The 60,028-nt window shown below is 28.5% G+C and overlaps 9 protein-coding genes across 12 annotated transcripts; 7 read left to right on the top strand and 2 right to left on the bottom strand.

Moving 5' to 3' along the window:
* Positions 1–452: 452 nt before the first annotated feature.
* Bma-mppa-1 (Peptidase M16 inactive domain containing protein) lies at positions 453–4,027 on the top strand (the record flags this gene model as incomplete). The annotated part of the gene is made up of 12 exons (XM_043074853.1): positions 453–514; positions 868–946; positions 1,085–1,256; positions 1,505–1,584; positions 1,792–1,977; positions 2,076–2,168; positions 2,306–2,435; positions 2,686–2,837; positions 2,992–3,203; positions 3,280–3,370; positions 3,455–3,662; positions 3,855–4,027. 12 exons carry the CDS (start codon positions 453–455, stop codon positions 4,025–4,027), a joined length of 1,638 nt encoding a protein of 545 aa, XP_042930787.1.
* Positions 4,028–9,220: 5,193 nt separating this feature from the next.
* On the top strand, positions 9,221–14,275 carry Bm8115 (Zinc finger, C2H2 type family protein; the record flags this gene model as incomplete). Of its 2 annotated transcripts, none has more annotated exons than XM_043074851.1 (18): positions 9,221–9,375; positions 9,525–9,658; positions 9,894–10,087; positions 10,378–10,548; positions 10,639–10,841; positions 10,939–11,056; positions 11,165–11,314; positions 11,387–11,494; positions 11,625–11,696; positions 11,771–11,893; positions 12,109–12,219; positions 12,317–12,399; positions 12,538–12,762; positions 12,855–12,951; positions 13,042–13,114; positions 13,198–13,343; positions 13,509–13,691; positions 14,234–14,275. In XM_043074851.1, 18 exons carry the CDS (start codon positions 9,221–9,223, stop codon positions 14,273–14,275), a joined length of 2,388 nt encoding a protein of 795 aa, XP_042930785.1. The 2 variants fall into 2 exon arrangements, with proteins under 2 accessions (XP_042930785.1, XP_042930786.1); XM_043074852.1 differs by having other exon boundaries at positions 12,109–12,240.
* Positions 14,276–17,325: 3,050 nt separating this feature from the next.
* On the top strand, positions 17,326–19,182 carry Bma-glrx-10.1 (Glutaredoxin family protein; the record flags this gene model as incomplete). Of its 2 annotated transcripts, XM_001893053.2 has the most annotated exons (5): positions 17,326–17,328; positions 17,455–17,564; positions 17,959–18,052; positions 18,732–18,864; positions 19,166–19,182. In XM_001893053.2, 5 exons carry the CDS (start codon positions 17,326–17,328, stop codon positions 19,180–19,182), a joined length of 357 nt encoding a protein of 118 aa, XP_001893088.2. The 2 variants fall into 2 exon arrangements, with proteins under 2 accessions (XP_001893088.2, XP_042930784.1); XM_043074850.1 differs by lacking the exons at positions 17,326–17,328; positions 17,455–17,564 and having other exon boundaries at positions 17,990–18,052.
* Positions 19,183–19,700: 518 nt separating this feature from the next.
* Positions 19,701–21,998, bottom strand: Bm6999 (uncharacterized protein; the record flags this gene model as incomplete). Its single annotated transcript, XM_001893052.2, has 7 exons — positions 19,701–19,953; positions 20,088–20,295; positions 20,551–20,647; positions 20,889–21,051; positions 21,231–21,349; positions 21,542–21,704; positions 21,910–21,998. 7 exons carry the CDS (start codon positions 21,996–21,998, stop codon positions 19,701–19,703), a joined length of 1,092 nt encoding a protein of 363 aa, XP_001893087.1.
* Positions 21,999–22,353: 355 nt separating this feature from the next.
* On the bottom strand, positions 22,354–23,881 carry Bma-elpc-4 (Paxneb protein, putative; the record flags this gene model as incomplete). Its single annotated transcript, XM_001893051.1, has 4 exons — positions 22,354–22,638; positions 22,866–22,999; positions 23,074–23,490; positions 23,683–23,881. 4 exons carry the CDS (start codon positions 23,879–23,881, stop codon positions 22,354–22,356), a joined length of 1,035 nt encoding a protein of 344 aa, XP_001893086.1.
* A 5,819-nt stretch (positions 23,882–29,700) lies between these two features.
* On the top strand, positions 29,701–35,098 carry Bm8116 (Zinc finger, C2H2 type family protein; the record flags this gene model as incomplete). Its single annotated transcript, XM_001894203.2, has 21 exons — positions 29,701–29,855; positions 29,950–30,083; positions 30,247–30,446; positions 30,594–30,668; positions 30,795–30,965; positions 31,056–31,258; positions 31,356–31,473; positions 31,582–31,731; positions 31,804–31,911; positions 32,042–32,113; positions 32,216–32,335; positions 32,402–32,545; positions 32,628–32,710; positions 32,868–33,119; positions 33,212–33,308; positions 33,399–33,477; positions 33,571–33,722; positions 33,924–34,106; positions 34,366–34,554; positions 34,744–34,809; positions 34,937–35,098. The coding sequence occupies 21 exons, from the start codon at positions 29,701–29,703 to the stop codon at positions 35,096–35,098; spliced, it is 2,913 nt and encodes a 970-aa protein (XP_001894238.2).
* Positions 35,099–37,483: 2,385 nt separating this feature from the next.
* Bma-cyh-1 (Cyclin, N-terminal domain containing protein) lies at positions 37,484–39,850 on the top strand (the record flags this gene model as incomplete). Its single annotated transcript, XM_001894201.2, has 7 exons — positions 37,484–37,551; positions 37,735–37,860; positions 38,311–38,502; positions 38,692–38,884; positions 38,979–39,063; positions 39,306–39,487; positions 39,734–39,850. 7 exons carry the CDS (start codon positions 37,484–37,486, stop codon positions 39,848–39,850), a joined length of 963 nt encoding a protein of 320 aa, XP_001894236.1.
* Positions 39,851–49,244: 9,394 nt separating this feature from the next.
* On the top strand, positions 49,245–51,903 carry Bma-ncs-3 (Uncharacterized protein; the record flags this gene model as incomplete). The annotated part of the gene is made up of 5 exons (XM_043074849.1): positions 49,245–49,347; positions 49,700–49,863; positions 50,882–50,960; positions 51,194–51,360; positions 51,811–51,903. 5 exons carry the CDS (start codon positions 49,245–49,247, stop codon positions 51,901–51,903), a joined length of 606 nt encoding a protein of 201 aa, XP_042930783.1.
* A 1,257-nt stretch (positions 51,904–53,160) lies between these two features.
* Bma-ncbp-2 (nuclear cap binding protein subunit 2, putative) lies at positions 53,161–54,998 on the top strand (the record flags this gene model as incomplete). Of its 2 annotated transcripts, XM_001892047.1 has the most annotated exons (6): positions 53,161–53,235; positions 53,754–53,840; positions 53,960–54,054; positions 54,311–54,449; positions 54,760–54,829; positions 54,982–54,998. In XM_001892047.1, 6 exons carry the CDS (start codon positions 53,161–53,163, stop codon positions 54,996–54,998), a joined length of 483 nt encoding a protein of 160 aa, XP_001892082.1. The 2 variants fall into 2 exon arrangements, with proteins under 2 accessions (XP_001892082.1, XP_042930782.1); XM_043074848.1 differs by lacking the exons at positions 53,161–53,235; positions 53,754–53,840 and having other exon boundaries at positions 54,005–54,054.
* Positions 54,999–60,028: the final 5,030 nt, after the last annotated feature.

The following is a 60,028-nucleotide window of genomic DNA, read 5'->3' as shown; positions in this document are numbered from 1 at the left end:
AAAATCTGAGAGCTTTAAAATTTCAAACATTTCCCATGTGTCATCCCATTTAGATTTTTCACACTATCAGGCTGTAAAAGAGAATTTAGGTCATAGAAGTATCTCCTGTTCTCGGTCACAGAATTAGTCTATATGTTATTAGATGGTGAGGAACAATGGCTAAAGTTTGTAAAGGATTTAGCTGATTGTTGAAGTTCATTCTTATTCGTAATCTTCTGCAGTGTTATTCTTTCTTAAAAGTTGGAAAATTATTCTTCCTCGAGAGTTAAACCTTGATAATTTTGCCATTCTCATAAAAGATAATTGCTTTACATAGTATAACGATATAAGCTGTGCTTTTATAAACATATTAAATTAAAGGCAGTGTTTGATACTTTGGAACTGAATATTTTTTTTTAATTTTTGCATTTCTTGATTTACATAGAGTAAATTTTTGTTTCAAAATTTAGACAATGGTACGGCCGAAATTTCGTGCTATTTTGTCAAAAGTTCTGCAAGAAATGTCGCATATAAGGTAATCTTGAAATTTTCAATTTCAAATAGGATCAAGTAGAGGAATTCATATAGTCCCTTGTAATTACAGTTTGATAATGTCGTTGGATAACAGTAGATGGATTTCTAGAGTAATTTTTACCAGAAGCATTATGAGAGACTTTGCGAGTTAAATATAATTTATGGGATTCTTTGTCCTGTCCTTCACCGAACGCTTTTTTGTCATACTAACGAAGTACCACCTACAATAAATTTAATTACGCACAGTCTCATCATTTTCTGTCTTTGACAATTTTTATTGTTAAATCATTCCTAAACTCAAATGTTAGCATTTTATCAAATGTGCACAATATATAATGGTATCATTTGTTACAGGAATTTCTCTTCGAAAGGGAAGAGGGGATCAATAACTTCACATTATGCTACTGCTTCTCCACTTATAGGAAAATTTGATGTATGTTTTCTTTTCTTATTGTAAAATTTAATTAGTCACATAATCATTTAAGCAATTTATCGGATCTTTAAAAGTAAAGAAGGAGCTGTAAGTTGGTATGGAAGATTCAAGTTTTCAACTATGGACCTATTTTTGCAGATTTCTGTTGATGTCAATAACGTGTCATTACGGGAGCCAGTACCAGGACTTTCAGAAGCAAAATATTTAAAGCAAACTGACGTTAAACCATTCGATACAAAATTAACATTATTAGAAAATGGGCTTAAAGTAGCTACTGAACCTCACTATGGAATGTACTGCACTGTTGGAGGTTTGTTCAGTTTTTTTCAAGTGAATATAACTGCATAAGTTCAAACAGAATCAGCACTCACCCAATTGGTGTGGCTGAACACAGGTCTTCTGAAACTGATATATTCCATTTGTAGAATTTTTTTATGTCCATGTATTATCTTTTTTTTTTTCAGTTGCTAGATTCCAACGTTTATTAACTTTTTTTTCTTTTTTTTAAAATTAAAATTGGTAATTTGTCATGGCATATTTTTAAAAATGGCTTTACAGTTGCCATAGACGCTGGTTCACGTTATGAAGTTGGCTATCCATTCGGCACTTCTCATTTTATCGAAAAACTAGCTTTTACGGTAAATATATACTCACGCAGCTATATTTGTTTGCAGTTCAAATTTCACTGAAAACTTAACTTTCCTGCTCCTTCTGCCACTTCATTAAAAACTATCCCCATTTCGTGAAGAATGATTGGAGTACGAACAAATTCTAATGCTTTTTGTGCAAACGCAATGATATATTCAGAATAAAAAAATGATCGAACTAGATAAGCCTTGTTTTAGGGTACACCATCTTTTCCAAGTAAGGAGGATTTGTTCCGTTTGTTAGAACGGCGTGGTGCTTTAATTGATTGTCAGTCAACGAAAGATACGTTTGTTTACGCATCTTCATGCCAAGTCGATGGTTTCTCTGATGTAATAAGATTGATTGCTGATTCCGTGCAAAGACCAATTATTAACTCAAATGACGTAAAATTTTAATATTAAATATAAGCTGTTGAGGCGAGCAATTTTTAAGATTGCATGCATTCTTTGTAACACTCGAATAATATGACAAAATTTTACAGATAGAAGATGCTCGATTAATTATTGATTTCGAAAATAAAGATATGAATTCAAAACTAGAATGCGAGCCTTTACTTACCGACTGGATACATGCTGTAATTTTTTTATATTTTGACGAATTAATAAAAGTAAACCAATTTTGTGTGAGCTAAAATGCAGTGAATTGAAACCATGTGATTTAGGCTAAACTGTCATTCTGTAAGGTATGAATTATTAACTTTTCTTTTTGCAGGCAGCTTATAACAGTAATACTCTGGGTTTCTCCAGATATTGCCCCGAGGAAAACATAATGAACATAAATCAAGAACATATTTATACATTCATGAAGCAGTACTATAAACCAAACCGCATAGTAGTTGCCGGTAAATATTTTATTTTTTAAACGTCTCATTTTTTGCTGAGTCTTTTTTCTTACTGGTGATACCATGTAAGCATCTTATCATGATTAGACATCTGATAAACTGGCCTATTATAATATAAATACATACTTCACAGCACAACTTTTTAAAATGTTCAACATTTGTTCCAAAATTTTCATACGATGATGGTTTAATGGGTACAATTTTCCAACCAAATGCATTGTACTCATCATATTACTCTTAAAATTTGCAGGTGTTGGTGTTGATCATGATGCTTTAGTTTCTTTATCTAGAGAACTTTTCGATGATTCGAAAACCGCTTGGGCGGAAGATCCGTCACTACTTCTCGAAAAAATGCCTCCACCAGATGATTCACTTGCGCAATATACGGGTGGAGAAAAACTTGTAAGCTTGGTTATTAATATGTATGCCAGTTTCAGTTTTACCACATGTTTTATCGCACATGACTCATACTACCTTAATATATTACTAAATATCGTCTATGGATTCAAATAGTTATGATTTAAAGACATAAAAGGCTGAAAATTTGTCATTCCAGATTGCAAAGGATCTCAGCTCTCTAGCCCTTGGTCCAACTCCGTATCCTAATCTTGCTCACTTTGTTATTGGTTTCGAAAGTTGCGGTTATCTTGATGATGATTTTGTAGCTTTTTGCGTTCTACAGTCATTGATGGGAGGAGGAGGTAGTTTTAGTGCTGGTGGACCTGGTAAAGGAATGTACACAAGGTTATACGTTGACGTCTTAAACAGGTATGAGTTTATTTTATTTTGTCCTAAAATTTATTGCTATGTGTTTTTAAAGTTTTCCCAAAATATCGTATTTCAGGTATCATTGGATGTATAATGCGACAGCTTATAACCATGCTTACAAAGAATCTGGAATTTTCCACATTCAAGCATCTAGCGATCCATCACGGGTTCGATTTTCTGCATAATTTGCTAATTTTTGTCTAATGTGTACATAGTCTTTTTTTTTTTTTCATTTTTAAATCAATTTTTAGATTGATGAGACAGCTCAAGTGATCATTGAACAGTTTTTGCGGCTGCCCGAAGGAGCAGACAAACAAGAATTGGCTCGGGCTAAAACTCAGTTGAAAAGTCAGCTGATGATGAATTTAGAAGTGCGACCTGTTATGTTTGAAGATTTGGCTCGGCAAGTTCTGGGGCATGGTTACCGGCGAAAACCGAGTGAATATGTTGAAAAAATCGGTAATTGGTGTTTATGTATTTTGAATGATATTCGTTTGAAATACGGACCTTCGTTGATGTAATTGTAATTCTTCGATGTTAATTTAGAATTTTGAGAAGTCGATCTTTGTATTCTGACCTAAGGCAAGATTTGATTCAAATAGGTTTATGTTGGACTTAATGACGCGTGTCTTAAAAGTATGCATTTATCAGATCGAATAACAGATAAGGATATCAAGAAGATAGCAGAACGTATGTTGTCGAAACGTCCTTCTGTTGTTGGTTATGGTGATATTAAGCGTGTTCCACGTTATGAATTAGTTGACAAATGTGTGGCAAAGCGACATCTTGGAGAGCTCAAGTCAAAAGGATTTTTTCGTTTCTAAAATGATTTAGGTGCATTTCAGAACATATTGGTACGGATACCGTGAAATGCTGATTTGTTCTGTTTAAAATTTCTTTAAAATAATTGCATCTTTTTTTCACAATATTTATTCAACATTCATTTTTATCCACAATTTTCTTCTAAGTATGTGAACCTATTATTGGCAGTATTTTCACCTCTTTCATGTTGTTGACTTATCAGTTACGACAATGTCTTCTCTACTAACGTATTATTGAAGTTGATGCATTCTTCACACAGGATGACAAAGATTTGATAACGACGAATAGATGCAGCTAGAGTTTTACGGTGTGTTAATAATTCGGTTCCGCAAAGTGATGAAACTAGATTGTGTCAGGGAAGTTCAAATGATGTTATGTTGAAATGTTAATATTTGTAAAAGTTTGTGATCTTCAACTGAATTAGTTCAGTTAAAACAAATGAACTGATAAGAGTAGTATATTAGTATTAAAGATTTATGACTTTATACAGTTGTTGCACATTCTGCATTTTCTTTGGTAATTAATTAATTCTTAGAGAGTATATTTCCGTGTTGTAGAAAACTCTTTGCTTAATAAAAATGTACTTTGATAAAAATGTGAGAATGAAAACACTTCATCCCATCGATGATATAAAACTAACTTAGCTTGTTTTATTTCTGTTCGGGAATCCCTAATTATCGGACGGATAAATAATTTAATCCATAGATTACCTAAAAAAACACTCCTTGATTACCTAAACCTCAGCCAAACATATCTCTCATCTTTCCATTGGTACGATTGTCTGATAAGATCTCACTACTTGGTTATCTTTATTCTTTAAGTGTGTAGTGCGTCGTGTAAAACAAATATTATTCGTGAATAAATTGGAAATGAAAAAAGTTTTTGGATTATACAAGATTTCCGCCTTGCGGAAATATTCTACATTTTAGTATTAATTGCATTCTTTAGATAAAAAAGAGCGGAATTATTTCTTTCCGCCAAAAGACGATTTCTAGGAATTCCTGGTTTGATTGTAGGATGAAACTTAGCAGTATTTACTTGACTTTTAATGTTTGTGAGATTACTTTTTCAGGATCCGAGTTTAGTTATCATTTCCGATTTTCATTTAGTGCAATTGTAAGGCAATACCCAGAATTCCGTTAGCTCCTTTACATTCCAAGTACTGGTTAACACCGAGAAGAACAATGAAGTGCCCAAAATTAATTTCAAGTCCATTTCAGTAGTACAGGCAATTTGCATATTGGAGCTCGCTCGTTGATTACAAACTCCCCGAAAGCGCATAATTTAAATCTCGGAATTTAGTGCGATATGAAGTTGACAAGAACTGAATTACTAGTTTATTCGTGTAATTGTAAAACTAAGTTATTCTTACGTAACTGTGAATTACAAAAAATGTAATGAGTGTAAGAAAAATAATATTTGTCTTTAAGATTCACTTTTTCGATTATGCTCATTAAGCAACACTTTCAACACTGATTGCACGTAGCACTTAATTGTATTGTATAAGACGTTCACACGTTAACATTTGACGTTAACTTACTGAAAAGTGGGAGAGAAAAAGTTATCGAAATTATGCAAAATTAATTTTGGGAATGAGTTCCAAGTAAAAGATTTCTATGACTTTTATTTTGGTACCGATGTCCAATATTGATGAACGTTTTGTGAACATAAAAGTATCTTAGAGTATTAATATTATAGTAGTATTGATCTATTCTGATTAACAACGACGCAATGGCCACTTTAAGACAAAAACTACTGAATAAACAAAATTTCCTTCTGCAATTTCGGGACTACTTATCAATTTTTCTCCCCGAGAAACTCTCATAAGCTTCTGATAGGTATTTCCATTGCCAAACTTTTGAGTATTCCGAGTAGGTCTCCACTTTCCGGAACACCAGTTTTTAACGGTTAGCATAGATTATTAATATATGTATGAAATAGTTATTTTCTCCCACTTCGATAATATCAGTGTCCCCGTTTAAATAACGGGATCGATTTAATTTTCAATCAAACTTTTTCTATTTATCTTTTTCATTTCTTCCAAATATTCCATACGTAGAGTGTAAATTGTTCTAAATCATAAAATTCTAATTCATGTAAGACTGTTTTAAGATTGATTGGTTAAATAGTATAAAATATGTATTTCTTCATTCGATAACATTATGTTTTACGCTTTTTCACTTATTGTTAAATAATTGACATCGAAGTTTGTGATAGAAATGTGGCGGATGAGGGGAGAAAGGAAATGAAGGATAGGAGTGGACAAGGGTCAACTCTTACCTATGTTTTCTTGATGGCATTATGCAGCAGTTGGAGTGATTATCGCTTACCTTAACTTAATATTCCATATTATATATATACATATTTAACGTAATATTTTATATTCGTTTATTTGATCGGCAACTATATGTAGTTATTGCTGGTGATGCCATATACTGATTCTTTATTCCTGTCAATTCCATATTACTTATTTAATTTATCTGCTGCATTGCAAAATTTTATTTCCTGACAGATGATGAATGTGAAATATGTAAAAGTGTTATGCAATATAATAACTCTACTGTCAATACTAAAAATTTATACTTCTTTGGCTAAAAAATCTTCCATCCCACTTTTGTAACTTTATATGCGAATTATTGATTCCAGTACTTCAGCAATAAAATTCCAATTATTTTTCATCCCCGATTACAATTTACTCTAACATTTCTTCTGTATCCACCAGTGCTTTTTTCCCTCCTCCTCCTCCTCCTCCTCTTTGTATGTTGTATAGTGTTTCAAATGATTATCGTTTGTCGTACAATGGTTTATTACACAACAGTATGTACCAATTCTCTTTATGCAATTAGCTTTACCGATAATACTTCAACTTTGACCAGTTAATCAATGAGTTAAAAATTACTGCTACCTTCATTACTGTTATTAGTTGAATTATAGAATGAATAAAAAAATAGAAGAAATAGTGATACTTGCCCGACAAAATATATCAAATCATTATTATGAAAATTACTTCTCTGAATACTTTATCATCTTTCTTCATATTATACCTTCATTATTTCAAATATTAACATATAGTTTAGATTGATATGCAACTTCATTTACCATTTCAATTTAATTTTCTACTGAAATGTATTCAACTCCAACAAACAATTTCGAAGATGAAATCCACACTGCTACAAATAAGTTATGAAGCAAATATCGTAATGATTGATATTGGTGCAGAAATATCGACTTTTTGGGACATTTCAAGATTCATAATAATTGCGCAAATTTGAATTTTTGTAACTTACTGCAGCCTAACACTCTCCCTCTCTCTCCCCTTCTCCCTCTCTCTTTCTCATTCTCTTTTTTTCATCATCCTTTTTATTGTTACTCTAAGAGAATTATGATAGGTTATCTTAGAAAAATATGGTAATTGTGTCAGATGTTTAACAACCTTATCTATTGTTACGTCTGATAATTCGATTTGTGTAATTTCAGTTAACTTTTAAATTCCGAATTTTGAGCAAATTTTTCTCTTTTGAAAAAAAAAAAAAAAAAAAAAAAAAAGAAAATAAGTGCAAAATGAAATGAAACGAATAATTCTTCAGATTTGTTTGCAAGAAAATTCCTCGATCAATTTTTTACATTTCTTGTGATTCCGTGACACTAATGTTTATTTGTAGCCAAGATAGATATATTATCAATTTTTGCTTATAACCAGAAAAAAAAAATATTCGATCATTCGGCATACAAAAAACATTTGCATTGTATATTTTTATTCAACTAATTTACTAACAAGTAAACTACTGATTTTTCTTTTTCTTTTTTTTTGTTGTAATTAAAGAATTGATAAGAATACATTTATCTTTACCACAGCAAAATATGGATAAGATTGGGAACTCTTCACTAAAAATCTACATACTATTAGCATAGACTTTTTTTTCGTTCTTTGAAGCACGTTTAATGCTAACTGGAAATTTGTGCAACAATTTATCGATCATAATTTTCCATAAAATCCACTTTTTGATTTCTCCTTTTATTAATTATGATTCATGTTAAATGTATACTTATTAGGAATCGTTTTCTTTCTATGATTGATCATTAAGATAATCATAATTTACTTATATTGTAATTTATGATAACCTTGAACGACATATCGCCTATCAATATTATCATTCAGGAAACATCTACAATGAGTTTTTATTTCAGATGTAATAGCATGGATTTCAGGCTCAAATTTCTTTGTAATTCTTTGCTCATATTAATCGTATCAACAATATCACTTCAACATTCATACTTCTGCTCTATTTTATTCCATCTTTACATTTAACGGTTTATTTTCATTAGTTTAATTAATCTCAATAATTGAAACTATTTTTAATTTTTTGAAAACATTCACTTCTATTGTATTGTAACAGTTAATTAGGTCGTCCAAATGCTTATTACTTTGATTTAATACGTAAATAACTGGCATTATTTGTGAAATGAATAACATTACTCTAATTTACTTGATTAATTTCATGATAAGGATGGAAAGAGGTCACTTTACCTATCCAAATCTTATGGATTCTTATTGATATCCACTGCCATTTTAATCTTAGTGCATTTTTCTTTTTTCAATTCCAGAATACTTCTATTTCCAGAATTTATTCTGGTCATGTCGTATCTTCCGTTCTTGTCCTGTTGATTAAGTTATGCATATTCAACATTCCCTCTTTTGCAGTGCGGTGTTTATTTTGCTTTCATTAGCGAATAAAACATACCTTTACGATTTCCTGAAATTTAATTCGTCTTTATTCATATCGAACCGTATTCCTCTCTTCCGGAAATCCTCACTTGCATAGTACAAATTCCGATTTACCGAGATTGGTATACGGTAAGTTGATCGCACGTCGCAGTATGAAATCATAATATCCCGGGGTATATATCTTCAGTAATGCCTTAGAATTTCTATTTTTCGGGTGATTTTCATGGTGTATTTTGTACAGAGAAATGTAATTATTACAAAACCGTAGGAAAAAGAAAGGAAATGAGTCAATTCAGGTAAATATACCAAAATTTTGACTAAAAATTGTTGAGAATTAAATAAGCATTCGTTAGTATAAGATGTTTTGGGTCTTTTATTTTTTTTGGAAATCAAATTAAAGCTACTTTTTTTTTTTTTTGTTTCTCTAGTCTTTTGCAAATATCAATAATATCAACGAGTACAAAGAGATATGTCGCGAAGTGTTGATGATTTGGGCCTTCAACAACCTTCTATACCAACCGGAAGATTGGATGGTGTTATTGGTTTAATAGATATATACAACAATTCTACCGCTGAAGTGAGATATTTATTGGCAAACGAATGCAGTATTGTTCTCGAATGTCGGTAAGTTCATTTTTAATATTATTTGAGGATTTGCAGTTATTTGTGTCAATAGTTTGATTTAGTTTGCAAGTTGTGTTGTGTAAGCTTTTTTTATTTTTCCGAAATTAATTGTAAAATGAAAGTTTTGATTTTCGGTGGTAGCATTATAGTTGTTGCGGCAATTTTTTTCGTGATTATTTGGACTATGTGACGCATAAACGTTTCTATTGTCGTATGTCATGTTCAACTGCTGCATCGGCCTTCTGTACTGCTGCCCTAGAGTTTGCCGAAAAAGCACTTGCAGGTAAACACTTTTTGAAAAGAAGAAATATAGGGGATGTTATTCAATTCAAAAATTATATTTCCAAAAATCACTGAAGTTACTGTCAATTAAAATTAAGACACACTAAAAGTGAATCTTTCTATAGTTATACTTATTTATTAGATATTAAGTAAGGAAATCTTGTAGTTTAAAAGGTATATGAAATAGCGGTAGGAACTAAAAATGATATACTTACAATAGAAATAATCCATTTCAGAACTTCGAGACGGCGACCAAAGTAAAAAGGAAAGAACATTACAGCAGCAAAACAGAGGAGAGGCAGGAACATCGTCTGGCACAAAAACCGAATCACAGCCTCTAAAACGCACCAAAACTAATTTCAAACGTACGAATTTTAGCCATGTCGTCAAACACTCAAAACAGTGTTCATTACCGCTGTCGAACACGGAAGTTAGTCCACTTATAGCAACCAGTTAAACCTTGTATTAGCTATCTTGCGGCGCGATATCTGTGTGCGGCGGAATGATAGATTAGAAATTCAAGTCGGTAATTAGGTTAGATCCATTCCGTATGGATTTGTTTACAGCACAATTTGGAATTATACACACTTCCCCGTATCTCTTGTGGCATGGCAACAACAGCAGGGCTGCATGTAACTTTTTCGAAATAGTAGGATGGAATTGAAAAAATTGAATTAAAAAAAATTTAAACCAAAATATGAATGAGGTAAACCTTTCGAGATCATGGAATCAATCCCTCATGCATTGGTAACAGTGGATACGGTACCAGCAGATCGTGTTGCGGTTGTTATTCCCCAGGACAATTCAAGTCGATATCGAGAAATGAATTTGCGAAATCGTAAAGGTGATAGCGCAAAGAATGGTGTCGCTCGGAAAGTCGGAACGGAAGAAGTATTTTATTTTGTTTTTGTTTCTTTTTTTTTTTTTGGAGATCAATTTGCATGGCTTGCAAATCTTTTTAATGTTTTTTTGCAATTTCAGCTTAAAATCTTGGAACGTATGGGCAAATATCAAGCAATGATGGTTGATTTGAGCTTGCTTACTTGCTCACACAGTGACTGCAAGGAAAAACAACCGTTTTCATCACTCTTCACGTTTGCATATCATCTTACTGTAAAACATAATCGCCGTGCTACATCGAACAAGCGAATCCCATGTTATCTGTGTGATTTTGAATCTCAGACGTACGTGTTGTTGCTGATTATAAATATTCAAATGCATCTTGTGACACTTATCTATAGCTGCAAAGATCTTTGTCATACACTGTTGCTAATATTTCAGTTACACTGCACTGATCGATCATCTGAAAAGTGCGCACGAACACTATTATCAAGAACACGTTACAGCACGTTTGACATCAGAAGAACTTAAACGAGGCCGAAAGGGAAAGCAGGCAAAGGTAGAAATTATTTTGCTTTTACTTGTTACCTATAGTTTAAGCTTGATACACAGCTGTAATAAAGCTTTAACAGACTTTCATTAATCTTCTGGAAATTTTTTCTTTAAGATAGTACTAATGCGGGGACGAAGCTTGAGTCCATTATCCGATGATTTTCTTGAGACGGAAGAGTCGTCTGATGGATCGGAAGAGATTGGGTATGACTCAGCTCCTGTACTAGAACTGATGGCAAATATGGAGGCTGAAAATATTGAATTGGTATATTTTGTCACTGTAACTATTTTTTTAGGATCACCGTTATGTCTTTCATAACACAGGTATAACTTCCAGGCAGTAAAGGATCGTGTGGATTACATCATTGCGGTTGTGTGTGGTGATGTCGAAAAGGCTCCATTGTTGGAGGACAGCAAATATGAGTTAAATGCACAAGATTTATCTGTAAGTTGTGTGATTCATTTTAAGGAATGTTTTAACTGCATAAACGGGAGAGAAAACGGGAACCTAAACATTGGTAGAAAAAAGTTTGAATGAAACAAGATATGAGAGATAAAGATAGTTTCGAATTTAGAATGAATCTTCTTCGAGGTTGCAAGTACGATCGAAAGAGCGTCCACATCTTAGTTACGGAAAGACGGAGCAGGTTTGTTTTAACGTTGCACTAATTTTTCGAAAAGTTATACTGCAAACATTAGCAGGAAAAAATCCGTTTTTAAGTTTGCAAAATTGGATCCGTCAGTTTCGAAAAAGAAAAAGGATGTGCCTTCGATTCGCCTTCGCACAGCGCGTAAACGAATGGTGGAAAATATATCGACTGGTCAAGTATCTGGTTTCTGCAAGGTATGCATCTAAGAAGTCATAAGACAACAACTAAGGAACATTTAGCAGTTGCAGTCATTGGAAAGGAGAAATTGGACCGTAAACAACGTCCATCACGTCAACATTGTAAATCAAATTGTTTTGGGAAAACTATTTAGATCTTAAATAATATTCCGGTACTGAACATTGTTTTTTGCTGTGCGCCAACTACGTATTATAAACTTGATTTTTTCAAGACTTCGGAAGGAAATGACGATAACAAGAAGCACGAGACTGAACAGCCGAAGAAACGTGGTAGAGAAAGTAAACCGAAACCAAAAGCTGGGCACACACCGAAGAAAGATGATGTGAGTGGAAATAGTGACGAAGTATGTATCTGGTCACTGCTGCATCGTCAATGACATATATATGTGGTTATGCAAAATTTTTTTTTTTTTTTTTCAGGCTGAAGATAGTCGTAAACGACGCCCTTCACGTCATCGTCGTAAACCAAATTGGATTGATGAAAACTATGTTACCGGTTTTAAGTAATGATTCTGTTATTAAAGATTTTTTTTTTTTTTTTATGCACTTGTATATTATTATAAACTTGTTATGAGTTTCTGAAATACAGTAATGCTGAGATTTTTATTTTTCATAACTTCATGTTCATTTATGAAATTTAGAAACAAACGCATTCATCGAGATGACGATGATATAGATTTGGAATATGCACAGCCAAGGAATCAAAGTCGATCGCCATCAGGGACCCAACCAAAATGTGTTAAAAGTGCGAATAGTCGACGCTCAACACCTACTGAACCTTCTAGTGCCATTCCTGGTATTCAGTCGGAGGCAAGCAGCGAAGAAACATCGAACTCTTCGACTCCTGCGCCAAATGAAAACGCATAGTTAGTTCTCAGACATTGTGATATGTTTTTGATCTGTCTCATGCTTAGCAATCTAAGACAAATCTTAGAAAAATTCTATTTGTTTGTTATAGCAGCGTTGCGAGCAATAGCCACGAATTGAACGATGGTGCAGTACAATCGCCGCTTCCCTTATCTTCAACTGGTGCGGAATGTGCCAAAGATATAATGGTAGTGTTTTCGTTATTAATTTACTACTAATGTTTTCGACCATTAATATGACTTATCAATTTGTTGTTGACATTTCGCTGCTACTTTCAGACCAAAAAAACTTGTCGTTTACAGTATACTCCACGAGCTCGAAGGATGAAATATGGAGATGATTTGTTGTCTGGTTAGTCATACTTTTATGATGATGATCTATATCATAGAACGTGAATATATGGGAATTCTTGCTAGAAATAAAGGGAATTGCAGATGGAAAAGAAATGGCCTCGAAAGATACAAGGGGACAGACAACAAGTGCCAGCACAAACGTAACATCAGTTGATGGGCGTCCTGCGTCGCAGTCTCGTCGCAAGCAAGATCTTTCAACAATCCGAGAAAATAATGATGAAGTTATGGTGGGTTGATTATTTCCCTGATAAAAAACAACTCAAAAAAATGAAACTTTAGTGCATCAACTGGCAATGTTCATTTGACACTGTGACATTAATTTCATGTTCAAATCAGTCTGCGGGAATTTGAGAAAATTTTTTTTTCTTGCACTTTTTTAAAATTTTCTTCAGATTGTACGCTATTCAAATGGTGAAGCATCTCTTCCAAAGGATCTCTCAGAAATTCCTGTCTACCTTACTGAAACACAGCGTGATCTTTTTTTCTCGTTCATCCGTCCTGCTTCACCTTCAAATGATGGCGCATCAAATACTCATAATCGCATACAATGTGGTGACATTATTGCGAGCATATCAGTTAGTCTTACTAATGAAAATTCTAGAAAATTGTTTGGAGTTGTTCCTATTTTAATTCTTGAAAAGACACTTCTGGAATACTTTCAAGTAAAGGAGAAGCCTTATACCAACATAAACTAGTGCGTATCATTACTCTGTTGTGCATTACTCTTCATAGAATTCCTGGCCATTCATGTTGGTATTACGAAGGTTTCGTTTTATTTGATTAATTTTGGGGATGGGATTGCTACCGCTTCATTTATTTAAAGACCAAATTATAATAAGGCAACTGCATGTTATGAGTTGTTTGCACATTGCTCACAATGTGGATGTGATTCATTTTCCTTTTGCGATATATTCACATGCAATATAAGCAGTGAAATAAATTTCATCTTGCATCAACAGATTATTTACTGCTAGGCAATGTTTTGTAATACAGAGACAAGTTGAAGTAACCTACTATATTTAAATATTCAGAGTTCTTCAGTGTTATTTTATTAATTTTATCAGAAACATATCTCTATTCTTTTGTCAGGAATACTTTTCATGCAAAAATATTTTAGGAGTGCGAAGCAACCACTAAATACATTTCAAAAGCGCGATGATCTATATAAAATTCATTGAGAGGATTGCGATAAAGTGCAAGTGACCTTTGTCAACCTCTCTCTGATGCATGGAAAGTAGTTTGTTTGGTAGCTAATTTACGAAATGTTGTGCTATATAGTTTATGTTGTGTTGCTAGTAACAGATAGTTTGTCTCTGTCTTGAATATATATATATGTAGCAGTTTGTATAAAAGTTGTTAATTAGCAGGTCTAATTATGTAGAGATTAGCTGTTTGTATTTCGTACTGTTCTGCTTTTGTAGAGTATACTGTAATAATATCTTGATTAATATTAGTTGCTGATAACGGGTATCATCCAGTGTTGGATTTTAATGCGTTGTTGGACTAAATTTTACTAGTTTTCTTATCCAGAAAAATATTAGGAAAGGACTAAGATTAAGATATTGTGGAATAAGACTGATGGTTGAAATGACGAGTTATGCCTTTTGTTCTGTTACTATCACTATTAGTGTGTTTTTTTTTTTTTATTGGTATAACTAATACTAATAGTGTTTTTGGATGTGATACATCATCGAGTGATAGTTATTGTCACTGAGCAATTGTGATTGCAATCCTTCGTCTTATTTAATCTTTCTTTTTATTACTAGTAATTAGTAGGAAATATATGATGAATATTGTGAGAGTTTGATTTCTTCTATCTAAAATTTTGTATTTCAAATAACTGTATCTATCTTATGAAAAATTTTTTATTACATTTTTGTATTTTTCCATAATTTGTGAAGATCGTTTTGTAATTAGTGTTACTATCATTGCCTTGTTATTTCTTTGAAGCAAAAAATTGATGAAATATTTTTAAGTCAAATTAGAAGAAAAAAGAAGGATAGATTGCTGCAATTGCAAATGGAAAGAAATAAAAGGATTTTAAAAAATAAAAGAAGCATTGTCGTTCGCTGTTTGATTAGCAAATAAATTATTCATGTTTTATTCGATAGGAAAGTAAAGAATAGTAAGCAGAGGATGTTATTGAGGAGAAAGGAATTAGTTGAATGAAAAATGGATGGGAACAAATGAATGGTTGGAGTAGGGTACTCTTTTTTTTTTTTTTTTTTGCAACAAGGAATGATAAAAATTAGTTGGCGTATTTACCAAATTTCATTCCTTACAGTTAATTCATTGATTTAAAATTTTCGTGCTGCAGTGAAATCTGTTGCAAAAGGCGAAAATTATTAAACAAGTTCCTATGTTGATATTCTTTCAATAACTTTGTAAAAAATGATTTCCTTTCTATAAGTTATTGAATGCTTCTATTCCTAAATATTATGATTTACTAACTTTAGCACGAGTTATAATTAATTTTTATAGTGAAATTTAAAGCAATTTTCTTTCTGATTTTTTTAAGAGCAGTTTCTCTTTCAGCAAAGTTCGCCTACGAGGAAGACATCGGAAGAAATTTCGAAATTGCCATAGAAACTTGTTCTTTATAATGTCACCACCGTTCAATTCCATTATAAGTAAGATTTTAGTGAAGATGTGTTCAACACTCATCAAACATTGAGTACGTCAAGAATATAAACATGCTAAGAACATGCTGAATTTGCAAATATATTTCGACTTTTTAACTTTTTTCTGATAATTTTATATCAATGTATGGTATTATTAGTTTTCTTTTCGTTTTTTCTTTTATTTCAGGACAAAAAAAAAAATTTTTCTAACTTTTGAAACTTTTGCAGTTTTTCTTCCTTAAACCCATTCATGTGTTTAAAACGTAGCTTTTCCATGAAATAATTAAATTGAAACAAAAATTTGCCTAATTAAATTGATCATTGAATGTTACTGCTAATCAATAATATGTGTATGTGCATTTTATCACACTGAAAATCATTGTATTTCATACTTTTTTTCGTCTCATATTAAATGCACAGATTATTTAACACAATTTTTTTTTTTTTTTTTTTAGGTGTATGAATTTTAGTTTCGTCTGAAATTTTATTTCGTGAGGTTAATTTTTCTTAATTGAAGTTGAAGTTAATTAACTCGAAATGTTTGATAATTGAAATTTTAGCCATACTCAACAAAATTATGTTTTCAACAGTACTTGATTATTTGCGTAGATTGAAGTATCATTAATTTTAATTTATCCTTTTAAAAAAAGAAAAAAGCAATCATTTATGCTTTTTTGTTGCTAGTGATGATTACATATAATTATTAGAATAAATAATTTTCGTGCTTCAGTTTAACTCAGTACTGTTATTTTCATTCTTTCTTCCATTAATGGCTCAGTTAGCTGTGAGATAAAATTGTATTATGCTACATTTAAAAAATGACACTGCTAACCGTAAATCATTGTAATCTTAATCAAGTTATTAGATGTTCTAAAACTTAAATCGTTATTGCAGATATTTTCGTGGAGTACGGTTGGTTGATATTGGGAACTCTTATAGTATTTCACTTTGTGTATAAAAAATTCATCTTATCGTTCTATCAAGATATTCAACAGAGAAAGGAGCTAGAAAGAAGGAAAAAATTTGGTCTGATGTGTTCATTTTATTCATTTTTAATAAGCAAATTATATCCATTTTATAAATTTTATAATTTTTGAGTCGAAATTGCGAAAAAAAAAAACGAAGCCGTAAAACAAATTCTTGATAGATTATCATGTGCTGTTTTGAGAAAGTTTCTTTATGACAAGTTTTTAGAGAAATGGTTATTAGAGCTTATTGATATCATTCTCAGTAATGATGTATTTTGTTACTGATAGCAATAGTTAAATAAAAACTGATCTTTTTTTTTTTTTTCAATTATGCAGAAATTCGAAATCATCCATTCTTGTTGGATCATACGTTTTCAGTAATTATTCTTAATAAAATATATTTAATTTATTATGGATAAGCAATTTTTTCATTAAAAAAATATCTTAAATTGGAAAAAATTTCGCGATGTTTAAAAAATATTTTGGACGCTGAACTACAAGAAGCATACGGTAATCGTATACGAATAGCTCGTGAAAAAGCTCAACAGGAATTGAATAATAAAGTAGTCGAAGTACATAAACATTTGAAAGTAAAGAAACAAGAGCATCTACAAGGAATTATGGTAATATTTATTATAAATATTGCGTTATTAGTTTTTATTTTATTGGAATATTTCATCAAGTAATAAAGAAAATGAATTAATATTACAAATAATACTAGGATTAAGTTAATCGTTCAATTATTTCAGACATCATCAGGAACATCGAATGTAAATATAGATCCATACACATTTGTTACCAGTTTAACAAAATCAACTCCGGTTGTTATTTTTAGTAAAAGCTATTGCCCATATTGCAAGTATGTTTTGATTATTTGTAACTATTTCTGCAACAAAAATCATGATCGTGATTATAAATTCATTTTGCTTATTACATTAGGCTAATATTATGATAAATATGGGATAATAACGAAACATGACAACAAATATATTTCGTTAATTTGAGTAAATCAAAAAGATGTCGCTACTATTGAAAGTCACTGAAAGTCTAATCAATAAATGGAACAACTTGTTTAAAAAATTTTTTCATTTAAATGAAAGAAATTTCTTCTGGGTGCTAATTTACAATTATGCTTGGTATGCAGTTTCGTTTCAAGCCTAAAGGTCACTCATTGTACTTATGACGCGAAAATGTTTTATTATTATTACTTTTTATTTTACACATAAAATTTCCTCACATTTTTGTCAATTCAGGAATGCAAAGCGAGCACTAAGTACATTTCGGATGCGCGGTGATTTATATAAAATTATTGAACTGGACGAAAGAGAGGATTGCGATAAAATCCAGGTGAGCTTTGTCAACTTCATTACGTTACGTGGAAAGTACTTCGTTTAATAACAGATTTATTAAATGTTGTTGTGCTATTGTATTGTTAGTAATTTATTACTAACAAATAATTTGTTCCATCACATATATATTTGTCTATTATAAAAAGAAATACTTAAAAGAATAGATTCAATCAACAAATAATTAAACAATTTAACCAATAAAATAATAAAATTAATAATAGAACCGAAAGAAGAATGTACCTGGAATAGAGAATTAGCAGTAAGGATAGTCGGAAACCTTACGAGGTTTATCTTGTATGCCAGCAAAATGCATAAGAAAAAAATTATATTAGTGCGAACGAAGAAAAAAACGAAAAAAAATGACAATCATAATAAACCATCAAAAGAAACACAATGCAACATATAAAAATGAAACACATAAGGCGATCATAAACAAAAACCTCAAAAAATACCGTAAACAGCATCTAATCATTAAAATATAGTGAAAATAAGCCACAAAATACGAACAGTACTGGATCCGACCTAGCTACTCTTAAAATAAATATATGCCTGAACGGTTTGTATAAAAGTTGTTAACAGACCTGACTATGCGGAGACTAATGTTTATATTTTTTATTACTTATTGTCGTTTGTTTCTTTCTTTTCTTTTTTTTCTTTTTTTTTTTTTTTTTTTTTAGGATATATTACTGCAGTTAACAGGAGCCAGATCAGTTCCACGTGTTTTTATTGGTGGAAAATGCATTGGAGGTGGTGATGACACGGTAGCTGCACAAAAGGATGGACGTCTAGAAAAATTGTTGAAAGAAGCCGGTACGAGTTGATTTTAATAATTGTTCATATAACATTAAACATTTATTGAAACTGAAACTAAACATTTGTAATGATGATTTAATCTGAGTGTTTGGGAGTTTTCTTTGTTGTTGCACTAAATTTTACGATTTCTAGTCATCCAAAAATATTTTTTTTTCTTTATTTATAAACAAAAAGATTAGAAACTACTGGGACTGTTGCAGAAATAAGATTGGTTAACTGGAATGATTGATTGTACTTTTATCCTAATATTATGAGCACGTATTCTTGTCATACAATTGCAACCTTTGCTTTTTTTCAGGTGCGATACAGAAATGAATATATGATGCATAAAATGCAATCGAGTGATATTTTTTATCATCGAATATATATGCTTTTTTTTCTATTACTTTATATTTTATAGGAAAAAAAAAAATGTAATGTGAAGCATTTAACAGGGAAAAAATGTGTAATGCGAAAAAACAGAAATCATTCTGCCAAATGCAAGCTTTTCCAAAGCTTTTAACTTTTTTATGAGACAGCCATAGTTCATTCTAAAAATGGAGCTATGATAATTGGAAACCTACTTTCCCAGTGAGAAATAAAAGAGGAAGAATGGATCTCATTTGTCAGAGTTTAGGAATTTCCAAGTTAGTAAATGACAATGAAAACATGATGAATCTATAATCTATAGTTCGTTAGAATTAACTTGAAATTTGTTTAAAATTGTTTCTTAAAGAAGAAATGATTGATATGAAGTATATTCACCCTATTTGGTTGAGATAGGGAAGTAATAAAAACAAAAAATATCTGAACTTCGTTCGATTTCATGTAATCTAATTTGCATTTTAACATACTTATTCATCTTTATTCGTATAATCCTGTAAAAGATCAATATCTAAACAGTGATTACGTAGTTTGTTGTTGCGAAACATATCAGTGAACGATTTAGCTCCTCTATCAATATCCCACCGTTCGACTCGTTGTCCAGCAATATAGCTTTGAAAACGAATATCATTAGACTGACAAATATCCAACAACACTTTCTGTATGTTATCCGATGGTCCATCTTTTAGATTGAAAATTTCGACATAAGAATAATCGCCTGTCCTGCAATTTTTCATAGAATTGTACCCTGATGATACTTCTGAAATTATTTTTGGTACAAGTAAAGACATTACTGAGTGTTGTATTCAGTGTAGGCTTAGATAGTCTAAACGAAATATAGTTTCTGAAGAACACACTTGTTTAACCAGTACAGCAGATAGTCAGCAACATAGTGAATTTGTGTAGCACTTTCCAAGATTAGATTGCACAATGCCAATTTCATTGCACCATCTGCATCTCGTGCTAATGGATTCAATACTCCCGGTGTGTCCACTATATATATTGGTGGTTGATCAAAAATTCGTACACGATTTTGAACACGTACTGTTACTCCTGGTCTACTACCTCAAATTTTTAAAATCACTTTTTTTTCAAACGATATTTACATTATAGCAGTTGTGTAATTATTGAACTGCAAACAATCTAATTACTAAATTAATTAGACAACATGATGCTCTCTGATAAATGCTTCTTAACTACGAAACGTAATCCCCATCAAATATCGTTTTAAATTCTCAAACAGTCTGACTCACTAAAAAAAAGTTTTCTAATATGTCTTATAGTAGTAGTAATTTCGAAATGATCTAAGAAATGGTTTACCTTCCTCAACAGCCTTCTGATTATTCCCAAGATTGGTTAGTCGTAGTGAGTTAATCAGTGACGATTTGCCAACATTAGGAATGCCTACTATCATAACCTAAAACATAAGAAGTTTTTTACACATCAAAGCAAGATTAAGTAAAAATATTAAGAACTCAAAACATGCGTTGACTCTTGAATTATGCTTAATTACGATATTCTTTAATAGTTGCTGATAGCTGACTATTAATAGGCGAAAATTTTCAATGACAGCAGTAAAATTACTTATTTCAACAATAAATTTTTTAACAGCTGGTTGATTATAGTTTTAAATAATGAGACATAACGGGAACATCAACCTGGTATTCTGTCTTTACGGTTCGATTGAAACGTGGTTCTTCACGAAGACATCGTAACATCATATTTTGTAAGTCTACGAGTGGTTTCTTGAGACGTTTTTTACAGTTTGTCCATACTAAATTCGTTATACCGTTATCACGATAATAATCTTCGATTGGTTTTCTTAAAATGCAACTTCATAACAGTTGAAGAAAGAAAAATGAGTGAAATCATTTATGATAAGATCAGAATTTGAATCCATTTTAACAGATTACACTTTAACTCATGTATTCTAGCAAAGTTAAGAAGATCTGGAACACTATGAACACTTATGTAAGTATTCAGAAAATTTCATAACAAACCTTAAATTCTCATTAATAAGATCCATTTTATTCATTACAAGAATATGTGGTCTTACGGCATATAAAGACGAATAAAACTGAGGATTACGTCCAGTGATTGGCACTCGAGCATCATGTACCTAGAAATTCAAAAAAAAAAAAAAAAAAAAATTGGGATTCGACATCAGATTTGAAAAATGAACTGCTTGAAACACTTATCCATGCTACAACTGTGAAGCATAGGTTCATCATCAGAAGAGATAATAGTTTTGTAGAAGGGAGTAACAATTCTTTAAGAGTAGTAACTCAGACTATTTAAAGTACCTACTTACTTCAATGATAAGATCAACTGTTCTCAATTTACCAATCATACGTTTCAACTGTACAGACATATGCATGGGAAACCAGACACGGAAATCAAATTTCACAGGCAACTGATAACGTTCTCGACATTGTACCCTTGGCATTTCACTCGATGTGTCACAACTCTTACGTCTAAATAAATCGAGAAATCATGCAAATAGAATACAAGAAGCAGTAAATTCTGAAGAGTTTAAAGGGAAAATGCGCAGAAAATCTCACCATCGTCATTCTTTTCAATAATAACAATCAATAGCCATTTTTAGAAAAATTCTAAATTATCTGAGGCCAGCAACCTTTGTACAAAAACTCCTAAAAAATCAAGTAACAGAAAACGAACCTTCCTGTGTGGTTCAGAAATGTCAAATTTAGACTGATAGATCGATCCCATACATACATAAAATACTGTTGTTGTCTTACTAACCACATCCTACACAAAAATTCGAAAATCACACTGTTTTAACCATTTCTGCTTCCTACAAATCGCTATTTGTAATTTCTTCCAATACCGCAAAAAAAAAAAAAAAAAAATTAATCCATTATTCCAAGAAACTGTCACTTTCTTTTCATTTATTAGGAAATAGAAAAGATGGAAACTAGAAAAAATAATTTCCTGAATGGGAAGTCAGTGAACAACAGTATCAATGTCGATAAAAATTATTTATATATATATACATATCGGAAAAAAAACAATAACAAAATAGAATAACATGGGCTACGATTACTAAATTTACTGTTATCACATAGAGAAACAGTAAGCCACCAATATTTTATCACCGGAATATCAAAAAGATTTTAATATTTCCTGACAGTTTGGGCCAAAATTTCTCTTTCTATCATCATCATCAAGTGCTGGTGGCAAATGTAAAATTCTAATATCAAATTTTCGCTTCTGGAGTTGAAAAATAAGATCACTACTCGCTGGACAGTGCGTTGCAATTGATGCCATGTTTGGAAGCTTCAACAAACGAAAATAGCCATCGAAACGGTCACCAAACTTCTCCATGATATCGTCATCATCTACAGCATCCAAATGAACCACTAAGTCACCATACGCATAAAGTCTTTCCTTAAATACAAGTTAAAACTCGGAACTTTTTTAAACAATATAAATCGTCGAAGTTCGATATAAAAAAATTTATTCAAACGATACAAAAAAATTGACAATTCCAAGTGGGCTTACTATATCACAAAGAAACGTCAAGTCCACGACCAATGTGAAAGATAGCTCAAATATGAGTGTACAAAAATCTTAACAATAAATTCATGTCTTTAACTCAAAATAAACAAACAAACTTTTCGTTCATCCGGTAACCCACTCGTGTTAATAATTAACATCGCAACAGCATAATAGGAGCATAACACAGTACGCAAATGAGCAATAAACTTTAAATCATTTTCAGGATCTAGCCAAAAAGGACTACCAACACCTAAGCGACTTTATCGTTATTGGGAATCAAAAAAATAAGAAAAAAAAAAATATCGTTTAGAAAATTTCGCTCACCTTCTATGACTATACGCAAGACACGTTTGTTGGACTTCAAAGAAGTAGCCGAATACTCAACACCTATAAGTTTTTGCTGTATTTGCTTATAAAGATCATTATAACTAGATAATTCATGTTGTGATTCCGTATTATCAGGAAAGAACGAAATGTTGCATGCTTCTATTTTTTTGCGATCCATTTTTTTCGCTAAATCATATTGCGAATGCCCACGACGAGGACAAGATAGTGAAGAATCCAATTTTGGAACAGTTGAATAACGCCATGCAATTTTCATTGTTGAATTTTCGGGTCTCTCTACATCATCCTTCAAAGTAATTTCATCCATAACATTTATTCGATCCGGTAAATTTTCTAATAGTTCTCGTGGATTACGATTTGTGCTTGCAACAAACAGTGAATGATCGCAAAATATACCTAAATGATTATACCTTTTCAAACTTTTTAAAAATATATCAGTCAATAAGAATAAAACAAGAATTAAATTCACTAGTTTACGTTGAGTTATATCACCAGGAGTAAACATACTACACTTCTGAGCAGTCTTAATAGTACTAAATAATTGTTACATATTCGATTCAGATAATATTAAAATTTAATTCAGCTAACCTTCAGCACTAAAATATTTGCTAAGGATAGTTGCATAGCCTCGACTTTTATTCTCATCGATGATATAAAGTGAAGAAAGTGGTATACCGCCACCTATTAATGAATCTACCGCTGCACAACCCACCGATATTTCTGGATAACGTGATCGCATACTCGTTCCCGGTATTCTTAGCATAACATCTGAACGTATTCCAGCCATCACAACCTGTAATTATTATCATTTATGAAAAGATTTAATTAAAAGAAAATATATTCAAAACTAATTTATCTCAATGAAATGTGAAGAGAAATACGCAAAGCTTGCAAGATTGAACTACAATTTAAGCATTTATTTATGAAATTACAATTAAAAGAAAGAAAAACCAACTTGTATTTTGAACTTTACAATGACTTACTTAAAAAAATGAACATTAAAATAGTTCAATTTTACAAATTTAAAAAGAAAAAACCAAAAATTCACTCCACAATCACACTACACTTTTCCTGTCTGAATTTCATAGAAAGTCCAACAAGAAACGAAAGAAGTACATTTACTAATACAAATTGGACGGAATTTCGGAATGAAATGATATAGTGCTTAAACTAATTAACATAGATTTACCTCAGAATCTGGTTTGTGACGATTAAGTATTTAACATTTCAATAAGTGATATGACTATTCGCCAGATGAAAACATATATATATATATGAAATATCAACTTTACGTTATAAAGAAATACATTTACTAACGTAAGTGGAACGGAAATGGAAAAGTCAAGTAGGAAAGTTTACTTAATTACTTGGCACAAATTTATTAGCAAAATGAATGCAACCAACATGAATCATTTCAAATCATTTCATCTGCTAAATCCCATTCTGTAAAGTTGAAAACTATCTAAGAAGTATGATATGAGAGACATACTGAGAAATTGCAGGATTAAGGGAAAATGAGAGTGAAATTAACGAGAAGCTATCGAGATATTATTCTAATTTGAAGTGAAAATTTGTGCAGGAATTCAAGGAATTTTTGCTAATAAAAGGATTAACTTATTGTTATTTACCAAAGTGGTTATTGATTAACGTTTCAATTAATGATTATTTTAGTAGTTATTGATTAGTGTTTCAATTAATGATTGTTCTAGTGGTCACTGATTAGCGTTTCAATGAAGACATGAAATAGACATGAAATCCTTTTAACTGTAATTGATTTGTAAAATAATGTTGAAATGTTAATATTTGTAAAAGTTTGTGATCTTCAACTGAATTAGTTCAGTTAAAACAAATGAACTGATAAGAGTAGTATATTAGTATTAAAGATTTATGACTTTATACAGTTGTTGCACATTCTGCATTTTCTTTGGTAATTAATTAATTCTTAGAGAGTATATTTCCGTGTTGTAGAAAACTCTTTGCTTAATAAAAATGTACTTTGATAAAAATGTGAGAATGAAAACACTTCATCCCATCGATGATATAAAACTAACTTAGCTTGTTTTATTTCTGTTCGGGAATCCCTAATTATCGGACGGATAAATAATTTAATCCATAGATTACCTAAAAAAACACTCCTTGATTACCTAAACCTCAGCCAAACATATCTCTCATCTTTCCATTGGTACGATTGTCTGATAAGATCTCACTACTTGGTTATCTTTATTCTTTAAGTGTGTAGTGCGTCGTGTAAAACAAATATTATTCGTGAATAAATTGGAAATGAAAAAAGTTTTTGGATTATACAAGATTTCCGCCTTGCGGAAATATTCTACATTTTAGTATTAATTGCATTCTTTAGATAAAAAAGAGCGGAATTATTTCTTTCCGCCAAAAGACGATTTCTAGGAATTCCTGGTTTGATTGTAGGATGAAACTTAGCAGTATTTACTTGACTTTTAATGTTTGTGAGATTACTTTTTCAGGATCCGAGTTTAGTTATCATTTCCGATTTTCATTTAGTGCAATTGTAAGGCAATACCCAGAATTCCGTTAGCTCCTTTACATTCCAAGTACTGGTTAACACCGAGAAGAACAATGAAGTGCCCAAAATTAATTTCAAGTCCATTTCAGTAGTACAGGCAATTTGCATATTGGAGCTCGCTCGTTGATTACAAACTCCCCGAAAGCGCATAATTTAAATCTCGGAATTTAGTGCGATATGAAGTTGACAAGAACTGAATTACTAGTTTATTCGTGTAATTGTAAAACTAAGTTATTCTTACGTAACTGTGAATTACAAAAAATGTAATGAGTGTAAGAAAAATAATATTTGTCTTTAAGATTCACTTTTTCGATTATGCTCATTAAGCAACACTTTCAACACTGATTGCACGTAGCACTTAATTGTATTGTATAAGACGTTCACACGTTAACATTTGACGTTAACTTACTGAAAAGTGGGAGAGAAAAAGTTATCGAAATTATGCAAAATTAATTTTGGGAATGAGTTCCAAGTAAAAGATTTCTATGACTTTTATTTTGGTACCGATGTCCAATATTGATGAACGTTTTGTGAACATAAAAGTATCTTAGAGTATTAATATTATAGTAGTATTGATCTATTCTGATTAACAACGACGCAATGGCCACTTTAAGACAAAAACTACTGAATAAACAAAATTTCCTTCTGCAATTTCGGGACTACTTATCAATTTTTCTCCCCGAGAAACTCTCATAAGCTTCTGATAGGTATTTCCATTGCCAAACTTTTGAGTATTCCGAGTAGGTCTCCACTTTCCGGAACACCAGTTTTTAACGGTTAGCATAGATTATTAATATATGTATGAAATAGTTATTTTCTCCCACTTCGATAATATCAGTGTCCCCGTTTAAATAACGGGATCGATTTAATTTTCAATCAAACTTTTTCTATTTATCTTTTTCATTTCTTCCAAATATTCCATACGTAGAGTGTAAATTGTTCTAAATCATAAAATTCTAATTCATGTAAGACTGTTTTAAGATTGATTGGTTAAATAGTATAAAATATGTATTTCTTCATTCGATAACATTATGTTTTACGCTTTTTCACTTATTGTTAAATAATTGACATCGAAGTTTGTGATAGAAATGTGGCGGATGAGGGGAGAAAGGAAATGAAGGATAGGAGTGGACAAGGGTCAACTCTTACCTATGTTTTCTTGATGGCATTATGCAGCAGTTGGAGTGATTATCGCTTACCTTAACTTAATATTCCATATTATATATATACATATTTAACGTAATATTTTATATTCGTTTATTTGATCGGCAACTATATGTAGTTATTGCTGGTGATGCCATATACTGATTCTTTATTCCTGTCAATTCCATATTACTTATTTAATTTATCTGCTGCATTGCAAAATTTTATTTCCTGACAGATGATGAATGTGAAATATGTAAAAGTGTTATGCAATATAATAACTCTACTGTCAATACTAAAAATTTATACTTCTTTGGCTAAAAAATCTTCCATCCCACTTTTGTAACTTTATATGCGAATTATTGATTCCAGTACTTCAGCAATAAAATTCCAATTATTTTTCATCCCCGATTACAATTTACTCTAACATTTCTTCTGTATCCACCAGTGCTTTTTTCCCTCCTCCTCCTCCTCCTCCTCTTTGTATGTTGTATAGTGTTTCAAATGATTATCGTTTGTCGTACAATGGTTTATTACACAACAGTATGTACCAATTCTCTTTATGCAATTAGCTTTACCGATAATACTTCAACTTTGACCAGTTAATCAATGAGTTAAAAATTACTGCTACCTTCATTACTGTTATTAGTTGAATTATAGAATGAATAAAAAAATAGAAGAAATAGTGATACTTGCCCGACAAAATATATCAAATCATTATTATGAAAATTACTTCTCTGAATACTTTATCATCTTTCTTCATATTATACCTTCATTATTTCAAATATTAACATATAGTTTAGATTGATATGCAACTTCATTTACCATTTCAATTTAATTTTCTACTGAAATGTATTCAACTCCAACAAACAATTTCGAAGATGAAATCCACACTGCTACAAATAAGTTATGAAGCAAATATCGTAATGATTGATATTGGTGCAGAAATATCGACTTTTTGGGACATTTCAAGATTCATAATAATTGCGCAAATTTGAATTTTTGTAACTTACTGCAGCCTAACACTCTCCCTCTCTCTCCCCTTCTCCCTCTCTCTTTCTCATTCTCTTTTTTTCATCATCCTTTTTATTGTTACTCTAAGAGAATTATGATAGGTTATCTTAGAAAAATATGGTAATTGTGTCAGATGTTTAACAACCTTATCTATTGTTACGTCTGATAATTCGATTTGTGTAATTTCAGTTAACTTTTAAATTCCGAATTTTGAGCAAATTTTTCTCTTTTGAAAAAAAAAAAAAAAAAAAAAAAAAGAAAATAAGTGCAAAATGAAATGAAACGAATAATTCTTCAGATTTGTTTGCAAGAAAATTCCTCGATCAATTTTTTACATTTCTTGTGATTCCGTGACACTAATGTTTATTTGTAGCCAAGATAGATATATTATCAATTTTTGCTTATAACCAGAAAAAAAAAATATTCGATCATTCGGCATACAAAAAACATTTGCATTGTATATTTTTATTCAACTAATTTACTAACAAGTAAACTACTGATTTTTCTTTTTCTTTTTTTTTGTTGTAATTAAAGAATTGATAAGAATACATTTATCTTTACCACAGCAAAATATGGATAAGATTGGGAACTCTTCACTAAAAATCTACATACTATTAGCATAGACTTTTTTTTCGTTCTTTGAAGCACGTTTAATGCTAACTGGAAATTTGTGCAACAATTTATCGATCATAATTTTCCATAAAATCCACTTTTTGATTTCTCCTTTTATTAATTATGATTCATGTTAAATGTATACTTATTAGGAATCGTTTTCTTTCTATGATTGATCATTAAGATAATCATAATTTACTTATATTGTAATTTATGATAACCTTGAACGACATATCGCCTATCAATATTATCATTCAGGAAACATCTACAATGAGTTTTTATTTCAGATGTAATAGCATGGATTTCAGGCTCAAATTTCTTTGTAATTCTTTGCTCATATTAATCGTATCAACAATATCACTTCAACATTCATACTTCTGCTCTATTTTATTCCATCTTTACATTTAACGGTTTATTTTCATTAGTTTAATTAATCTCAATAATTGAAACTATTTTTAATTTTTTGAAAACATTCACTTCTATTGTATTGTAACAGTTAATTAGGTCGTCCAAATGCTTATTACTTTGATTTAATACGTAAATAACTGGCATTATTTGTGAAATGAATAACATTACTCTAATTTACTTGATTAATTTCATGATAAGGATGGAAAGAGGTCACTTTACCTATCCAAATCTTATGGATTCTTATTGATATCCACTGCCATTTTAATCTTAGTGCATTTTTCTTTTTTCAATTCCAGAATACTTCTATTTCCAGAATTTATTCTGGTCATGTCGTATCTTCCGTTCTTGTCCTGTTGATTAAGTTATGCATATTCAACATTCCCTCTTTTGCAGTGCGGTGTTTATTTTGCTTTCATTAGCGAATAAAACATACCTTTACGATTTCCTGAAATTTAATTCGTCTTTATTCATATCGAACCGTATTCCTCTCTTCCGGAAATCCTCACTTGCATAGTACAAATTCCGATTTACCGAGATTGGTATACGGTAAGTTGATCGCACGTCGCAGTATGAAATCATAATATCCCGGGGTATATATCTTCAGTAATGCCTTAGAATTTCTATTTTTCGGGTGATTTTCATGGTGTATTTTGTACAGAGAAATGTAATTATTACAAAACCGTAGGAAAAAGAAAGGAAATGAGTCAATTCAGGTAAATATACCAAAATTTTGACTAAAAATTGTTGAGAATTAAATAAGCATTCGTTAGTATAAGATGTTTTGGGTCTTTTATTTTTTTTGGAAATCAAATTAAAGCTACTTTTTTTTTTTTTTTGTTTCTCTAGTCTTTTGCAAATATCAATAATATCAACGAGTACAAAGAGATATGTCGCGAAGTGTTGATGATTTGGGCCTTCAACAACCTTCTATACCAACCGGAGGATCTGATGGTGTTGATGGTTTAATAGATATATACAACAACTCAACCGTTGAAGTGAAAAATTTATTGGCAAATGAATGCAATGTTCTTTTCGAATGTCGGTGAGTTTATTTTTGTAATTGTTTTAAGGAATTTCCAACCTTTTTTTTTTTGAAAAGAGCTGTGAAATGTTGTTTTTTAATAGTGAGATTACAGTTGTTGTGGTAATATCTTTCGAAGTAGTTTGAATTATTTGACACACAAACGCGTCTATTGCCGTACATTGCGTTCAACTGTTGCGTCGGCTTTCAGTGCTGTGGCTCTAGATTTTGCGGAAAAAGCGCTTGCGGGTAAGTATTTTCTTAAAATTTCAGTTCGAAAATCGAAAAAGTGGCGAGGAATCTGTCGTGACATTGAAACCATTGTCAGTTAAAATTACGCCTTGCACTAAAAGTGATTTTTTGATCAATCTTTCCATAGTTATATCTGTAACCAAGTAAGGAAGCCTTTTAGAACTTCGAGACGGCGACCAAAGTAGAAAGGAAGGAGCATCACCACAACATCAGAATAAAGGAGAGGCAGGAACATCGTCCAGCACGAAAACCGATTCACAGCCGCCGAAACGTGCCAAAGGCATTCTCAAGCGAACAAATCTTATCAACGTAGTCAACAAGCGGATAAAACATTATGCATTGTCACTACCGAATTCGGAGGTTATCTGTTTGTAACAACTAGTTGTATCATTTATTAATAATGTTACGATGTGTGATATATATGATGACGAGAAAGAGAGGAGCTTAGGTTATAAGTTTCTCTCAGTCTTTAATTTGAATTTTGTTTTGTTATGGACTTGTTTACAGCATAAGTTGGAATTGCACACACTTCCCCGAATCTCTCGTGATGTGGCAACAACAACATTCGTAGAAGGACAACAGGTGGCTTTGTGCAGTTCCCTTTCTTTCTTTTTTTTAAATGAATTTTTTCGAAGTAGTAGGATGAAATTGAAAAAATTGAATTAAAAAAAATTCAAACCAAAATATGAATGAGGTAAACCTTTCGAGATCATGGAATCAATCCCTCATGCATTGGTAACAGTGGATACGGTACCAGCAGATCGTGTTGCGGTTGTTATTCCCCAGGACAATTCAAGTCGATATCGAGAAATGAATTTGCGAAATCGTAAAGGTGATAGCGCAAAGAATGGTGTCGCTCGGAAAGTCGGAACGGAAGAAGTATTTTATTTTGTTTTTGTTTCTTTTTTTTTTTTTGGAGATCAATTTGCATGGCTTGCAAATCTTTTTAATGTTTTTTTGCAATTTCAGCTTAAAATCTTGGAACGTATGGGCAAATATCAAGCAATGATGGTTGATTTGAGCTTGCTTACTTGCTCACACAGTGACTGCAAGGAAAAACAACCGTTTTCATCACTCTTCACGTTTGCATATCATCTTACTGTAAAACATAATCGCCGTGCTACATCGAACAAGCGAATCCCATGTTATCTGTGTGATTTTGAATCTCAGACGTACGTGTTGTTGCTGATTATAAATATTCAAATGCATCTTGTGACACTTATCTATAGCTGCAAAGATCTTTGTCATACACTGTTGCTAATATTTCAGTTACACTGCACTGATCGATCATCTGAAAAGTGCGCACGAACACTATTATCAAGAACACGTTACAGCACGTTTGACATCAGAAGAACTTAAACGAGGCCGAAAGGGAAAGCAGGCAAAGGTAGAAATTATTTTGCTTTTACTTGTTACCTATAGTTTAAGCTTGATACACAGCTGTAATAAAGCTTTAACAGACTTTCATTAATCTTCTGGAAATTTTTTCTTTAAGATAGTACTAATGCGGGGACGAAGCTTGAGTCCATTATCCGATGATTTTCTTGAGACGGAAGAGTCGTCTGATGGATCGGAAGAGATTGGGTATGACTCAGCTCCTGTACTAGAACTGATGGCAAATATGGAGGCTGAAAATATTGAATTGGTATATTTTGTCACTGTAACTATTTTTTTAGGATCACCGTTATGTCTTTCATAACACAGGTATAACTTCCAGGCAGTAAAGGATCGTGTGGATTACATCATTGCGGTTGTGTGTGGTGATGTCGAAAAGGCTCCATTGTTGGAGGACAGCAAATATGAGTTAAATGCACAAGATTTATCTGTAAGTTGTGTGATTCATTTTAAGGAATGTTTTAACTGCATAAACGGGAGAGAAAACGGGAACCTAAACATTGGTAGAAAAAAGTTTGAATGAAACAAGATATGAGAGATAAAGATAGTTTCGAATTTAGAATGAATCTTCTTCGAGGTTGCAAGTGCGATCGAAAGGACGTCCACGTCTTGGTCACGGAAAAGCAGGGCAGGTTTGTTTTGACGTTCCGACGTTACAAAATATTCGAAATCTTACTAAATATTCAGAAAGTTATTTTGCAGTTATGTTATATTTTGGAAATTTTGTTTTTCAGCTTGGAAAAGTGAGTCCATCAATTTCGAAGAAGAAAAAGCATGGTCCACCAGTATGGCTTCGTACAGCACGTAAACGTATGGAAAATGTACCGATGGATGAAGTAGCTGGTCCTAGCAGGGTATTTGGTTAAAAAGGCAAAAATTAGGAGTCATTAGGAGAAAATTGAATCGTATTATTTTTTAAGATTTCGCAAGAAAGCGATGAGGAAGGGAAGCACGAAACTGACCCACCAAAGAAACGTGGTAGAGGGCGTAAGCCGAAACCAAGAGCTGGACAGACATCGAAAAATGATATCGAAAAAGATGAATTGAGTGGAAATAGTGACGAGGTTAGTGCATATTCACTGAATATATTTGTTGACCATAAATTCAGCTTAGATTATGTCAAATTTTTTATTTTCTGCTTTTCAGGCGGAAGATGGTCGTAAACAGCGTCCTTCACGTCAGCGTCGTAAACCAAATTGGATTGATGAGAATTATGTCACTGGTTTTAAGTAAGTATTCTCGTTAATACTTTTTATCTTTTTTTCAGTGCGGTAGCTGTGTATTATTGTATTGTGATAAATTGTTTGGATAAAATGATTAACTAACGAAAATATTCGTACTGAGGACTTTTATTCTCATAGCTTCATATCCATGTATGAAATTTAGGAACAAACGTTCTCGTCGCGATGACGATGATATAGATTCGGAATATGCACAGCCAAAGAATCAAAGTCGACCGTCATCAAGAGCAGGACAAAGTCGATCGCCATCAGGGACCCAACCAAAATGTGTTAAAAGTGCGAATAGTCGACGCTCAACACCTACTGAACCTTCTAGTGCCATTCCTGGTATTCAGTCGGAGGCAAGCAGCGAAGAAACATCGAACTCTTCGACTCCTGCGCCAAATGAAAACGCATAGTTAGTTCTCAGACATTGTGATATGTTTTTGATCTGTCTCATGCTTAGCAATCTAAGACAAATCTTAGAAAAATTCTATTTGTTTGTTATAGCAGCGTTGCGAGCAATAGCCACGAATTGAACGATGGTGCAGTACAATCGCCGCTTCCCTTATCTTCAACTGGTGCGGAATGTGCCAAAGATATAATGGTAGTGTTTTCGTTATTAATTTACTACTAATGTTTTCGACCATTAATATGACTTATCAATTTGTTGTTGACATTTCGCTGCTACTTTCAGACCAAAAAAACTTGTCGTTTACAGTATACTCCACGAGCTCGAAGGATGAAATATGGAGATGATTTGTTGTCTAACGTTGGTTAGTCATAGTTTTTACTCACTTGGGATGCTATTACGTTTTGACTTTTGCGAATATGTGGGAAATTCTTGCTAGAAATAAAATGAACTGCAGATGAAGAAGAAATGGCAAGCACGTCGAAAGATATAAGGGGACAGACAACACGAGACAGCACAAACGTAACATCAGGTGATGGGCGTCCCGCATCACAGTCTCGTCGTAAGCAAGATCTTTCAACAATCCGAGAAAATAATGATGAAGTTATGGTATGTTGATTGTTTGTTAGTTTTCGGACGGTTTTTATGGAATGGAAAGTTTAACACATTCACTGATAATTTGTATTTTTGAGGTTGGTGTTGTCAGTTTGGTATTTGTTTGAAATTGTGGCATTAATTCAAGGTTCAAATCAGCTGGTGGTAAACTCGAGAAATTTTTCTCAATTTTTTTAAAACCACATTTTTGTTTAGATTGTACGTTACTCAAATGGTGAAGCATCTCTTCCAAAGGATCTCTCAGAAATTCCTGTCTACCTTACTGAAACACAGCGTGATCTTTTTTTCTCGTTCATCCGTCCTGCTTCACCTTCAAGTGATGGTGCATCAAGTGCTCATAAGTGCATGCAATGTGGTGACATTATTGCGAACATATCAGTCAGTTTTATTAACGAAAATTAAAAAAGAATGTTTAGAGTTGTTTCTATTTTAATTCTTGATAAGGCAATTTTGGAATACTCTCAGGTGAAAGACTGGCCTTATACTTAGATAAGCTAATGCGTATTGTGACAAAGTGTTGCAATATCGTTGCGCATTGCTCTTCATAAATTTCCTGGACATTCATAATTGGTATTACGAAGGTTTCATTTCATTTGATTAATTTTGGGATTGACCTCATGGTTTATTTCATTTTAAGGAGGGACGACGGCATGCTGTGAGTCATTTACGCATTATGCGTTTACGTTGCTCATTGTGCGGTTGTGGTTCATTTTTCTGTTCCGACATGCGAACTCACTTACAATACAGACATTGTGATAAACTGCATCTTGCACCAAGGGGTTATGTGCTGCCGGGCAACGTTCTACCATGTATGACACAGAGACAGGTAAAGAGTATATCTTGTATTTAGATATTCATTCATTCTTATGTTGTTTTCTTGTAACATAGCATACGTATAAATTAACATGGACTTATCATGACTTTTTTTTTCTTTTCAAGAACAAAAAAAAAAATGGGAAATTGATAAAAATTAATGCTTAGTTGGGTGAAACCCCATAATTGATATATTTGCCAGGCTGATGACCTTACTCGAGTTGTGGACGCAATGAAGCCAGGTCGTGTAATGTATACTTCGGGAAAAGTTTGTTTTCTATTTTTTTTAAATTGTTTTATCCTACATTGAATTTTTTAAATAGTTTTTCTTTTTTTTATTAGACTTAATGTTTTATACTGTATAAATTGAAATTTGAGCGTTGGTTTCTTTCTAGATTATTAGCTCAACTAATCCAAAACCGTATTATCCGGATCCGATAATTGAAGAGCGTGTTCTGGGCACACTTTTGCCAGAAATCGATGCTAGTAATGATCATCGTCGAAATATATCAGCAAATATTATAGGAGGTGTGAACACTTCTGCTGGAAAGTCGTAATAAATTGTTTGATTAGGTATTATTTGTGTAATGCCAGCTGAATTGCTTATTTTAGATAAATTTCAAAAATAAGTAAATACTGATTTTTATAGACCTAAAGGATAAAATGTTTAATTTTATTTAAAGAGGCATTTGAAAAATAATCTATAATTCGTTTTTTTTCTTTTTTCTTTTTTATGAACTTTTTAAGGAATAACTAATCAATTATTGGAAAATAACTGCAATGTACATGGTTTCATGTTATTATTTCGAGTTGAATTATATATACATATATAAACCCAATCGAACTTAATATTATACAACATAAGTGAAATCTTTGTTTTGTATTTTGTTTGAATTTTCGACGGTACTCAGTGCACGGGTCTTCGATCTCTATGTGGCATAAAGTTACCTGTCGTAATCTTCTGATATCCGGCTCGATGAAATGTTTGACTGACATAACTTTTTCTTTAAATTCTATTAATTTTTTCTCTGCTCCTTATGATAAGCAATTGTTATTTCGTTTGAAGCGAAATTCTCTTTATTAATAACTCTTAAGTGTTAACTTCAGATCAATACTGTCCAGCATTGAGTAACAAATTTAATGTACATCAATTCTCTGCAAACTAATATCTTATAAATGATCGGATTTTGAGCTTGGATTTCTTTCATTCCTCAATGACTTTCATATAGTTTTGATTTCCTTCTCTCAAGCAATATTCATCTATGTTTATGTCATTCATAGGTATCATAAATGTCCATCTTTATACTTTTTTATTTCTTTTTCAGTAGACAGAACAGAATTTTTTATGCATCGTACTTATTCAATAATTTCTGTTCATTATCATCTAGTAGTTATTTCAACCAACTTGTTCATGAAATATTGACACAAATATTATTATTATTATTATTATTTATAGTTTATTTCATAGGGGAGATTTCAAGTTTTCAAGTTTTTTCATTTAAATATGGTACATTTTTAAAAATTTTTTTTGATAATCATTTTCATTTAAATCTCTATAATCGAGTTTTTATATTAGCTTAAGCAATTGTTCTTTTTTATTTATATATTCATATCCATTTTAGTCAATACATTTTTTTTTTTTTTTTTTTTTTTGTTCCATTTGAATGAACTACATGGTTTTTATATTTGTTTTAGTAATTCTTATCACTGTTCAAATATATTTCATTGTTTATTCAAATGCTTCTAGCAGTACGTTTATTTTACTTCAAATAAATTACGCTGTTTCATCTTTTCCATTAAACATTTTATTTTCATTAAAAAAAATTGCACCATTCGTTATTATGCCTTTCAAGAAATTATTTCTAGTCTTTGGTTGAACATCATTGCTTGTATTACTTTTTTCATGGATTTATTAGTAAACAAGAAATCATGGAAATAAATGGGAAGAGTGAGAGGGGAAAGATAGAGAGGGGGAAAAGTTGATGAGTATCCAATATTTATGACATATATATGGTCAGGTAAAGCAAATGCAAAATGTAACATATATTTGCCCATTTTTAATACTTCAGTTTTCCAGGATATCTGAGAGTTAATTCAAAGGTTCCATTGCGTCTGTTTTGAATATTTTTTCTCTAACCACTATGTTAATCATTTATCTCACTCTTATTATAACAAATGTGATAAAAGTTTGTTTGGGAAATGCCGTAAGAGTTGTTTAAATTACATCCAAAGTATTTTCTAGAGATGCTGTAAGAGAAGGTTTTCTAAATTGTGAAAATGGAATAAGTGATTCAGGCTTAATTTGCGTAATGTTTCATTATGAAGAAAGAATTTAGACAGAATTTTACTACCAATTAAAATTACTAAAATTTGGTATGCAAATTTCTTATTATACAATGAGTGAACACATCTACCGACAGTCAATCTTTCTTTAATCTTTTTTTTTTTTAATTTGCGCAGAAAAATATTTCAGGTCTTTTTAAAGAATAAAAAAAAGTATTTCTAGAATAACTAAACTTTTTTTTCTAAAGTAGCAGTTGTAATATAAGATAGTTTATCAGAAATGCCAATATAGTGTTTATTTATTTTATTGTTAGTTTTTGTTTTGCCGATTCAATCGTAAAAGTTTATCTCGATTTTCCGGAAAAACAAATCCTCTATTGATTGGACATTAATTTGCATATTCCCTTGCTATTGTAATTAAGGAATATTTCTGGCGACGAGTTAGGACATACTGCTAGTATTTGCGACAAGAATCATGAAGTGGCGTATGGGAAAAGATTTTGAGAAATTAAATCTGCTTGTTAATTGGATTAATTAAATTTTAAAATTATTTTTTCATAGTTTTCAGTCAATAAAATCAGATCGTTTCTTTTGATGATCAAAGTAATGTAATAAATAAGTATTAATTTGTAGAAGTGTAATATATTTTTAGGTTTATAATGTTTTCAACTAGTACTCAAAAGAAAGAATGGACATTTTCATCACAACAGGATCTTTTGGATCTCAGGTTTTTTTCTTTTTTTTTAAAAAAAAAATACACAGAGGATAAAAATTAGGAAAATAGTTTGTTTGGGAGATGGATGTAGCTAGTCATTTTTTATTTCTCTGTTTTGCAAAATTTGTTCAGAATTATAATATAAATGATGTGGAATTATTAGCAAATATGCATGATATTATCGTTTATTTCTAGGAAAGCAGCAAATGAGAAATTTCGAGCAAAATATGGAACAGTGATTGATGCTGATCAAAAAGATATATTTTTAACACCTGAGGAAGAAGCACTATTAAGAAATATTGTCACAGAAACTGGCATTAGGTTTATTGATATAAATTCTTTTTCCTCAAAAAATGTATTTCCTCAAAAAACTTTTAATGATTTAAGAGAAGAAAAGTTCTTAAAACAAATTGTAGTAATTACCTTAAGTATATATTTAGCTTTTGTTTCTTTTTTCATATCATTAACAATGATATGAAAAAAGATCAATCATCATAAACAGTTTATATTGAATAATGCAATAGTATAGACTCTAAATACCTATCCATAGAGAGGATTTTTTGGAAAGCTATTGATAATGTATAAAGGTACAATTATATATTTTTATATTTCTGATATAGATAGATTAGATGCAAATATTAAATATGTTTTCATCATTAGTCTTTCTTTATTAGCATTCTTTTTTTCAAGTAAAAAAGAGGTCTATAATTTTTTAAGAGAAAAAAATTTTTTTAAATTAATGGATGATTTTTTTTTTTTTTTTTTCGTAAGGTTTGCGGATGATTTCCGCCCTACAATGTGGCCATCAACTCGCTGGACAGCATTTGCATATTTTAAACGTTTCTTTCTATATCACTCAACAATGGAATATTCACCAAAAAGTGTGATGATGTCATGCTTTTATTTAGCTGCAAAAGTTGATGAATTTAATATATCCATTGATGAATTTACTAAAAATTTGAAGTTAGTTTTTCTCTTCTATTTATTACAATCTTTTCCTAATATTAAGCATAGGATTAAGTGTATTTTTAGCAAGTTTTTTTTTTTGGTGAAAAATAATTTTATTCTTTCATTATGTGACTTTTATTCTATTGTTAAAAAAAAATGTGTAATGAAATTTACTCCAAACAGTTTACTTTTTTTAACTTTTAGATCTGGGACTGCTAAATCAAATTCTGAAACAATTTTATCATTTGAACCACAAATAATGTTGAAATTACATTATCAACTAACGATACATTCACCATTTCGACCATTTGAGGGACATTTGATCGAAATGAAAACGCGTTCATTGTTAGGTTTCGATTTGGAACAAGTGCGGCCACATGCGAATGATTTTTTCAGGGTTCGTATACTCTTCTAATCGATTTTTGAACCTTTTTATGGCAATGAATTGTTGAAATTCAACTTATTGTTAAAATTAAAGTTTTCTTTTTTAGAAAGCATTATTCGGTGATGTTATGCTTCTCTATCCGCCATCACAAATTGCACTTGCTGCTTTAAAACATGCTTTACAGATGCTAGGTGGCTTACAGTATTTTTTTTTCGATTTCCAGCAAAATTGTTTGAGTATAGAACTTTAAAAATTATATATTTACACCTCAAAATCAGATTTACTCAATATCGATTCGCCTTTTTTTTCAAATTGCAGATATATTCTGCAATTATTACGATTACAACAGTTGAATTATTAATGGTTATTGATTTCATTCTAGATTTTGATTTTTAATCTATCTTTTCTCCGAAATTGCTACATTTAAATTCAGATAAGGCAGATGATTTATTGAAAGATCAATTCCTGAATAAGATGCTTGAGATCGATACGTGGAAGCCGCAAAATGATAATGTTTTAATATGCGAAAAATTAATTGCTCGGCTTGATGAAATTATACAATGCGTACTTGATGGTTGTAAGCCCATAGCACCTGAAACAAATGAAGCATTACAGGTAACAAATTCCAAAAGTGTTGAAAATTCATTCTGAGAAATATTTTCAGCACTTTATTTTTAGCACTTTTAAGTGTAAAATATATTGTGGTAGCATAATTTGAATAATACATTGTTAAAATATTCAAAAAAAAAAAAAAAAAAAAAATTTTTTTTTATCCGATGAATATAAATTATCTATAATATACATTCGATGATTATCCATATTCATCGAACTATATTTTTTTTCATAATTTTTATTTTCTAGAGTCATATGGAACGTTGGGTAAATACTTTTCCTGAATTGGAACGCAGATTATCCGTTTTGAATGCTAGCCTTCAAGAAAATTCTAATTCGAATACTGCTCTTTCTGATGATGATTGATCTCTTTTATATTGTTTCTTATGATATGATACTTTTTTCTCAGATTATACAGTTTGATTTTTGATGTTTTTTTTTCGAAATTGTTTACATATTATTTGATGAAAAGAAATTTCTAAGTAAATAGGACAAAATACATTTGACAGCGTTATATCATATCCCTATAAAGTCCTCAAATGAAAGAGAAATTGCACGAAAAAGAAAAAGCTGCGGAATTTGCAAATCAAAAGTTAAATCGATTTTTTTTCTTCATGCTGCTAAGAATAAATGTTTCCTTTAGCTATTATTTCTGGTCCATCTCATAATGGTAGAAATCTAGTATTCTGTGCTTTGTCATCTCGATCATCATCTCGAAAATCATTAATTCACTATGAAAGTATGCAATTATCATTGGTTAATAAATCATATCTGATGTTTAACATCCGTTTATCAGCAAAATTTATCGATTATTGCGACAGTATGAATTAATTATTTACACATACATTTATTTAAAACTAACAAAATAATTTATAGTTCATGTATAAAATATCACTAATAATTCGGTTATAAAACTATGCTAGCCATTCCTTTTCTATTCAAAAAAATTATAAGCAGTAGTAAAATTTTTAAATTATAAATGTTTGACGAGAAAAATATTTTGCATTAACTTAAATTCTTTACAACTTATCTGTGTTTAATGTATTTTGATGAGTTACTTATATCTACTCAACTTTTTACTCTCTTAATTATCTTCATTTGAGTTACATACGTTAAAGTTATATCATACATCCAGTAGATTGTAAATCACGTTTGTATACGTCTGAGTATCACTGAGTATCATACATGCGTGAATTATGAATCACGTTAAGATTTTATATATACTAAATTTTTTGCGCAATGTTAAAAGTAGCACATTTGTCTAGCAGCACAGAAATATCTCTTATCTTTTCGTCGTTATCAGTCATAACAATTAATTAAAGTCATCATTGTACCTAATTGCTGTAGTAATTAATTAATTAATTAATTAATTAATCGGTTTATTGTAAGTTATGGTAGATAGTAGATAGCTGTTATTCAGCTGTCATTCAACAATCAAATTGATTAATAATCAGATTGTTAATTCTCGATTGATGTTTAGAAAACATCGATGGATTTAATGCTGGACATTCTTCACAGTTATTAACAATTCATTTTTATTTTAATGATGGACATTCCTCATAGTTATTAACATTTCATTTTCAATGATAAATAGTTAAAATGAATAGAATGTGAAAAGAGATTATTATCATTATTTGTTGAAACATTTACTTACTTATACATATTTAGATGACATTGACAAAATAAAATGATAAAGAGAAAAAATGTACCCGTACATTTCCTTTTCATCTATCATTTGGTATTACTTTTTATTCCTTTAATTTTATCTAAAGGAAAGCTTATAGATTGTAATAGCTAAGATTTTAGTTTATTTCATTTTTTTTTCCATTTCAAAATTGCGGTTTTCTACTATTAAAATTTTTATTTAGAATAATGTCTTTTCAAAAAATCAAATTTTTTTTGAAAAAGCTCTAAATTCAAATGCAACTGATCTCTTTGAAATGACTTAAATTCTTGTATGAAAAAGAACGAAATAACTTTGAGTAAAATAAGTGTATTTTCTTGTTCTTTTCATTATTAAAATACATTGGATAATTTATTCAGCTAAAATTTTGCCAGCTAAAGTAAAAAAGTAAAAACTTGATTTTTTAAAACTTCATTTATAAACTAGATAAGGAGAGTAAGTTTGGAAAATTTTAAATTTCAGAAACTAAAAATACCCTCTTTCCTTCCCTAAAAAATTTAAAAAGAGAATTTTCAATTTTTCTTTTGTTTTTAATTCATTAATAATAAGTATAATAAAATTTAAACCTAATTTGAAATAATTAGTTTTGAAAATTTTTTCATTTAAATTAATTACGGTTAACACTCATCAATTCACAGTCTATAATGCATTTAGTTGTTTGGTTACATCTGCAGCGAAGCATATTTATTTATCAAAATTGGAAGCAAACAATATCACAATATTTCCAATCATAGTTTAATGCAATTTTCGACTAGAAAAGAAATTTTTTTTCTGCTAATTTTATTTAAATAATAATTTCAGTGCATAATGAGTAATGTATTAATAATAATATTTTGCACGTGGAACAAAATTATTCTTTCCCTCGCTCCCTTTTTCTCTCTCTCTCTTTCTTAAAAGAAGGAAAAAACACCCGAATTATACGGGTGATATTTTTAGATGAAATTAGATTAATTGCTAAAAGTTCTTTTTTTTAATGGTTTTTTTTTCGCAACATATTACTTCTTCATGTAAAATTATACCTTATTAATTGTACAAATTAATTAATTAATTACTGGTAGAAAGTATTTGATTCGTTTTGTTTAAGCATTTAAATATTCATAATTTATTCTATTAGTAGAGATAACAAAATATTACATTTGATAGCAATAACAATGAACCATCAGTCAATTCTTTCTCATTTATTCTCTTTCTTTCTCTTCCTCTCTCTCTGTTTTTGTTCATTCTTTTTCATAAATTAAATTTCTTTTTTTTGTGTTATCTGCATATAAAATTTAGCTAACTGCTTATATAGTTTTTGGCAGAATAAATATTGCACCAGTTCGATATTGAACTGACTATGATTGATATTTTCTTGGCCAACTGATAACTTTTCTTTTTCACTAATACTTTCTTGGCTACTGTCTACTCGCTATTTTGTATAGCACTAAATGAATAAATTTAAAATTGATTAATGTATAAAAATAATTTGCGAAGATTAACTACGCCAACATTATTAGTTTTCTTGGCCACATATTATAACATATCATTTGAGAGCATTTTAATTTGTATTATTTGTGCATTTTTTAAGATGAATGAATTCGGGAATAGTTGACGAATATGTTGAAGTAAAAGTAATTTATTACTTTAATTTATTATTTCAATATAAGTAATTTATTACTCCAATATATTGATTAATTCTTGAATTAGCTAAAGCTTTTGCTCAAAATGTTCATTTATTGAGATTCTTTTTTCTTTTATTTTATCAAAAATAACTTTAGCATGTAAAAAATTTTCGGTGAAAAACACTAATAGAGATGAAATGAATAAATTATTTTTGCTATGGAAATAATTTACAGACATACAAATTTATTTATTTTATGAAATTTCACATTTTGGCAAAGGGAAATTTTCATTCTTTGTCGAAATGTTTCAAAAATAAAGCTTCAAATGTATAACATTTTCCGAGAAATTTGCTGATTATAATATTAATTGAATTTTTTGTAAAAAAAAAAAATTGCTTTTGAAATAATATTTTTTTTGTAATGTCTAATTGTTCGGTTTTTTTCTTTTTTTTTTCTGGGTAAAACAATGTCAATGAAATTAAAAAAATAAAACATTTCGAATTCAACTCATTGCAAAAATTTTTCTTACATAATAATTTAAATACTTGTATTGGAAATACATTAATATTTTATTAGTATTAGCATTGGCAATGCTATTAATAATTATCCCAAGAAAGTTATTTTTATTTATTTTTTTTTTTGTTTTGTGATAAGCAAAAATTTTTATTTATTATTTTTGTTGGATTATAAAAATATAATGCATGAAAATTCTTTAAAATGATTTTTGAATTTGATTTTTCTCATTACTTTAATGAAACAGAGCGGAAAGTTTAAGCATAAAAGTGAAATAAAATTTCTAAATTCTTCTAGGAAGAAATACCAAAAAAAAAAAGAAAGGAAAATCTTTCAACTAAATGAATTTTAAAAAGAGATCTATGTAACAAATTTAAAAAATTTTTAGTTTCACTCCAATTTTCTATTTCACAAAATGAAAGAAAAGAAAATTAAATATTGCTTTAAAAAAAAAATCAGTTAAAAAGAAAAATTGCTATTGAAAAGTCAAAAGTTTGTAATTGTTATGCTATGCGTCTATTATTTAAAACCATATGAAACATTTTCACATCAAATAATTCCATTTGCATTTTTTTTTTTCTCAAACATACTTAAAATTTTACTTTTACATGTATAAAATATGATTTGTTCATATTTAAATTTTGTATTTCACTTTTTTTTTTTTTTTTTTTTTTTAAATAACATTTTTCATTTAATTGTACAGCAAAGAAAAAACGAAATCGCATCAGTAAAATCAATTGTCATTTGCATCTTATTTTAAAATTCAATTGATCAATTACTTCGTATTTTTTTATTGATTTTGTTTATTCCTTCAAAAATAAATTTCTAAAAGATAATATGTAAACATTAATAATGTGATCACGCTTCGTATATAATCAAATATTGGTCCATAATTAATAGCCGAAATATGACATGAAGAATTTAAAAAAAGAGGTTTGTCTAGGAAATAAAAGTTTCCGACGGTATATATATATATATATATATATATATATATATATATATATATATATATATATATATATATATATATATATATCTGCTCATAAAACTGAATTAAAAATTTAAAATAATCATAAAATTGAAAATTTCATTATTCAGTTTATTTTCAAAATGTTAAATCAACTTTTAATACTATTGAAAATAAAATAAATGAATCATTAAATCGAATAATAGAATTAGTAATTAATTAATCACCGATTTTATTAATTTTCATTTTCTTTTTAATATTAAATTATACCTAATCAAAGGCGAAATATCTTGTTCTTGTAATAATGTGTAGTTTTTATTTTTATATTTATTAATTATAATTCTACATTTTAAATTATTTTTTTTAAGTTTTTTGGTACAAAATCAATCAATAATTGATTGAATGTAATTTTTATATTCCTTGTGATTCATTATATCAATTGTATTTCACATTTTCTTTCATTTTTGATTAAAAGACAATTGAATCTTTGTTATTCATCTTTCATTCATTGTCAACCGTTTCTTTCTAAATTCATTTTTAAATAATGGTCATTATTTGTTAACATTTGCAACATAATTATTCGCGTTTTACTTAACTCACTTCATTATTACTAAATTCTCTTTTTTTTTTCGATATAAAAATAAATTACTTTAACTATTAGAAGTAAGCTAATATCATCCGCTGGCAACATTTTGTTTTCAGCAATCTTCTAATATCGAATTAATATCAGTAAAAAATTTCAAAAGTTAAAAAAAAATGCTGAAACCTTTTTAAATCCCTAAAATATTCCTAATTAATTACTTTCCCTTTCTCTTCTAATATATTTGTCAGTAGTTATTGAATGTAAAATTGAAAAAATAAATACATTTCAAATTCTATGAAGAAATTAGCTTTCTTTCTTTTAAAAAAATATCATAAAGCACTATTGAATGAGAAATATAAGCAATAAAAGAATATAAGATAAGGAAGTTGAAATTAAAATTTATCATTATTTTTCCGCTCAGGAAACGATTGCTTCTTTTTTTCTTAAAAAAAAAACTGTCAATTTGAAAGAATATTGATACAAATCTCGAATTTTACATTATTTACATTATTTCTTAACAATTTATTGTTTACATGATAATGCTAAATATAATAGACATTTGCGCATGAAGATTTAAATGATTGTGACAAGTATTTTTCCGAGGTGGTGAAAATTTAATAGCATCTATTTTTCAAGATAAAACTAACAATTGAAATTGAAATTCGACAACAATTTATTGTAAACAAAATGGCGAAATAACTTCAATATACTTTCCAGTTACTTTTGCAATTTCTTATCTTCAATTATTGTTTAGACTAAAAATTTTTTGTTTGAAATATTTAATAAGAATGATAAAAAATTTCGAATATTTTCAATTTGTTTATCTTATTTCTTTTGTGATTAGAGAAATATTAAATGACAATTGAATTAGTCAAATAATAAATGATTTGAAATAATAAAATGTATAATTAGTATTATTGATCTATTTATATCTGCACTTTAGTTTTTGTTCAATGTAATTTCATTGGCCTGTGAAATTATAATTGTTCATTTAGTTAATCGATTTGCAAATTATTTAAGTTATATTTTTACATTTCTGCTTTTACTATAGGTATTATAAATGCATTTCCATTATTGCTAAAGCAATTTAATTAAATTATAGCTAAATTTATTTGGTGTTAAATGAGAATTTACGTACGTAGGTTTGCTAAGTGAACGCTGAAATGTGACAGTATCAAATTTTAGATTTAAATAAATAGATGAATTTGAAGATTTAACATTAAAAATTAGTTTTTGAAGTTAAGTATAAAATATAAAATTAAAGGTAGTTAAATATGATTAAACTTGTCCTTCACGCTCTAATTAGTTTAATGTGACAATTTAAACTAATATGAAAACTGTTTTTGTTACATCAATTATTCAACCATAATTTCCAGTAATGAAAAAAAATAGGAAACCCATTTATGCTTAATTTCATTTCTAGTTCTTTCTTTTCTTTCTGGAATTAAGTGCATACATACATATGCATATTTATTATTGCATTTCCGGTTTATTGCATTATTTGTACATATTTCCGGAAGTTTTAAAAATGTTTAAAAAAGCTAAAAAGTTAAATGAAGCTAAATGCTATTACTACGGTAAAATTATAAATCACATTAGACTAATGTATGTATGTATAATTTTTTTTGAATTTACAATTAAATTCATTCGTTGCATAATTTCTCAAAAAAGAAAAGGTATAATAATAAATTCAGTTAAAAAATATAAATTTTTCCAATGGTTTAAATTTCTTGCTTCTTATTCATTTAATTTCATATTAGCAGAAAAAAAAATTTTTTTTTCTTAAAAAAAGAAAAAAATTAGTTGAAATCGTCAACAAATGATATACACAACACACACACACAACTGTCGAATAGATTAAAAATGCAAAAAGCATCGTAAATTTTCCATTAGCATTTTGATTTTGATACATTTTTAAAATTATTTCTTTGTTTATATATATATTCGAACAATAATTTAATATTCACAATTTACAATTGTGTGTTTGTTTTTTTTTTTACTGCTAATATTGATATTATAAATTGCATTTTTCCCATTGCCATTTTGACAGTAAATCATCAAAAAAAAGGAACCGAAAAAAAAAGAAATGAGAAATGAAATGAAGAAATCGTCAGAAGCAAAATTAAATTTTATGAAATCTAATAAAGCAGTGGTAGTGATCTCTCTTTTAAATTCCCTTGATATTTAATGTGATTTAAAAATTTCACTTTTCTCCTCTGAGATAGTGCGGGGAAAATGAGTAAATAAATAGAATGACGACATAGTGATAAATCATTTTGATAGACTGCCATTTTTCTTTTTTTTTTTTTTTTTTTTTTTCACTTTTTGGTTTAAAAATATCTTTTAAAAACGATAAATTGAATAAATTACTTTATTGGAAAGTAGCAGGCGTTAATGTGAATAAAGCGCTGTTTAACATTCAAAAATTTTTGCATTTTTAGTTTTAAAGTGTTTATTCCAGAAAAAAAAAAAAACGTTTTTATTGTTTTTTTGCACTTTTTTTGCTTCTTGAAGAAAAATGAGCAAAAATTTCAATTTAATAAAGTTACCATGAAGAGAAACATAAAAATGACAAAACAATATTCGTGAGAGACAAAAAATGAAAAAGCAAAACATTTGCCAAATATAAGCAAAATTTAAACTTAATTAAATAAGAATTTATCATATGAAATAAAATGTATATTTATTTGTTACGCATATAATGTTTATTGCATATTACCATTAATTTAATTTAAAAATATTAACAAAATTTTTTCTAAAACAAATTCTTTTTTTTTTATTTCTTTCTTCTTTTGTTCTATTTCTATAAGCACGAAATATTGAGTAAAGACAAATACACAATATTATTTGTTAAAAAAGAAATGAATAATTGGTGATTCGTTTAGTGCTACATTAGCATTAGCATTTTGTTACCAAAGAGTGGCGAAAATATTACTGATTAATATATTTGGAAATGAATTAATGAATTAGGTTGCTTAGTATAAATTTCAATTTTTAATTAAAAATTAAATAAAATTAATTTTATTTATTAATATACATTGATTTATATTTTATTGAGTGCATTTAATTTGCTGAATTTGCTTCATATGATAGTTATTACGTAATTTTTGTTTATGGTTAAATATTGGTCCCACACATGTTTCAAATTTATAATAATTATTATTATTATTACATTAGCTTTAATATGCTAAAATGGAGAAACTTATTTCTGTTCGTTGACTTGTTGACATGTAGAAAGTTTAACAGGAAATTATCATTGTGTCAATAAGAAATTATCTTTAGTCAAATAAATATAGCATTACAGAGAGAGAGAGAGAGAGAGAGAGAGAGAGAAGTTTTTTAAAATGAAATTAGCAAAGAAGGCAAGTGGCATTATTTTTTTCGCTTCCTTTCATTTTAAATTTTGCATATCTATCTTGTAACAGTTGTGAATTTCCTAGACTTTACTTTTCATTTTTAAAGTGAAGTTCTTTCCAGCCATATTGATTTTTTATCATTTTAGTGGTAATTTCTATTTATAGTAATAGTTAAAGGAAAAATTAAGATGAAAATGACAATAGATATTCCATATATTTGTACTTGAAAGGTAATTCAGGTAAATTAAATTTACTTGGTATTACGGAACATTGTATTTTGTATTTAACAAATGACTACATTTGAATTTTGTTACAAAAATTTATGGTTGTCTTTGTCAATTTTTCATGTACAATTTCTTTTTTTACTCTATAATAATAAGTATTAAATCTTATTCTATGCTTCGATAATCATATAATTAATTTGTAGTTGTTATAATTGGCGCAATTTTAATCAATAAAAGTCTAATTATTTCTAATGGATTTAGCTTTTTTTTCTTCTGGAAGTCAAGTTATAATTTAAAAATTGAAGCTTTTTTTTTTTTTTTTGTAGTAATATGTCAAAACGCCTTCATCACATGCAACTATCATTCAATTCATTCATAAAAGATGAAAGATTAGATAGCAGAAGTTGACTTAAAAAAAAAAAAAAAAAAAAGAAAGCTTGAAATCAGTTTATTATTATTAAGTTTTTTATACATATTATTTTTGATGGAAATTTAAAAAAAAAAAAATGTACGAAAGCTTGATTAAATTGTTGATTATATTAGGTGAAATAATTTAAATCTATTCAGAAGATATCTTATTTTCTAAGTGAAAAATTAAATTTTCAAGTTTGCGTTTTTTTTTTTTTTTTTTCTTAAAAACTGTTTCATCACACTAATAGTATACTTTTGATGTGAATGTGAATTGAAAAATTTTCAGGAAAGTATTCTTTAATTGACAAGAAAATTTGATATAATCAAATTCTAAAAGCTTGTTTATTTCTGTATTTAATTTAGCAATTTAATTTATTTAAAGAATAGAAAGAAATTGAACATTAAAAAATATAAACATTAAATGGGAATAATTGGAAGTAAAGAAGATAACGATAAGAAAAGAAAGAGAGCATGCAAGAAAATTTCGAAAGAAGATTTATTGGAATTGGAAAGCAAAACATATTGTTGGTTTCAATCTTTTTCTAACAGAAATTTATTTTATTATTTTTAAATTTCGAAATTAATTTCATTTTAGTAAGACAAATTAAACCATTATTAGCAGTAGTATTATTTTAATAAATATAAATTCTTATTCAACAATATTAGTAAGCAATAAAATTAGTAAAAATATAACTGTGAGCACTTCATTTAATTTAAAAAAAATTAATATTTCAATATACTAAAATAATATTAATAATTTTTTATCAAAAAATTCTTTAAGTAAATAATTCGATATTTTGAAAGCTTTTCCTTTCCTTTTTTAAAAAAAAAAAAATGATTTTAGTTGAAATTATTTATTTGAAAAAACAATTACAGTCACCAAAAAGGAATTACGAAAATGGTACAAAGATTTTATCAAAGATTATCCTGCCGGTGAGCTACGAATGGAAGAATTTCATAATATTTACAAACAATTCTTTCCAAATGGCGATCCAACAAAATTTGCAACATTTGTGTTCAATGTTTTTGATAGTAATAAAGTTAGTAATTAATTGTAAATTATGAGTATTATTATGTAATTAAACGTTTTAATAAATTATTTATGAAATTAGAAATTATTACTATGTAAATAAAATTTTTTCTAATAAATTATGAATAGAATCAAAATTATTATTAGTAGAATTTTATATAATAATGTTCATTAATTATCATTCATAGCATTTAGCCTAACTGAATACAAATTTATTTACTACAAGGTTAATTTTATTCATAAAATATTTTACAAAGTTTTCTTAATTTATCATAATCAAACAACATAGTTTTTTTGTTTCTAAATTGTTTACAAAATCGTTGCATGAAATATGTTAACTGAAAATGTTATCAATGCACACAGTGATAAATTCAGTGTATGATATTTTGGATTGAAACAATATTTAATCTAGTTTTTTTTTTTTTTTTTTTTTTTTTTAAATCAGTTACTTGACAGCTTAGAGCATTTAATTTAAAAAGAAAAAGCCAAGGAACTGTTTACATTCTCTTGATAGCTCAATATCTTCTTCATGTTTCTTCAACTTTTTTAACATTTCAAGAAGGCAAGAAAAAAGGTTAAATTATGCAAAAAATAATTTGCAATTATTTTGAAACTATTTTGATCGATTGTCGTTATCAAAGAAAAAAAAAAGAAAAAGATCTTAAACATTGCATTTCATAGAATATTGCAAAATTTATTCTGCATTTCATGAACGCATTTAAAAAAAAATGAAATTTGATAGCAAATTTTGACAGAAAAGTAAAAATTGTCAATCTTTAAGTTTAATTTGACATTTTGATATTTATGAAAAAAAATAGCTTTATTATAAAAGTTTTTTCTTGAATTTTTTTCAAAAGTTTCCCATATTATTTTATAATTTTTATCAAAATTAGTTATTACATTTAAAATTTTATTAACATTTTCTATTAAAAAAAATAATAATTTTCAAAATTTCTTTTTTGAATTATAGAAGTAAAAGTAAATTTAATAAATTTAAATTAAATTTCTTGAGATAAAATTTAATTTAGGATGGTTGTATATCATTTCACGAATTCATTACAGCATTATCAATTACATCACGCGGTACACTTGATGAAAAATTAGACTGTAAAGTTTCATATTTTCTCTTATTTCATTTCTTTTTTTCTTTTCCTTCATTACTGTTACTTAATTTCTAAAAAATATTTCCCTTAATAGATTTTTTATTTAATAAATTTTATTCAATCAAATTATTTGTTTATTTAAGTATTTGTTTAAATAATCAAACAATCATTTTTTAAATTTATTAAAGTTTGATTCATCAATTAATTAATTAAATTCATTTATATAATTTATTTTAGGGGCTTTTTCACTGTATGATGTTGACAAAGACGGTTATATAACAAAAGATGAAATGGGTGACATTGTTGAAGCAATTCATTCAATGATTGGTAATATTATTGAGTTACCCAAAGATGAGGATACACCTGAGAAACGAGTTGCTAAAATTTTCTCTAATATGGATAATGTATGTTTCATTTATATTCACTCATTATTTTTAAATTTATTTTTAGGTTTTACTTCTTTTTCAGTATTTTTTATTCAAATTATAACCTTATATATATATATATATATATATATATATATATATATATATATGTAATAAATAATTCAAATTAATAGTATTTTTTTTACGTAAATTAATACATATTGCATAAAAATTATATTTAAAAAAAAAAGAAAAATTAAATAAAAAATTTTTTTCATCCATTTTAATGCAATTTATTACAATTCAGGTAAATATATTTTCAGTAATTAATCTGACAATTAACAATAAAAATAAATAGTTTGGTAATCTCAAAGTTTTAATTGATTATTATTAATAGCCAAAGATTTTTCTGCAGAATCTTTCTAACTAATTGTTGTTCTCTTTAATTAATTATAAAAGATTTTTTTTTTCTTTTTTTATTTTTTGCAGAATCTTGACGGTAAATTAACGCTCGAAGAATTCAAACAAGGTTCTAAAAATGATCCATGCATTGTACAGGCACTTACAACCGATGCTCATTGATAATGAAAAATATGTTTTATTATTACATTTTCTGTGTAATATATATATATATATATAAATATTTATATTTGCAATCAGTTGTTAACAATTTTTTGTTTATTTATTCAAAAGTTTTGAAAATTAATATTATAAAAATAATCAAAATTAAAAAAAAAAAGGAGGAAAATACTATTTTAATATAAATCGAAATATTTTCACACCAATACGAAATTAAATTCATTCAATTCTTAATTATTATGTTGCCTCAAACAATTTACCACTTATATATATTAAAATCTTATATATTGCTATTAATCAATCTTAAAACTTAGTATTAACAAAAAGGACAAAAATGCAATTAACTTTTGCCTATTTACAAAATAGAAAAACATAAAAGTAAGAATTAAACTTTAATTGTGATAAAATTTCTTTTTCATATCCAATATGTTATTTTTTCAGCTAAATAATATCATAATTATGCTTTACAAATGGAAATTAGTTTATTGCTAAAAATATATAAAAATATTAAAACTGTGCGCAAATGTACTAATCAGCAAATTTATGTATTGGAAATACTTTTGCAGAAAAAAAATGCTTAACGTAAAAAATGTTTAAACGGTTGTGTTATTTCAAAAGTAGTATTTTGTATATCAAAGCTAATTAAAATTATCATATGACTATCAAAAATTTTAAATTAAGTTTTGAAAATACGAAAATCCAATAAAGATTTTCTTAATAGCACTTTGCAATTTCATTTCAAGTCATTCATTAAGCATTTTTAAAATTCACAAACTACTGGTATATTTTCAAATCGCATACTATTCAGTACTTATTAATAAACTATAAAAATCAACAAAAACAATTGGAAATTAAAGTTGTAGCCGGCGGGATGAGTATTTTTCATTGAAGACATTGCATTTACCTCGTTAAATGTTGTACTTGGCAGTTGTGCAAAATTGGTTTAATTTGTGGAATCCTCGAAGGAGATGAAAATTTGAGGAGGAGTGGGTGGCCGAGGTTTATTAATGAAAACTATTTTTCCTTCTCGGATTTATCGTATCACATGTTATCATTTCATTTTATCTTTTGCTTTCAAATTTATCACATTTGAGTGATAGTTAAAGTATAAAAGCAAAAATAAGAAATGAATGATAGTTTGATCAAATTTATTGATATCACTTATGCATAGGATAAATGGAATGTGATCTTCAGATTTTCTCATTTATATCAGCAACAAATTCTTCAAACATTTCGATGTACGCTTCATTTAGCAAATAAATGAGTAGCGTGATCAATTTTCGAGCTAAAGACGATGCCTCATCGTTAGGTCCTTATCGCGATCAACGATTCAAGGTCAGTTCTTCATTGCTTAATGTGATTGATTCATTTTGAAGTGTCTTTAACATTTTCACGCATAAGAAAAAAAAATTATTTGCTTTAATATCGTTTCAAAAGGGATTCGAAAAAAAAAAAAAAAGCGAACGAGAAGGATGATTATCCTTCCGTTGTAACAAAAGTGCTGCTTAAACATTACGAAGAGGTTATGAAGTTTTAACAATGGTTAAAATATGAAGGCTTGCATTTTCTAGACTAGAATACATGTTTAAAGCAAGAAAGCCTTAAATAGTTTGTGTTTCTTGGTGTGTTTAAAGTTCCAGTTAACAGACCACTATATCATATCCAGATGTTTCAGTACTTTGATGCCATTTTCATGATTGCATAAAATTTTCGAAAGAAATAAGAACTTTGTGTAATAAGGTCTCGGGATTTTTACCTAAAACTGGGATGTTTAACTAATTTTTTTGAAAAATTCTTTAACTCTATTCTAGTACATTTCTCTGGTTCATGGAACTATTGAGCTCATATTTTAGGGTTCATTACGTGAACAGGAAAAGCTTTTACTTACTTCGAAAACACTTTATGTTGGCAACTTGTCGTACTATACAACAGAGGAGCAGGTTTGTATGAATTAATTACAAATTATGATTTCGGCAAATTATGGTTTTCTGCATAATTAAATTATGTATAATTAGATTGTGGTTTATAACTCTTGTAATTTTCCTTTGCAATTTTTCAGACTTATGAATTATTCAGTCGGGCTGGTGATATCAAGCGAATAATTATGGGTATTGATCGATTCAAGAAAATACCATGTGGATTCTGTTTTGTTGAGTGAGTTAAATATTATATTGTTTTTTAGGATACAAAAATCTGTTTCTCTTTTTATGGTACTAGAAATTATTTAAGGGATTTAGAACTAATTTTGCAGTAATTCTTTTTTTGATATAGGTGATATTGAAGCTTCAGATTATTGTTTACATTAATGCATTAAAAACATATGCTTTCCAAACACTGGTGGCATTAACTTTTCCGAGTAACTGTTGAGAAAAGAAAACCATTTTATGTAATTTACATATAATTTATGCAGATACTACCTTCGAGAGGACGCTGAAGACGCAATGCGTTGCATAAATGGAACTCGGTTAGATGATCGAATAATTCGTACTGATTGGGACGCTGGATTTGTGGAAGGTCGACAGTACGGGCGTGGTAAACATGGGGGACAGGTATCGATAATTCAGTTCTTTTTTTTCCTTTTTTCTTTATTTCATCTAATCGTCTTTAATTTTAAACTGTTATATATCAAACGCATCTAGAAATACTTAGTGAAAACAATAAAGTGCTAAAATATTTTTTTAGTTATTCTCATTTCTTTCTGGCATAATTGAGTGGATTTTGAAAGCATGTAATCATATATGTAACACTGATTATATTAAAGAGAGAATTTATTATAGGTTTGAAATAAATAGTATTTTGGAAATATATAATCATGTGTGTATGTGACACTGATTGTGTTGTAGGTAGAATTTATTATAGGTTCGAGATGAATATCGTAAGGATTATGATCCAGGACGAGGAGGATGGAATAGAGTTATTGCAACAAGAAGTAAGTTTTTTATTCTTTTGGAATTATTTAAAGGGTGTTTACAAGATTCTTTTTTACAATGTTTATAGTTTTTATATTTTTTATGCAGCTCTTAAAGATAATTTGAAAGTATTTGTATAAGCATTAATATTTGTTTAATTTTTATGTTGCAGATGCTGGACCAGATTAGCTTCCAGAAAGTATTTTAAATCAAAATGATAGTCACCTAATGTTTCTGCACATTAAAAAGCATAGAGGAGATGAAGTACATTGGTGACTTTGATTAATTTGTTGTTTAATGATAATTATAATCGTATCATTCTTGCTGTTACATAGTCCAAGAAAATTTCAATTCTGAAATGTCGACTTGACTTATTAACAGCATTCAAGTGTGCTAAGTGACTGATCAATTTCTTTGTGATTTTTAAAAAAGTATTCTGGAAAGCATGCCTTAATTTATCTCTTATACACTTTATACGGTTATATATTTTATGGCTGAATTACTATCGGTCACTGTTTTTCAAAATTTTATTCATACTATTAAATCACTGATAATCGTGTTATTTTATAAAAAGGTAAAAGTTTTAGCAAGGGTTTAAAATTGAAGGAATTTTACATATTCAAAAGAGCTATAAGAATTGTGATGTATTATTAGGGAAGTATCTCATTTAATACAGTAATGTTACCATTTATTAATTTTGCAAGAAAATGATTCAAAACATATGACTACATTTTTTGCAAAACGATTTTTAGTAATTTTTGTTCACTTTTTCCTATACCATTGATTCATATTGTAATCGCTGAAAAAGTATGTTGGTGTTTCTCAATGCTTCAGAATTGTTTTTTTAGACCAAAAAATGTTTTTCTTTTTTTTTTTTTTTTTTTTTTTTTTACATTTTCGCTCATCAAAAATATTTTGTTTTAAAGCTTCAGTAGAGCTAATTTTATTTTCACCTGCATTCATCGCATTCATATACCCTTTTGATTTTTAGTCTTTTCATTTGTGAATTCTTGGCGTTGGATATTATTTTGTTTTTGGAGCAATGAGTTAATAAAGGATTCCATGCTGCACCATTAACATTACTATGAAACTGGTTCATACATTTCGACCTTAAAGTTTAAATTGTTTTAAATCGATCTTTTCCCTAAAAATTTGAAGCAAAATTGAATTTAAGAATTTTTTTTTGTTTTCTAACCTGTTTCTTATCCCTTTCGTCATATGTGTTTTTACGCTTAATGGATATCACTTGTTTGTCTTTTTCTTCCCTTTTCTTTTGCTGCAAATACTTAAATTACTTTATGAAGAAATTGAGCTTTTTTTTCGAAGTTTTAAGGAGTAAGACTATTTTAATTAAATTTCCTGAATTTTCTAGGTGAAAGATTAATGAAATTTTATTTTAATTGGAAAATTACATTTCCAACTATGATTTTTCCAGTATTTTATTATGATTATTTTTCAAATTATTAAAAAAAATGATAGCGAATAGCTGTAAATAAGTTTTGGATTTTTTCTTCATTTCCTAGTAATGATCTTTTTTTATGTATGTAAAAATACAATTAAATAACTAGATTGCTATTACAATAGTAAAATAAGATGAGGAACTATGCAAAAAAAAAGAAAAATTTCACCATATGTGCATTATTCAAAGAGAAAGAAAGAGAGAAAATACACATATGAAACACATTTAAGAAATGGAATATGTTATCTAAAGATTAATAAATGGTTGAAATAGAGAATTAAATTTTTCATTTGCTAAAGGTTAAGTGATTTGAGAGAAACTATGAAGATATGTGGTATTATTTGATAAACTTTTGTTAGAAGGATAAAACAGATGTGTGTTTATCTCTCTCTCCTTCTCTCTCTCTCTCTCTCTCTCTCTCTGTTTGTGTATGTATGTGAAGAAATATTTTACTACTCATTTATGAAAAGTTTCATTTTATGTCTAATTTATATAATTTTCTATCAACTAATTCATTTATTTTTATAATTTTTGTAAAAATTTTATTTTATTTAAGTAAAGTTAACATGTGAATATTCCTAATAAAAGTGCAATTTTTTTATTACTTTAAAAAAAAAAAAAAATAACATAGTAAGTTTTTATTTCATTTCACTAAGTCTTTAATTCATTTGTTTAATTCAATCCATTCATTCCTATTTTATTTATCGAATGTCTTTTTCCTGATTCCGTTTTTTCTTTTTTTGTTATGATAATGAAAATTATAAGAGGAGGTAATAATTTATTTATTAATACGCTAATTAACTTTACACAAGCTCCATAAAAGAAAAAAAAACTTATACATTATTTTTTAATTCTTTTTTTGGATTATTAGTAACTCAAACTGTTCTAATTTATTTGTTTAGCTAAGATATATTAGCTCTTTTTTTACAATTTACTAAACTTATGGCTTTTTATGAAAGTAAATATAGTCGGTCTCCCATGAAAATGAACTATTATTTGATTTATATTGTAGAAATAGTAATAAGTAAATATTACAAGGTACATTGAAAATGTTCTAAACATTTTCAAGTATGTTAAGATCTAGCACAAATAATTAAACATTAGATAGATGATTTGAATTTTACTATCTGTTGTTTATGCAAATTATTATGGAATTGAAATGACTTAGATGATGGAATAAAAGTCAAAAAGTCTTTATATAGTCATTTTTATCATTTAAAATAAAAAATAAAACAAATAATTTAATCAAAATAACGATTATTTATCATCATTTGCTTGACCTATGCTCTGTATGCATTCCTCATAAAACTTCAAAGATTAAATAAAAACTACAAAAAAAAGAAAAGAAAAATTGGCGATCAGAAAGATTCGCTATCAAATTTGAAATATTGGCTTTTTTTTTCGTTTTTTTGTCAACAACAAATTAATTCCATTTAATCAAAAATTTCTTTCTTCACATTTGTCACAAAAATGTTTCAATTTCTACAAAACAAAGAAAAAATTCAGATATAAAAAAGGAGAAAAGAACAACAAATGTATTATTAATTAGTCACAAATTATCATTTGTAGGGATCAATCACTAATTATTAATTGCAATGATCTCTTCGTCAAATATTTTGCTCATTTTGAACAAATATTTAGGAAAGAAAGAATAAATAAATTTTCCTTTTATATATCATAAAAAATTGTTAATTAAAACATTCGATAAATTTTGGACCACTCAGTTTTAATTAGACAGCTTTGTCATGCATCGATTAATTTTTATTTCAAATAAATATGCTATATGTTATGTGATTGAATATTCTGAATGAAATAATATTGAAAATTAAGAAATGAAATGAAACAAATAACCAAAAAAATACTTTAAATTTTTGAGCAAAATGAAAAAAGAAATTTTTTTTTCCTTTTTCTCTTTCTCTCTCATCCTTTTTTTCCAGAAAAATATTTTTTTTTTTTTTCAAATTGATCATTACTACAATTTAGAAATTAGCAATAACAGCTGCTAGTTTCTTAAACTTCCTTTACTTTTTTCTCATCCTTTTCTTTTCCTTTTACTTTTTTTTTCATCTATTCTTTTTTACCTTATTTCACCACAATTCCAACTCAAATTAGCTACTTACTCAAGACAAAATTTTCTTTTTAATCATTTATAAGCGATTTAAATTTTTATAAAAGGGTGAGAAATTTGAATTAAATTTTTAGTCATTATTAATTTAAATTTGACCGTTTTCTTTTAATTTAAATCTTAATGTTCTATCAGTTACCAATTTTGCAAAAATTACAGAAAAAAAAAAAGAAAAAAATGAAAGAAACGAACAAACACTCTCTTAAAGCAAAAGAATGCTTGTTTGTCCGTTTTTTATAAAAGAAACGGAAATAAGTTGATAAATAGTTTTAAGCATAAAATGAAATTAACTTCATTTCATAAATTTATAAAAAAAAATTTTAGTAAATTTGAAAAAGAAGGGGAAAAAAATAAGGAAAAAACTAGTCAATCGTCAATTTTATACATTATTATTTACTGCTAATATCATTTAATCACAATATTTTTATTGATAGCAGTAGCAATAATCAGAAAATTGCTATCATTCATTCATAATTTTTTTCTTTTTTTTAAATTAATATAATATTAAAAAAACTGAAAATAAAAGTAAATTGAAAATTGATTTCTAATTAACTAATATGCCATATTGATTTCTGTCTAAGAATTAATTGTGTAGGAGGAAATATTTACATCCGAAATTGCATATCAGAATTATACTTTCAAAAATCTATAAATAAATCTATAATAAACTTTATAGATCTATAAATATATCTTAAGTTTAAAATTAGTGTAACAGCGGATAATGTAGCAAAACTTCAAAGATTTATGCTTAAATTAATGCTATATATTAAATAATAATTTTTGCCATTTAAAAAATTTAATAATTTTGGTAATACGTGAACTTCTTACTTAGAAATTCAAAAATTTTGTAATGAAAAAAAACTTTCGTTTTTCCAATTTCACGTTAATTTTATAATAGAAAAATAAAACTTTTCAAAAAGTTTAAAATTTCAAAATTTGTATAATATAAATTTTTTAGTTTTGACTAATTTTGTGTAAACTTTGCACTTAATTTTGAATGTTAATCTAATACTTAAATTTTAATTTTGATGCTTTCTAATCTAATATTTAAATACTAAGCTTTTTTTTTCGCATAGCTTTTCTTCTTTTCCTTTCCATTTTAAAATAAACGCTACAAAAGAAATAAATATCATTTATTAAATGCCATTATCCTTTTTTTTTTCAATATTAAGATTGCTTGCACTTCTTGATAGATTTTATAGGTAAGAAAAACAAAAATAAATATTTTAAAGTAAAAAAAAAAAAAAAAAAAAAAAAAAAAAAAAAAAAAAAAAAAAAAAACGAGAAACACTTCACATGTCATATTGATTAAAGTAGTTATTACTATTCTTGGATATTTCATGCCAAATTATTTCATTAGCAAAAACGAAAGAGTTAAAAAAATAAGGTAGTATGCCTATTAATGAGCAATTATTACAAATAGGTAAAATTGATTAATATTGTAATTTTAAGATAATTTATTGCAATGTTTTTCTTTGTAACATCTATTAAAATTGGTAATGTAAACTAAACATATTCATTTATTCATTTCGTTTAAATTAATTACTTATTACTTTTTTTCTTAAAAAATTCTCATTCTCACACTGATATTCTCATTCTATTATTAGCAAAACAAACAATAAATGAATTATTTGA

This window comes from Brugia malayi (assembly GCF_000002995.4).
Source record: "Brugia malayi strain FR3 genome assembly, contig: Bm_v4_ChrX_scaffold_001, whole genome shotgun sequence".
Classification (NCBI taxonomy): Eukaryota; Metazoa; Nematoda; class Chromadorea; order Rhabditida; family Onchocercidae; genus Brugia; species Brugia malayi.
This window is presented reverse-complemented; position numbering and strand designations above follow the sequence as displayed.